This window comes from Aspergillus clavatus, genomic scaffold (genome assembly GCF_000002715.2).
Source record: "Aspergillus clavatus NRRL 1 1099423829797 genomic scaffold, whole genome shotgun sequence".
Taxonomy (NCBI): domain Eukaryota; kingdom Fungi; phylum Ascomycota; class Eurotiomycetes; order Eurotiales; family Aspergillaceae; genus Aspergillus; species Aspergillus clavatus.
The window spans coordinates 8,463-76,047 of record NW_001517102.1 but is presented as its reverse complement, the minus strand read 5'-3'; the positions used below and the strand labels follow the sequence as shown (position 1 = coordinate 76,047).

General features: G+C 45.3%; 17 protein-coding genes and 3 non-coding genes across 20 annotated transcripts in view, besides 21 other annotated features; 12 read left to right on the top strand and 8 right to left on the bottom strand.

Moving 5' to 3' along the window:
• Positions 1 to 1,380, top strand: part of ACLA_005510 (C2 domain protein) — a gene marked incomplete at both ends in the record, with an annotated part of 1,837 nt that extends 457 nt beyond the window's left edge. The window contains 2 exons of the mRNA XM_001273220.1: positions 1 to 337; positions 414 to 1,380. The exon at positions 1 to 337 is cut by the window's left edge and continues 457 nt beyond it. Coding sequence (XP_001273221.1) covers positions 1 to 337; positions 414 to 1,380 — 1,304 coding nt within the window. The remainder of the gene's footprint in view (positions 338 to 413) is intronic.
• Positions 1,381 to 2,955: 1,575 nt separating this feature from the next.
• ACLA_005500 (putative ARF GTPase activator (Csx2)) lies at positions 2,956 to 6,564 on the top strand (the record flags this gene model as incomplete). Its single annotated transcript, XM_001273219.1, has 3 exons — positions 2,956 to 3,019; positions 3,188 to 3,321; positions 3,412 to 6,564. 3 exons carry the CDS (start codon positions 2,956 to 2,958, stop codon positions 6,562 to 6,564), a joined length of 3,351 nt encoding a protein of 1,116 aa, XP_001273220.1.
• Positions 6,565 to 7,106: 542 nt separating this feature from the next.
• On the bottom strand, positions 7,107 to 7,319 carry ACLA_005490 (uncharacterized protein; the record flags this gene model as incomplete). Its single annotated transcript, XM_001273218.1, has 1 exon — positions 7,107 to 7,319. One exon carries the CDS (start codon positions 7,317 to 7,319, stop codon positions 7,107 to 7,109), a length of 213 nt encoding a protein of 70 aa, XP_001273219.1.
• Positions 7,320 to 8,330: 1,011 nt separating this feature from the next.
• Positions 8,331 to 8,361: a microsatellite.
• Positions 8,362 to 9,696: 1,335 nt separating this feature from the next.
• Positions 9,697 to 9,740: a microsatellite.
• Positions 9,698 to 9,740: a microsatellite.
• Positions 9,741 to 13,251: 3,511 nt separating this feature from the next.
• Positions 13,252 to 13,284: a microsatellite.
• Positions 13,285 to 14,068: 784 nt separating this feature from the next.
• Positions 14,069 to 14,105: a repeat region.
• A 772-nt stretch (positions 14,106 to 14,877) lies between these two features.
• Positions 14,878 to 16,622, top strand: ACLA_005480 (putative YT521-B-like splicing factor; the record flags this gene model as incomplete). The annotated part of the gene is made up of 3 exons (XM_001273217.1): positions 14,878 to 15,262; positions 15,349 to 15,917; positions 15,984 to 16,622. The coding sequence occupies 3 exons, from the start codon at positions 14,878 to 14,880 to the stop codon at positions 16,620 to 16,622; spliced, it is 1,593 nt and encodes a 530-aa protein (XP_001273218.1).
• Positions 16,623 to 17,295: 673 nt separating this feature from the next.
• Positions 17,296 to 17,324: a microsatellite.
• Positions 17,300 to 17,324: a microsatellite.
• A 347-nt stretch (positions 17,325 to 17,671) lies between these two features.
• Positions 17,672 to 17,699: a microsatellite.
• Positions 17,700 to 17,885: 186 nt separating this feature from the next.
• Positions 17,886 to 18,007: a microsatellite.
• Positions 18,008 to 18,880: 873 nt separating this feature from the next.
• Positions 18,881 to 19,720, top strand: ACLA_005470 (uncharacterized protein; the record flags this gene model as incomplete). The annotated part of the gene is made up of 1 exon (XM_001273216.1): positions 18,881 to 19,720. The coding sequence occupies one exon, from the start codon at positions 18,881 to 18,883 to the stop codon at positions 19,718 to 19,720; it is 840 nt and encodes a 279-aa protein (XP_001273217.1).
• Positions 19,721 to 21,007: 1,287 nt separating this feature from the next.
• On the top strand, positions 21,008 to 21,121 carry ACLA_005460. Its single transcript has one exon. It is a non-coding gene; the product is annotated as a tRNA-Leu (tRNA).
• A 443-nt stretch (positions 21,122 to 21,564) lies between these two features.
• Positions 21,565 to 21,678, bottom strand: ACLA_005450. Its single transcript has one exon. It is a non-coding gene; the product is annotated as a tRNA-Leu (tRNA).
• Positions 21,679 to 21,967: 289 nt separating this feature from the next.
• Positions 21,968 to 28,259, bottom strand: stt4 (1-phosphatidylinositol 4-kinase STT4; the record flags this gene model as incomplete). Its single annotated transcript, XM_001273215.1, has 10 exons — positions 21,968 to 23,278; positions 23,346 to 23,633; positions 23,690 to 23,893; positions 23,976 to 24,231; positions 24,285 to 24,656; positions 24,715 to 25,052; positions 25,093 to 25,265; positions 25,328 to 25,436; positions 25,488 to 28,196; positions 28,257 to 28,259. 10 exons carry the CDS (start codon positions 28,257 to 28,259, stop codon positions 21,968 to 21,970), a joined length of 5,763 nt encoding a protein of 1,920 aa, XP_001273216.1.
• A 670-nt stretch (positions 28,260 to 28,929) lies between these two features.
• Positions 28,930 to 28,975: a microsatellite.
• An 81-nt stretch (positions 28,976 to 29,056) lies between these two features.
• Positions 29,057 to 29,083: a microsatellite.
• Positions 29,084 to 29,670: 587 nt separating this feature from the next.
• ACLA_005430 (serine/threonine-protein kinase chk2 (cds1)) lies at positions 29,671 to 31,959 on the top strand (the record flags this gene model as incomplete). The annotated part of the gene is made up of 6 exons (XM_001273214.1): positions 29,671 to 29,712; positions 29,772 to 30,294; positions 30,348 to 30,940; positions 31,052 to 31,182; positions 31,255 to 31,271; positions 31,322 to 31,959. The coding sequence occupies 6 exons, from the start codon at positions 29,671 to 29,673 to the stop codon at positions 31,957 to 31,959; spliced, it is 1,944 nt and encodes a 647-aa protein (XP_001273215.1).
• A 953-nt stretch (positions 31,960 to 32,912) lies between these two features.
• On the top strand, positions 32,913 to 34,659 carry ACLA_005420 (cytochrome P450; the record flags this gene model as incomplete). The annotated part of the gene is made up of 4 exons (XM_001273213.1): positions 32,913 to 33,158; positions 33,222 to 33,419; positions 33,476 to 34,534; positions 34,588 to 34,659. The coding sequence occupies 4 exons, from the start codon at positions 32,913 to 32,915 to the stop codon at positions 34,657 to 34,659; spliced, it is 1,575 nt and encodes a 524-aa protein (XP_001273214.1).
• Positions 34,660 to 35,132: 473 nt separating this feature from the next.
• ACLA_005410 (mitochondrial 37S ribosomal protein mS41) lies at positions 35,133 to 35,876 on the bottom strand (the record flags this gene model as incomplete). Its single annotated transcript, XM_001273212.1, has 1 exon — positions 35,133 to 35,876. The coding sequence occupies one exon, from the start codon at positions 35,874 to 35,876 to the stop codon at positions 35,133 to 35,135; it is 744 nt and encodes a 247-aa protein (XP_001273213.1).
• A 445-nt stretch (positions 35,877 to 36,321) lies between these two features.
• Positions 36,322 to 37,620, top strand: kin28 (TFIIH complex serine/threonine-protein kinase subunit KIN28; the record flags this gene model as incomplete). Its single annotated transcript, XM_001273211.1, has 2 exons — positions 36,322 to 36,514; positions 36,599 to 37,620. The coding sequence occupies 2 exons, from the start codon at positions 36,322 to 36,324 to the stop codon at positions 37,618 to 37,620; spliced, it is 1,215 nt and encodes a 404-aa protein (XP_001273212.1).
• An 806-nt stretch (positions 37,621 to 38,426) lies between these two features.
• On the top strand, positions 38,427 to 38,501 carry ACLA_005390. The gene has a single exon. It is a non-coding gene; the product is annotated as a tRNA-Lys (tRNA).
• Positions 38,502 to 38,505: 4 nt separating this feature from the next.
• Positions 38,506 to 38,533: a microsatellite.
• A 2,060-nt stretch (positions 38,534 to 40,593) lies between these two features.
• ACLA_005380 (putative kinesin family protein (KipA)) lies at positions 40,594 to 42,952 on the top strand (the record flags this gene model as incomplete). Its single annotated transcript, XM_001273210.1, has 2 exons — positions 40,594 to 40,777; positions 40,848 to 42,952. The coding sequence occupies 2 exons, from the start codon at positions 40,594 to 40,596 to the stop codon at positions 42,950 to 42,952; spliced, it is 2,289 nt and encodes a 762-aa protein (XP_001273211.1).
• A 934-nt stretch (positions 42,953 to 43,886) lies between these two features.
• Positions 43,887 to 45,310, bottom strand: ACLA_005370 (diacylglycerol acyltransferase type 2A; the record flags this gene model as incomplete). The annotated part of the gene is made up of 2 exons (XM_001273209.1): positions 43,887 to 44,916; positions 44,997 to 45,310. 2 exons carry the CDS (start codon positions 45,308 to 45,310, stop codon positions 43,887 to 43,889), a joined length of 1,344 nt encoding a protein of 447 aa, XP_001273210.1.
• Positions 45,311 to 45,817: 507 nt separating this feature from the next.
• On the bottom strand, positions 45,818 to 46,905 carry pxr1 (telomerase inhibitor/ribosome biogenesis protein PXR1; the record flags this gene model as incomplete). The annotated part of the gene is made up of 2 exons (XM_001273208.1): positions 45,818 to 46,823; positions 46,883 to 46,905. 2 exons carry the CDS (start codon positions 46,903 to 46,905, stop codon positions 45,818 to 45,820), a joined length of 1,029 nt encoding a protein of 342 aa, XP_001273209.1.
• Positions 46,906 to 47,627: 722 nt separating this feature from the next.
• Positions 47,628 to 51,510, top strand: ACLA_005350 (SacI domain and endonuclease/exonuclease/phosphatase family protein; the record flags this gene model as incomplete). The annotated part of the gene is made up of 7 exons (XM_001273207.1): positions 47,628 to 47,958; positions 48,009 to 48,204; positions 48,264 to 49,914; positions 49,974 to 50,273; positions 50,323 to 50,432; positions 50,481 to 50,815; positions 50,945 to 51,510. The coding sequence occupies 7 exons, from the start codon at positions 47,628 to 47,630 to the stop codon at positions 51,508 to 51,510; spliced, it is 3,489 nt and encodes a 1,162-aa protein (XP_001273208.1).
• A 785-nt stretch (positions 51,511 to 52,295) lies between these two features.
• ACLA_005340 (uncharacterized protein) lies at positions 52,296 to 54,448 on the bottom strand (the record flags this gene model as incomplete). Its single annotated transcript, XM_001273206.1, has 3 exons — positions 52,296 to 52,411; positions 52,529 to 52,850; positions 52,910 to 54,448. The coding sequence occupies 3 exons, from the start codon at positions 54,446 to 54,448 to the stop codon at positions 52,296 to 52,298; spliced, it is 1,977 nt and encodes a 658-aa protein (XP_001273207.1).
• Positions 53,029 to 53,204: a microsatellite.
• Positions 53,030 to 53,179: a microsatellite.
• A 1,489-nt stretch (positions 54,449 to 55,937) lies between the features above and the next one.
• On the bottom strand, positions 55,938 to 56,524 carry ACLA_005330 (uncharacterized protein; the record flags this gene model as incomplete). The annotated part of the gene is made up of 4 exons (XM_001273205.1): positions 55,938 to 55,963; positions 56,007 to 56,163; positions 56,235 to 56,441; positions 56,480 to 56,524. 4 exons carry the CDS (start codon positions 56,522 to 56,524, stop codon positions 55,938 to 55,940), a joined length of 435 nt encoding a protein of 144 aa, XP_001273206.1.
• A 969-nt stretch (positions 56,525 to 57,493) lies between these two features.
• Positions 57,494 to 60,447, top strand: ACLA_005320 (putative AP-3 complex subunit delta; the record flags this gene model as incomplete). Its single annotated transcript, XM_001273204.1, has 5 exons — positions 57,494 to 57,497; positions 57,564 to 57,760; positions 57,815 to 58,198; positions 58,245 to 58,470; positions 58,517 to 60,447. The coding sequence occupies 5 exons, from the start codon at positions 57,494 to 57,496 to the stop codon at positions 60,445 to 60,447; spliced, it is 2,742 nt and encodes a 913-aa protein (XP_001273205.1).
• Positions 60,448 to 63,138: 2,691 nt separating this feature from the next.
• Positions 63,139 to 63,302: a microsatellite.
• Positions 63,183 to 63,285: a microsatellite.
• A 693-nt stretch (positions 63,303 to 63,995) lies between the features above and the next one.
• Positions 63,996 to 64,028: a microsatellite.
• A 665-nt stretch (positions 64,029 to 64,693) lies between these two features.
• Positions 64,694 to 65,056: a mobile genetic element.
• Positions 65,057 to 65,815: 759 nt separating this feature from the next.
• Positions 65,816 to 66,889: a mobile genetic element.
• A 180-nt stretch (positions 66,890 to 67,069) lies between these two features.
• Positions 67,070 to 67,137: a microsatellite.
• Positions 67,079 to 67,121: a microsatellite.
• Positions 67,138 to 67,585: the final 448 nt, after the last annotated feature.

Here is a 67,585-nt window from a genome sequence, read left to right as displayed (position 1 = left end):
ATAAGTTGGGAGTCGCGTACGTTGAGGTCGGGTCAATCGACGAGAATTGGTCTGGGTTCAAGGAGCAAACATTCAAGGTCAAGAAGCGACTGGGTAGCAAGCGGGTCTACCTGTTTGGGAATGTCGCCGCCTTCGCTTCGCGACGCCTCGATCTGGGCTCGCACTTGGTCATCAGTGTCGAGTGCTTGGGGAAAACCCCGGGGAAGGAGGGTGGACACATGTATACCGTCGGGCCGAACTATTGGTTCAAACACTTTTCGCCATTGATCGGACGACTGACGGGAACGAAAGACGAGGTGCAAACTGCGGATGGCAAGAAGGCCACCAGCCGCTACAAGTGCGTTATCTGTACTCTCTGAACTCATGCGCCGGTCATTTCTACAAATTCGGATCGCTGACTCTTACTTGCTTAGTTTTCAAGCCATTCAAATTCAGCTACAGGGCCCTGTGCCGGCCGAGTTGTACCATCGTTATGTCGAGTTCAAACCTTTTGTGGCGGGCATGTTCACATCACGGAGCCTTAGGGGTCGTATACTAAACCGGGCCCTTCATCATCAGCATGAGCGGATATACAATTTCGATCGAGCCACCCTCAACGGTCAATTCCCTGGTCCGTGTACCGAGTTCACTCAAAAATTCCTCGAATTTTGCCACTACGCCCAGGGTGGTCGTATTTTCACCTACGTCCTCACGCTCGACGGGCAGTTCCGCTTTACCGAGACAGGAAAGGAGTTTGGTATTGATTTGTTGAGCAAACACACTATGCACAGTAATGTGTCCATCTACATTGCCTATTCTGGCGAGTTCTTTGTGCGCCGACTGAAGCACCGGCACTGTCACGACGCATCAGAGACCGAGATTCCCGTCGAAGAGCCGCCGGCAGAGACCGCTACGGAAATCTCAACGGACCCGAGAGAGTATGAGCTTTTCATTGATAATGACAGCGGAACATATCGTCCGAACGCCAAATATCTTTATCTGCTGAAGGAATTCTTCTCAAAGAACTTTGTCGGCCTGCGTGTGACCACCTTGGATTGCCAGGAAGACGCAGAGCGAATGGGAGAGCTGAAGAATGAGCAAAGGGAATTCAAAAAGAAAGAAGCAGGCCAAATGACCTTCCTCCAACAAAGCAGCACCTCGTCGTTTTCCATCTCGAGTTCAGACGAAGATGAGCTTAACGAACGGAGCGGCACCGCGTCCAAGAAACGAGGCGATTTCTCCCGGAAAGTACACGATATGCGTGACGTCAAAGGGCAGGTCATGAAATGGGCGCAAGGAGATGAGCATTATGTTGAAGCAGGCAATCACCATGGCTACCATCCCAATACGTCCGTGGAGAACCCCAGTTCCTCACATGGCGCAACCGGGCGTAATCCATAGATGATTGCTCTGAAAGCGCACCGATGTCGACGATTGGCACGACTACTGTGTCTATCTTTCCCGTCAATTCTTTCGTTTGTTTTCCTTTACCACGACACGGTTCATCATTTTTGTCATACGCACTGGTCATTTGTCATCCTTGTACTTCTGAGTCGTCGGGCTCACATGCATCAGCGATTCCCCTAATAGCTATTGTTATTATATTTTTCATGTACCGCACACACTCTGTCCTCTTATTTTCATCCTGCCCTGCGCCGCAGGCTCTCCGAGAAAACTCTTGGCGGATTTGCGACTGCAGGAGCTTATGCACTTTGTCAGTGTTGTGTGCAGGAACAAGCGTCTCTTTCCTCTTATCCTTAAGATACCCCTTTTTGAAAAATCAAAGATGAATAGGACATCGAATGTTGTCAATACTCTTCCATTGACGTACAGTCCTCTCAGACTTGCTTCTCGAGTAAAATCAAGGCCCTTTCATGCCCACGCGATAGAGTCAGCTGGGCGCTCCTGGAGCTTTTTTAGCCGATACTACTAGCATGAAACTTCGCAAGCGACGGCTTAGAATTTGCACGAGGGATGTACTTATGCAGGCCAGATCAATGACAGGAGTGTATGCAAGGCAACCATGTTGTGACATTGGTTGATCAGAGGACTTGCCATGTTGTTTTGATGGTGCCAGTAGTCTCGACGAAAATAGACCACAGCCTCACTGGCGCATAGATATCATTGCGATTATGACTCAACTTATCCCAAAAAGGATAGTTGAAATGTGTGCGTGAAATGTTGATGTCGAGCGAGCTGGATCTCTCCACATATATGTATGGTATGGTGGCAGCGTGGTAGTCTAGACTAGCGACAATAATTTCGTGATTCTTCGTCTGGACTTCTCGAGCAGCTGGCATTAAAGGGAGCAGGTTAATCGACACCTACAGCGCTTCTCACGAGATCTCTACCTAGACGATATTATAAACGACATTATAGTTCTGGCCTCTTTTGAAACACTGGTCTGTCGGCCAGGCGGGGAAAGATCATTATTTATCTGGACTTGCTGTGAGACTTCGAATCTCACACGTTCCCGATCTCCCCTCCTCCGCGTCAAATCAATCCTCCGAAGTCATCCTCATCAGATAACTAATGCCACCAAACGACAAATCTTGACTCATCCCAACCTCAGCAGTTTCCTTCGCCATCGATCATTGAAGGGATTGCCGCGAGCATCCCCCGAGATTCGGAACCACATCCTCCTCCTTTGTTGGCTCGGTTATCATCCATCAGATACCTTGCCTCCCAGAACCCCTCGTCTTATTCAGCCACGATCTGCCTCAAATGAGCTCGTGCTCGTCTACGGCGGCATATACTCAGATCCATCTCACGGCGCAGGACGGCCTCGAGGGCTCATTCGACCGGTGTTTCGACTAGATGACGGCTTTGTCGATCGACCGCATATTGTTGTTCATCACTGCTCCGGTTACAAACTGATGCCAATTCGACTGTCGATGGTGACCTTCAACTGTCCCAGTCATCCTTCCGGACTGTCTTTTTTTCGAGTGGGCACTTGATCCATTCATCATCTTCATTATGGGCAATGTTGGAAGTCGTCTCGATGACTCTGGAGATTTGTTCTTCAAGGATCAAACTCGGTGTATGTAGCTCGCGCCCTTCATCCCTCGTTTTCCCCTTCGTCTTTACCGCGTCACTTTTACTTGTCGCTCCCCTATCGTCCTTTGTTCTATCTAGCTTGCACGTTAGCGCTTTTTCTCCCCTTCCCTCCTGCTATCATAGATGCTAATTTATTGTGATGCGCCAACAGTTACAATCGCCTCCGTCACGATAAGCAACTCAAGAGGTCAAGTACTGCTGCACCTCACACCCAATTCCTTCCCGGCGACAAGATATACCGCAAAACGAGAGATCGGTGACGATAGCCCAATTGAGTATATACAGGTAAGTGGAATAAAACAATGCTGGCAAGCTCATATCCTGAAGCGTGCACTTATGTTCGGCTGTTAACTTCACATCGACAATATCTAACAGGACCCCGATCTTACCACCTCTGCATCTGCGCCGACGTTCCTTCTGCGCCTGACAAATGAAGACGATCTCAATTTCAATTTCACCTTTATTTTGCGACAGACCCAAACTGGTAACACGGCGAACTCTGTGGTTAATGGCGTTGCGACCTCGCTTCCCGAAGTGGCCGACACCGTGCTCACCGGGCTTACATTTGCGCATGCGACCAATGCTAAGGAGCTTGACAATCTGATCACGCGCGAATTCCATGCAAATCCCAATCTACAGAACAATTCCAATGTGCAGTTTGTAGGGGATTATACAACCGGAGGTAGTCCTTCGGTCCAATTCAATTGGTCCTGGAAATGGAAGCCCCCCAAGCACACCGAGGACCGGGGCAACGGTTGGAGGAACAGTTGTAGCTTCCTGGACTACGACCAGAGAGCCAATCGACTCAATACCCTTGCGCACTTCTCCTTCTGGGTACACAACTGCCCCCGTTCGCTACCCAGCCCGCAGATTCTATCGCCAAACTTGGAAATCCCTCATCCCGTTCGTAACCGCATGCCCTCTTCGCAATCCGTTCTCTCGCATTTCAGTGATGCCGATGCGATATCCAACATTCTCCCCCCACCGGGTACTCCGCCTGAAGCAGCGGATAGTGCGCCGCTTCCTCCACCTCCCCCTCCTCCTCAAGTACCCCCGCCTCCGCCTCCCGTGAGGGTTGATCTATCCCATTCGCGGCCGGGTGAAGATATGAGTGTGGTGGAGGACGGTCCATTGTTTCGGGCTACCATGAAGGCGTTAGAGCAGAAGACAGGAAATATGCGCTCAAAAATCAAGAAGGTCCTGAAGAAGGCAGAAGCGGCTCAGCAAGCCCGAAACTCCTGCAATGAGGCGGCAGAAGCCTTCTTATCGGCACTCAGCGAGGCTGCGACATCAAACTCAAATGCGATCCAGCCGGCCCTCGATCATTATTTCGAGAAAATTGCCCGCCAGATCCTGAACTACGAACGACTTAATACCATCCAACTACAAAAGCTCGTCATCGAACCCTTAATCAAACTCTACAATAACGATATCAAGCAGGCCGAGGCCAAGAAGAAGGAATTTGAAGAGGAGAGCCGGGATTATTATGCCTACGTCAGCCGCTATCTCGGCCAGCGACAGGATTCTTTGAAAGAGAAAAAACGAGCGGAGAGCGACTCCAAGTATCAGGCTAAGAGGCGAAACTTTGAGCTTAAGCGATTTGATTATTCCTCGTTCATGCAGGACCTTCATGGCGGGCGTAAGGAGCAGGAAGTGCTCTCCCACCTGACCAGGTACGCGGATGAACAAGCAAAGAGTTTCCTTGCAGCTGCGAAGAAGGTGGACGATTTGTTACCCCAGCTGGATGCTCTAATTCATGAGGTTCATCAAGTCGACAAGGAGTTCCAATTTCAGAGAACGGAAAGAGAGGAGAAACGAAGAGCCTTGGAGAAAAGCAGCAATGTGTATATGGAGCCGGATTCTTTGGCCAACCCGGGTGTCTCGTCGACATTTGTCGGAAACGGCATCGGGACTCACAAGCCTGAGCCGGAATTAGGGCGCGCGGACAGCACAGGGTCTCAGCTACGGAGCGTAATCAGCAACAGTTCCTCACTCTCTCCGCCGGCCAACGCGAATATGAACAATACAGCCAGTGGTGTTCCGCTGGTCCTGCCAACTGATAATTCGAGCGGCCAGCAGAGGAAAGAAGGACTTCTCTGGGCACTATCCCGGCCAGGCTCTCATATTGACCCCAAGGGCATCAACAAGCAGGCCTGGCACAAATTCTGGATCGTATTAGATCAGGGCAAACTCTCGGAGTACAGTAACTGGAAACAGAAGCTCGATTTGCATATGGAACCCATTGATCTACGGATGGCTTCCGTACGAGAGGCACGAAATGCAGAACGACGGTTTTGCTTTGAGGTTATCACACCCCAGTTCAAACGGATCTACCAGGCAACTTCTGAGGATGATATGGGCAACTGGATCAGGGCTATCAACAATGCCCTCCAGAGCGCCGTCGAGGGCCGCGGCATGTCCCCCCCGCCTGCCGCATCGAAGAGCAACGGTTCGTCTCTAGGGCGCGATATCGGGTCTGTTCTGACCGGGAAGAGCTCTTCGTATTCGGGCCAGCATTCTTACTCCACCAGCTCTACGAGCAGCGTGAGTCGCCGAACCACGGTGGGTGCGCGGCCAAGTTACGTTCGCACGGATAGCACTGGATATGAGGAAAACCCTGCAAAACTGCTCCAGACCGTCCGCGATGCGGACCAAGGCAACAACTGGTGCGCTGATTGTGGATCGACTTCTAAGGTGGAATGGGTATCTATCAACCTTGGTATAGTCCTGTGCATTGAGTGCAGCGGCATTCATCGATCTCTGGGGACACATATCTCCAAGATTCGCTCTCTCACACTGGACGTGAACTCGTTCTCAAACGACATCGTCGAGATACTCCTGCAGGTCGGGAATCGCGTCAGCAACATGGTTTGGGAGGCAACCTTGGACCAGACGCAGAAGCCAATCGCTACTTCCACCCGCGAGCAACGGTTGAAGTTCATTACCGCCAAATATAGCGAACGAGCTTATGTGCAGTCGCTACCCTCCCCTCTGTCGCGGTTCTCGACACCGGATGAAACACTCCTTGCCGCGATCAAGAAGAACGACATCCAAGGAGTTTTGTACGGTATTGCTCTTCGTGCGAATGTGAACATCACCGATCGGTCACGAAACACCCATGCGGTCTTCCTCGCCCTGGCAGCTGCAGATCCCGCGTCACCCGGATCGACGGCATCCAATCTGCCACCTCGACCCAGTACTGCAAATGCCATCAAGGTGGTTCCGTTTCCCATCGCCGAGTTGCTTGTGCAAAACGGCGCGGAGATTCCTTTGCAGCCACCGCCTATCCCTCTCACCCCCGCTGCTCAGCTATATCTAAGTCAACGAACATCGAGACTCGTCGCACCGATAATCGGCAAGTCGGCAGGGGACACTGTGGGATCACTACCTAGTATTCGAGGCACAAGCAACGACCATGCGGTGCCGTCGAGTTCCCTTGACAGCAAGGAACGAGACAAACTACAAAAGAGAGGCAGCGCGGGCGCCCGATTTGCGGGAAAGGTCGCATCTCTCGGCATCGAACGATGAGGGACCATCGTTCTCCTCTGTCCTTTTCTGTTACTACCCGGCCGTTCTCGGCCAAGTCACTCTGTAATAGTTAATCATACCTAATGAGGCCTCGGAGCATATGATGATGTCACGTTGTTATCGTCGGGTTCGAATGATTTTTGTTTTATGGTTTTCCCCTTTTTTTGCCTTTTTATGTCTTGGGAAGGAATTGTGGTTTGGCTTCCTCATATCCCAAGTGTACCTGGTTCACATTCAAATGTCCTTACTATCCTTTCCTTCTATATGGCTTCTGATCCTGCAGGCTCCTCCCAGTGTCCTTTCCCCCGTATTAAAGGGGTTTTGGCCAAGCTTATACCACACAAATACATATTACTTTTTTGACTGAGCTCTGAATCGCTTCTCTGTCGGTGCCTCCATGTAACCCCTTTTCCCCGTCACGAGAAGGACCACCTGGTCCCTTCCTATCCAAGGCTGCAAGCTGGGCCTCCTTCCTAGCTAGCGGTTTGTCTCCGTTTGCTGGATTCGTCGCACGACGAGCTCGTGAAAGTATCAGTGCTCTGTCAAATGGAAACACCCAATTCGTCGAATCCCAGCCCAAGGAAGGCGGGAAGCTCATCCTTTGACGGCGTCCCCCGGTGCTTCGGGTTTCGCTCTGGAATACGATCTTCCGCGATCTGAGTGGACGGTATCACCGAGTCTCGCCGTTGCTCGCTGGTCCAGAACCGGCTGCTGCGCTTGTGCTCCGTAGAGGGGGCGAGGGCGAGGCTATCCATCGGATAGCCCGACGGCCAGTGCTTTCTTCACACATTCATCCGCTTAAAGGGGATGTTGAGCAGGCAAAAGGCATGATTGGTCCGGAGTCAGCGGATGGAGCGAGAGGGCAAGAGACAGGCAGACAGAATAGACAGAGCGAGAGAAGCACTGCACTCGGATCTGGCGATAGGTACGCGTCTCTCTCATCTGGACGGACCGGACACGTAGCCCTTGCTTGAGGAAGCATCGTAAACGGAGAATGCCCATTCCATGGTGGAGCGTGAGGCAGCCGTTCAGTTCACTTGATCAGGCCATGCCGGGTAGGAAGCAGAGCCGATCAATTGCCATTTTGCGAAGCAATTTTCACCCCTCTACCAGATCGACGATGGCGCGGGTGCGCGCCGTGTTGCTGCCTTTCTGGTTTTGCCACAGATGTTACGTTGGGTGAAGAGGAGGGGAAACTTGAAGACCGTTCGTCCAATGCGAGAAGTGGCGCCCTTTCGCATATCATTCGTGTGGCTATGGTGGGCTTGCGACGATGTGAATAAAGAGGAGGAAGAATCAGAGATCCATATCTTTTGATTGGAGCTGGGGAGTGGATAGGAACGGGGTTCGTTTGGATGTTTTGGATGAAGCCACAATTTTGCTCCTCGTACATGAGAGGAGGAGAGGGGGAGGGACGGCGCAGATTCAGAAAGTCCCTGTCTGGCAGAGCCACCATAATGACAATGGGCGGCTAAGCAATCAATGCTTCTAGCGCGAGAGATAGTATTCCAGTCATTCCGTTCTCTAAGACTTGTGATACTCTGGCTACTGGTAGTCTGGTGCGCCACGCCTTGGTGGAGACGAGGTTTGAACGGCACGAATCTCCCTTAGGAAGGTCTCTTGGGCAGACAGCCGGAGTGCAACCCAGCCAATGGTTGATGAAGGCGATGGTAGATGTGCTTGTACATGAAGATATTTATTCAGTGGTGTACAAGCAGTATCATCGTTTGACTCCGACTCGCAAGAGTGTCAACTCTCAAATGAAGTTTTTTTTTTCTTTTTTTTTTTTTTCTCTTTGGCGACTTGCGAGGTCAGGCCCAGCCAATGACGTCATTGGCTGCGATGTGGCGATGGACCAAACTGTGAAGGATATTTCAATTCCTACCCTTAGGCATCTATCTATCTATCTTATCCATATCGGGAAGAGGATGATCAGGATAGACAAATGATCGCATGGAAAATCGTCTGGCAAGGTAGCCCTCCTGACCAGCTGAATTGGAAATAAATAAATAATTAATTAATTAAAATTAAAAAAAAAAAAAAGGCTTATCCGGAGTATATATAGGACATGTTAAAGTTGAACTTTATATACAGTGTTAGAATGACGATCATGTTCATCATTCCTCTATTCAAGTGAAAACAATGCATCAGGCTGGAAGGTTTGATGTAATGGCACATGAGATGGAATCCAACCAGATTCGCTGGATGATGAATCCCAAACCCCCGAGTGTGCAGCAGTTCCATTTTCCATCAGAGAGTATGTACCTGACACGTAGGTACCCAGTATGTTAGATCCTACCTAGGTACTATTCAGTCACAAACATTGATTGATTCTCTCTAATCCGTATGGTCTATTGTACTTTTGTGTACGTCCCACTTTGTAGATATCATTTACCATGATTATCTATCGACGTACACGGTACATCTCGCCCTGTTTAACGCCTTGCCATTCCAATGGCTATGTGGAATTATGTGGCTGTGACCCTAAAACGCCTCTTGTTGTCAGATCGACTTTATACGAATCCGAATGATCGATCGATCAGACAAGGAGATACTCGGTACTTGCGCCGTGAACTGTGTCATACAGAATTGTACTACCAAATACCTTACCTTACTGACTAAGTAGAAGAATCAGGGTACCTTAGTATGCATGTAGGCTGACGGATAGCCGAAGGCCCCTTTAGGGTAGGGTAGGCGGGGGGGGGGAATAATCAACAACTGAAAAAAAAAAAGAGCAAGAGTTGTTTGGCGATTGGGTGTGAGGGCATATCCAGAAGCAGATGAGATGAGGTTAGCTCGGCGCGCAGATGATTGGCCGGCATCTCATCCCGATGGAGTTCCTGAAGTGGAGTCTTTGCTTTGCACTCCGGAGGTTAGCTCAGAAAATGGAGCATCGTTGATTTGGGCCGCGTCTTTTTTTCCCAGTATCTAACTACGTAGTACTCCTACTAAGTACTAACTATAGGGAAAGAGAGGGTTTCAACACATTTTCTCGCTCCTCCCCCCCCTCAATTCCCCGGCCCACATATCTCTTGTCATATGAGTCTCGAAATAATAATGTTGGTTTAGTGGTTAGGGAATCGAAACGGGGGGGGGGTAAGAGGGGCGCTGCTATAGGAATTTTTCGTATTTAAAAAAAAAAGAAAAAGAAAAAGAAAAGAAAAAAAAAAAAAAAAGCTGAGGAAGGCCATGCGAGTATGATTCCTATGGATATATAACAATCATGAAATACAATTCTATAAACTCAAAGAATCTATGTACATAGGTAACCTACCTTACCCTACTTAAGCAGGTGGAGTTGACAATAAGATTAGGTATGAGGCTAGGGTAATTTTCTCCCTCTTTTCCGTTGACACCGGGCTCTCTAGTCTCTAGTCTCTACAATACTTCCCTCGGCCCGTGAACTTAAAGCTACGCACCTAGGGTGTTCCAAGATGATTCGGATACTGGACGGCTTGACATAGCACTTGGTTTTGGAGTTCAATGATTCAAGTCTGACCATGTATCTTCACCTGCACCTAGCGATTCTGAGCACGACAAGCAGAAGCTTACCTGACATTGTAATTCCAGGCATAGGCCGTAAAAACTTTGAAGATTGAGTAACTGACAAGGAACACCTGCAGTACTTACCTATTTCTGGATTTGATCATTTGACAAGTGATGCTGGTGATACGCCCCAAACGCCACGTCTCCAACATCCATACATAGTACCTCGAAATAAAGGAATGATAAATGATCATACCTAAGAATATATGACCGATGATTTACCAAAATTTCTTTTCTTTTTCCTCTCATTTTCTTCGCCCGCTGCTGATTGGCTCTGAACATTGGGGCACCGGGCCCTAGTGGGAATGCAGCCGTATTCTACCTAGAACCGACCTGAGTCCTGAGTCCTGACTCCTGACTCTTGTCCCACCGTCATCACCAACCAACTTTCACACTCCAAAGCCCAATCAATTCCGGGAACACTGTCGAAATTATTGCGGCTGCTTGTCTCAGTATGGAAGGGGTCTTGAATGTCGCTTTTCTCTGATTCGTTATACTAACTATTATTATCATTGTTTACTCCCTTTCCCTCACGACTATCTATCTATACTTCGAGACCGTTTCCCAAGTACTCGCGCTGGATACTTCATGATAGGACTGGTTTAGGTATAGTACCGAGATAGGAAAGAGGGAATTTGAATCCATGACACTGGACGGTTATCCAAGATCGGACTGTCAGCGGCCACTTTCTACCCGAATCACCTACAACAGCTAGATAACTATCATCATCACCACAGACGGGCATGCGAGACATCCCATCTTTAATATCAAGTGGTACGTTACAAGAAGTACCTGAATCAGCTGCTGCCTGTACTTACGGAGTAACCCCGTCTGAGTATATGGGTCGTGGATGGATGGATACAGCCCCTACGGCCACGGGTATGCTTGAGCCTTGATCGACCGCTGTCAGATACTAACTCGGTACTATCTATCTAGTGCGAGAACTTGCCCCCTTAAGCAAACTAGTACATATCCATCGTACGGAGTACTAACTATTAGCTACTAGCCGCCATTCGCTGCCTTGAGTATTACTCCTGTACAGTCTGTACTACGAAGTAGTACTAATTCCTCTGTTGGAAACCCAGACAAGACTCAACTCATGCCTTCAATCCCCCTTCAGTTGCCACTTTTGCCACCCGGAGGCAGTTTAAGGATCCTTTCATGAACTAACTCCGCCTGAAACAATCGAGTTTATTAGCTCTATTATGCCACGTTCTGATTACAGTTTACACCAGCTATCATCTTTAGAAAAAAAATTTGGATGACGGAGAAGCAGGGGATGGGGAAGGGGGGAATAGATGATGTACTCACAAAAAATGACAGATCGATGCCTCCAACAATCCACTTTCAAAAACGGGAGGTAGGAAAGAAAAGAGGGAAAATAACAGAGTAAGAATCATCAAAACAAAACCATGGGTCCTACGGGCCAGGAACATCCTCATGGTACCCAATCATCGGACCTGAAGAGAAGTTGTTCCTATAATTTCTGCATCTTCTGAAGCTCGGGCGTTGGCCTTACCTAGGTACCGAGTACCGTCTGCTAAGTACTACCTTACCTACACTACTGTTGTTAAAGAGAGAGAGAAAAAAAAAAAGAAAAGAAAATAGGGGAAATAGAGGAAGCAAAAACAAAAACAAAACCAAAAAAAATGAAAAGGAAAAGGAAAAGGAAAAAAAAAAAAAAAAATCTAAAATATTTTCCCCCCGGTCATCAGATAGTCAACCAGGTAGGAGGAGACTGTGATAGGATTTGAAAGAGCACAGATTCTTTCCACCGTTCCGCTGTGGCTTGTTCGATATCCACGATCCATACCTCGATGGAACCCCGGGCCTTTCACGAACTCCCCTCATCATTGCTCGGTATCAAATGACGATCTTTTTTACTGTGGCTGTATCGCCTGTCTGCGCCTTTTTTTGGCTTCTCTGCCTCATGGTCCCACGGAGTTTCCCATCACTATCTCCCTAGCCTTAGGATCTTGACTTGTTCCTCTTCGTCTGTGGACCATAAGGTCATCATCTGTGCTGTGCCTTAGATCTGGTGTTGCATATCTCTTACTACTACTTGTAGGTGAGGTTGCCGAAGCCTTTGCTGCACGCTCGCTCGCTCTCTGTTTTGAATGGATCAGTTGACTCCTATGATAGCCACCCTCTCATTCTTCAGGAATGACGGACTTCACGCAAGAAAGGAGCAGAGACATATAGAGAGGTAATAGCTTCATACAGCTACTGCGACTGAAACGAGTCCAGTTGATGTGCCATATTTTGGAGGAGTCCACGCACAAGAAAGCAAAAGCCGACGCCTTCCCCCTTCCCTTGCCTTCGCCGATAGTACTATTACTTGACTCCATCTATCCGTACGGGATATCTAAAAAAGCACACGTCCCCAGTGTGCTCCATCACCCTCTCAGTTTCCCGCGCCGGTAGCCTTACCGACTCCCCACATCATCACAGGCTTGCAGGCTCACAAGCTGGTCCCAGTCCCACTCCTTCCTGTGCCTCCTGAGGCTCCCTCTCGAGTCTCGACTGTCTCACTACTGTTAGAGTTCTGACAGTTAAGGGCCACTCGGACATTTCCAGGCCCTGCCGAGTCTAACTAGAGGGCAAAGGGGGCTGTTCTTCTTCCTTACCCCTTCAGTTCTAGTTGGAAATCAACCAGCCACAACTATTCGGGATCAGGCATCTTCTCGCCCATCGACTCTTTCTGAATGTATTCAAAGCCCGTGGACCCTTAGGGCGCTGGTCAATCTTCCACTTACCACCACCACTACTCTACTACAGAGTCTTGCTGCTACGTTCCATCGGGGATTAGTCTGCTGGTCAATCTCCGGATCATCTCTAAGAAGAGGTATGTTCTTATGTTTCGCTTGGAATCCCAATCCTTCTCTTCTTTCCTGCCTTTAGCTTCACATCCCACAAGACGGGCTTGATGTTGAATTGGCTACATTGGGAAAAGACACCTCCATGCATTTCTGCCTGGGAAATTTATTTCTCTTTCTGCATTTCGCTCCCTCCATGCATGCACACACAACAATTCCAGACTTTCATTTCTCCCTTGAAAACACGGCGATGCCGCCACTTATACTGTGCCGTTGGCAATGGGACTTATCCCAGCATGCTATCATCCTGTGTCCGTCCTAGATGTTTATTTTCTTTTTCTCTTTTTTTTTTTTTTTTCCCCTTCCCGGTATTCCATTCCACTCGAGATGTTCCCACCTCTTTGCCTTCTGTCCCATTTCTCCTCTCTTCTTTTCGCCGATTTTATTTTTATTTTATTTCCTTCTCTCAACAACATGATTCTTTTTCCCTTCATCATTCGCTGCTCAAATGACACTATATACACTAAGCATTTTACCTACCATGATCATGCCCTATCCTCAGATTATGGGCTCTTTGGAAGAAATGAGCCACTAGCAGACACATGGAAGGTCTTGGAGACACCTCTATTGTGCAATTGACCTCTTCTCATTTCTGATTATGGCCTATTCATGGCTAATAATCATTGATTCCTCTCTTCCCAATTCCCCACAGTCAGCCGCCACCTCTATATGCCTTCCATTATCACAGTTCCATTCCCCACTCCTCACTAGAGCATCCCAGCCATCTGTGTGTGTTTGTGTGTGGTGCGTGCGTGCTTGGGATTACCTTATCCATCATGTGTGCATGTGTGCATTTCTCAATGTGCGTTTGTGCAAGTGTATCCAGTGGCTCCATGCACCTAGGCCCCTCCTACCTTCATGGCTTGAGTGCGGGCTCAATATTAACACCCTGGGCGCCAATTTGGGCTCTCTTACCTCTCATCCTGTGAACAGTCTGTTTCCGGTTGCTTGCTCTGTATTCCACGCCTCATTTCCTATCTCATATGCTAGATCATGGTACTTGGTCTTCCATTTTTATGTTCCTTCCCACTGCTTCACACAAATTTATTGCTGTTCATTCTTCTTTCTCTTTGTGTGTATTGTTCCTTTTTGCTCTCCTTCCTTCCTTTCTTTCTTCCTGCTTGCTTCAGCTGGGCCTTTACTTGTGGTTTTCAACAGAGTGGCCTTGAATTCTGACCGACACTTAGCGTCCTCTAGCTGCTATAGACACCATTGAACCGTTCTCACGCGTTAGATAGCATTGTGAATATAACTTGAGAGCAGGTATGTTGATTCCGCTATCAACCTTCAATCTTGGCTTTGGGAGGGAAAACTTTGCTCAACTAAACTCGAAGGGAACGTCCCCCCCCTTTTTACATTGTGACTCTAGCCCTCTTCGCTGTACAGCCGCAGTCTCAATGGAAAATGCTCCATCGCAACAGTCCAAACCTTCTGGGGAAGCATCAAATAACCAGGAACCTCCCTCACAGCAGCGGGTTGGCTCGTCAAGGGGTCAGCAGCAGCCCTTCGGTAAGTGAGCTTTTTCCTTCCAACGAAACCGTAGGTGCCTCTGGAGGAAATCAAAATAGACCCGACTTAGGAAATTCTCTGGTTATACTACGCTGACGAGAGACTATCTCTTGTTGTAGACCCAGGGGCTCGCCGTCGGAATCCCTCGCGACTTGAGAATGTTGACACGCACGCAGAATCCCGTGGCCGCGGAGCTCATCCATCAGCGATGAACATGGGCGACATGAGGTCCGCCTTGCCTGGTTACCCTCAGCCTCCTATGCAGCCACAATATCACCCTACAGTTCATTCGCCCGGTGTCTTATATCCCATGCATTCGCTACCCTCGTTCACCGATACGGCCCCAAATAGGACCGTTCCTTTCAATGCTCATTTTGCGCAGATGTACACGCCATTCGCTCCGCAGCAGCAGCACCAGAACACATCCCTGCAGCATGGCATTGCTAACTATCAGCTATACGCATCGAATATGAACGCTCCTCTTAATGTCTCTGTTCCTAATCAAACAATGGCATATGGGCAAGGTTATTATACCCCGCATCTCTATACAGCACCAGTTGGGCATGGCCCAGGTCCATCCAACGCATCGCTTTACCCGCCTCCAGGTGGGCAATATCACAACACGCAGGATTTTATCGCCCAGGCACCTGCCATGCTACCGAGAGAAAGCAGGCAGCAAGCGCCAAGGGGTGATTACGATGTCTCGAGGACTATTGTTGACGGCTCGACCCCCATGAGGCCAACACCGACTCAAAGTATATCCACAGGTGAGCACGTGGCAGTCTCCTTGATTGCATCAAGTATTTCTGGGGATTCTACCAATTTCTGGCTGACACGCATGCATCGGGAACAGATTCATCTCAGCCGTCAAGCACATCGGGCTCTTCTTCACCTTGGGGCCCCCCCAGAAAGCCCAAGCAGTCTGGCCACGCTCTCTGGGTCGGAAATCTCCCAGCTGGAACAAATGTGGTTGATCTCAAAGATTACTTTTCTCGGGATGCCACAAAAGACATCCAGAGTGTATTCCTTATATCTAAGAGCAATTGTGCCTTCGTAAATTACAAGACTGAAGCAACCTGCATTGCGGCACTTGCACGATTTCACGACTCACGATTCAACGGAGTCCGACTTGTTTGTCGCCTCCGACGGGGACTCACATCACCGGGAAAAGCTGTCGGTATCCAATCTACAATCGTCTCGTCTGTCGGAGAACAGGGTGATATGAAGGGCTACGACCGTGCCGACGAGACCGTAGAGGACTCCGAGGCGCAGATAGCGCAGGGAAGGGCCACTGCTTCAAACCTCTTGAGCCGATACTTTGTTGTCAAGAGTCTTACCGTCGGCGACCTGGAGTTGAGCCGGCAGAGCGGAATCTGGGCCACACAAAGCCACAATGAAGTCAATCTTAACCGTGCTTTTGAGGTGAGTTCGAAAGCGACCATGCCACATGCTAACAGCGAACTCGTTAGACTAACTATATGTCTTCAGAGCGCGCCCAACGTATATCTTATCTTTTCTGCTAATAAGTCTGGGGAGTACTATGGTTATGCTCGCATGATGTCGCCGATCCAAGAGGACCAAGGCCTGGCGTCGGAGATGCCCTTGCGCCTTGAGCCTACTCTTGCTGAGCCAGAAGAGTTGACTGTCATCCCAACTCAGGCCACGGTCACCGCGCCTGCTGGACGAATCATCGACGATTCGGCACGGGGCACCATATTCTGGGAGGCGGACTCATCAGAAGATGACGACGATGGCGACAGAGACGGAGATGGACGCCAGGAAGATGTGGAGAATCGTGGCGAAGAAGGTGGTGGTGGAGATGAGAATGATTGTGGTGCTGATGCATTTCGACCCGGAAAGAGTGTCATTGATCTAGGCGAGGAAAGCGCAGAGTCAGGCTTCAACTCGATAGGGCGGCCTTTCCGAGTGCAATGGCTGTCAGCGGAGCGGGTCCCATTCCATCGCACTCGAGGCCTGCGCAATCCCTGGAATGCGAACCGTGAAGTCAAGATCGCCCGGGATGGAACTGAGATCGAGCCGAGCGTCGGAGAGCGACTGATCCAGCTATTCCATACCCGGCCTCCAGGCCACGGTCTACCGATCTATCATACACCACTTCCCAACTAAAGATTTTGGTGACTTTCCGATTTTGCTCGTAAGAGGGTTAATTCGAAGCAATCACAACCGACTTGCAACTATTCTCAGTGGGCAAACAAGCCTATGGTTTTGCGATGGGGGGGGGGGGGGGGCGATAGTACATGAGGGGCTTGGAGGATGAATTTATTTACATACACGACGTACACGATTGAAACATCAAGCCAGTTATGAAGAAATAGACACAGATCCCATGTATATATTAAAAGAAACCAAGCACTCTACTCATATCAAGCTGTGTCCCGATGACGCGTGAGAAGACCCAGGGTGGAGTCCTTGTTCAAAAGCCAGGGGAATTTGAAGCGATTGTTCGTTGGTTACCACTTACCATCAGGATGAATGGATGATGAATAAGCAAGCCCTTGGTTAATACGAGCTTGACGATAAGCTTTACCCAGAATAGCAAGTAGCTTCTGATCCGCTAAGCCCAAAACGGAGCTGAGCTCTCCCGCCAAGAATACTAACCCTAAACCAGCATTAACCATACTCTATTGAGACTAGCGGGTCATTTCATTTGATTCTGCAAGACTGCAACCTACTCCGTAAGACGGCAAAGATAATGAATGATACAGTCATACAGATTATTAATACAGCTACAGTATAAAATATGCAACTTAGTTATTCACTATTGACCGCTACTGGCCTGATGATAATAATAATAATAATAATAATAATCCCCTTGTTAGTTGGTGTTGATTGATTACAGAGTTAAGGCCATTGTTCATCCAATATGGAGAAGGGAAGAGAAAAATGAAAGACCCCCCGAGATACGGAGTAGATGATATCAGTTTGGCCCAGTACCTACCACTCCGTACTGTAGGCTACTGCCTAGTGCCTACTGTACTACTAGGCTTCTTTGCCCAAAACGATCCCCGGATTCTCCTCACTGCGGCTGTCTAGTGGGCTAGACCAATTTGGGGTTCTACGGTCAGCCCATCAATCAATCAGACTCGGAATAGACAGACACACACTGACACAACACAAGTCAAGTCACACCACTGAGCATATCTATCTATCTATCTATCATCATATCATCATCATCATCATTATTACTGTTGGTCGTCACATCATCATCTCATCCTATCAATCCTCCTCCCTAGCAATAAGCCAATTGAATAACCATTCTCATTCTGTGGTATCGCATGAGGGTGGATTAAGTTGTGTGGGGTAGAAAGAACGAAGGTTAGACTCACTCAGACTCACTCCACCAGAAGCTCTCAAGTCTCAACTCATCATTTCTCCTTCCCCCATCTTCCGTCTTTCATTTCTTCAATCTTCTTCATCATCATCATCTTCTTCTTCCGCGTCTTCACCCCACCAGCAACAACACCCTTGGTATCATCAGTATCATCAGCATCTCTCGTCTTATCAGTCCTTCTCTGTACACACACATCTACTGATATTCACGTGTTAACTGTAGGTATGTACCGACCAGCCACTGTGTGCTTTTTGTCAGTTGCTCAATTCGCCTCCCTTGCCAATCCTCTCTCCCGTCTTGCATGAGCTCCCCTCTTCTTGAATCTTCTTCTTGTCCTTCTGACTTTTCTCCCATCCGGTCCTTGATGACCTGTTCTCCCTCCTCCCTCAGTTTCACACACTTCAGCTACAGACAAGCTTCGAAAGCTTAGCTTCCTGTCTGCTCTCAACCCTAAGTCCACCCCCCCCCCAAGCCTGTCCGAAACACTATCTGTACTTTCTTCCCCAGGACCACTTCCCAAAACAAACTCAGTCAGTCATTACACCCCCTGAACATTGTATGATCATTAGTTTGTGCTGTCCCTCCATTGGCTTCGTGTAACCACCACCACCTCGCTATATATCCAACGTTATGCCTCTTCCTCCAATTGTCTTTTATGTGCTCAAGTGATTTAACTGCTTGCCCTTGACTGTTCACATTTCCGTGATCGATGAGCTTCTAACTGATGTGATTTCTGATTAGAATCTTGCTCATCGTTGTTGTTGTTTTTTTCTGACTTGACGTCACGTCTTTGTCTCAAGTGAAGCATAACACCATTTTTTCGACTTCGCTCTACTTCTCACTCGTCCTTTCTCCCAGCGAGGGCAAGGGCGGCTCAGCCGTCCGGGATCTCTCCTCTTCACAACAACAAGATCCCTACCAAATCTTCGTTTGAATTTGTCCTCAATCCTAGTATTCTCCCACTTAGTCCACCCTTCTCGTCAAGCTTCTACACTTTTTTGTACCACAAATTTGCACCTCTCTGTCCCTTATCATGTCGAACGATCGAGCTTCCTCTCCGATCTCTGTACCCTCATCCTCAACCCACCACCGCCGTCCATCCCTTGCGTCGGGTCTCACTTTCACCGATTATTTCTCCAAGTCAAGCAATCAAGGTGTTCCGTCTGGCAGTCCCGCTGCTGCCATGGCTAGCACCGTGCCTAGTACCCATCCAAATCAACGACGAAGACTGTCGATCAGCACGCTTGGGCTTTCCGGCTCACCAACTCAAACCTCATCCTTTGGAGCCAGAAATCCTCGACATGGCAGCTTGTCGAGCTCCGTAGGGTCACTCTCAAACACGGATGATGCTGTCATAGATGACGGCGAAAACGGTGCTTCTAATGTCATCCCCAGCTCGCCCTTCTCGCGGCGTATTTCTTTTGGCGCCCAGGCCCTGCGAGATGTTCGTGGTGGAAGCATAGGCAACGGTAGATACCCCACCCATAGATCTCCAGTGACTAGAGGACGCCGCAGCGCGTCGACTACTAGCCCTGTGTCTGCTATTGATCCCTCTGGGTCTGTCGTTGCAAGTACACACAAAAGTTTTCCCCAGAACGATAAGTCTAACAAGTCGTGGCGACCAATAGGCGAAGGCTTCAACTGGTCGGAAGCTCTTCGAACTCGGGCTGAGCGTGCTCCGTCCATTGGGGCACTCTCCCCCAATCAAAGCACAAATCAGAATGTTGCTGGGATGGGGCAGCCGAACTACCATCAACGGGCCGCTTCCATTGCTTCGATGGAGCAACCGGCTCGCGAAATGCCAAGACAACCAAAGCAGAATAAACCCGACTTTTTCCAAGAGAAGATACTTAGAGGTGATTTCATGGACTAGGCTTCGTGTCTCTCGTATCCTCTGGTTGTCTTTTTTCACTTTTGGTTGATTGATTGACAATATATCATACTCTCTTCCGTCTTTGCACTATTGAGCGAAACTCAACAGCTCTTTTAGTTATTCAGCAACACGAGGACAGCGGGACATTCCTCTCTGTCAACAAGCCCGAGACCGGCTTGCAAGTGGTTCAGCATGCCCTGGTTGATGATAACACCATGTTCCTCGGCCGGCTCGCTTTCGGCTGTAGCTTGCGTATCACCACGCCATCTCAGGAGGATTCCGTCAAACTATGGTGTTGTTTCTGATTCTAGAAGATTTCTTATCCCTGCTCTCTTCCTCTCTGTTGAGTCTTGTCTTTTTATATTATTCTTTCCCATGCCGGTTGTCCTTCCCCCCCCCCCTTTGATCTTCTGCATGTTTCGCACGAACTTTCTGAGCGTTGTTTTCAGCTGTGTTTCTTTTAACACCGTTCATTCCGGAATCTGCTGGGCAGACCGATGGATCATCTCCTTCATGATGACATGCTTTTTGACCGGTGAGATGATTTTCAAGGCTCCGACTCAAGGCTCGGAGGGTTATGAATAAGGTATCTCAAAATGCTTTTCAATGCTTGTTTCCCTCAGGCTTGTCTGTCATGTTACTGCCTTGGTTTTTTATATTTTCCATGTTATTGAAGAGCCGCTCTGCAGTCAACTGGGGTCATATTACATGAATATGTGTTGAACATGAAGTATCTTAGCTTTGACCAATATGAAAATCATGGCTTACCATGCTATGCTGACGTTGGTTGTTAATCTATTCCAACTCTGACTGGACTGACAGCGATAGGAGCATACCTATAGTCGCCCATGTTTCCCAGAAACCACATGGAAAGAGGATGTATGTAAAAGCCCCGTGGAGAACTACAGGCACGATGTTCCCAGGCGTGTTAGCAAGGAGTGTGAATCTTCAATGGATCACCTACGATCTTCCTAATTGTAATTCAGCCGGTATTAATACATGGAGGTTGCGCGCGAGCTTCGGAGTTGTATAGCCGAATAATATATTTATACTATGCACTTCTAAACCAACGGAAGATTGTGAGACTCACCAGCACGGAGAATTACTCTTCAATTGGATAAAGATGTAAGTTTACCTACCTTCCTTTTGAGCGTATGTTGAGTATTGAATAACACAACCCCTACACCAGGCCAATCGCCGGAGAATATTGCGAAGCCAAATGATTTAAGATACTAAAAAAGATTTTTATGATACAGGACCAAAAGCCCAGCCTCTGCCATCAATAATGGCAAGATGGCCGAGTTGGTCTAAGGCGTGAGGTTAAGGTTCACCTTAATATCAAAACTACTAAAGTTTCCTCATCATCGTTTGATGGCGTGGGTTCGAATCCCACTCTTGTCAGAGAGGTTAATAATCTTTTTATTTTTTTTTTCAGTATTTTCCGTACACTGATATGTCCCCCCCCCGCCTCCTTTCCTGTTTCTCAGTGGCTCAGCATCTATATCAATATACCAGAGAGCCATTAAGGCACCATCCAAGATGATCAGTTCAAGTAAGCCTGAGATAGGTCCCTGAATGTTGGAATTCACCATATCATGATGTGAAGACAAGTATATTGCCGCACCTGCTGAATGTCTCCTAAAACCCCAAGGAGTGACTTTTACAGGCTAAATGTCTTCTACCACAGCTGCTATACTGTACTATGATGTATGTCCCATGGGCGATAATATTGGGAAGAAAAAATGAAATGAGACAAAGCGAGTAAGGGCGGAAAAAAAGGGAAACGAAAGCGAAGGAAGAACAGAAAAAGATTACCACAGCAATGCTGTGAGCAAAACATTTACTGACAAGAGTGGGATTCGAACCCACGCCATCAAACGATGATGAGGAAACTTTAATAGTTTTGATATTAAGGTGAACCTTAACCTCACGCCTTAGACCAACTCGGCCATCTTGCCGTTATTGATTGCAACCCTCTAAATAAGAACATAAACCCAGGATCTAAAACTCACAGCCCTTCGCCGCAACATTGTGGTTATGCACTTCATGGCGTTTAGATATAGAGAACATTAGTCTAAATTTCATATGGACTGTCTGCATTTGGAACGACGATAAGAACACTGGACACCAAACTAATCAACATAAATCGAGACTCCAAGTAGTACACATCAAACGAACGCGGAAAACAGACTTGGTAGGAGACTGGGAAGAGGACGGGGATGGGCTGGCGCCTGAGACAATGCCGTTTCAGTAAGGAATCCCGTTGGTCAACAGCTGGAACTGATCATATCCCTTGGTCGAAACGCTCATATAGGACTTGCGGACAAGCTCCCTCATGTATTCAGCTGCTTCCCTCTCGCTCTTCTCCAAAACAAACCGATCCCGGAAATTTTTAAGCGTATCAGGCTTAAAGCAGGGCAAGCCACTGTCTAGCATCAACGACACAATATGGGAAAGTTTCGTGCAATAAGGACGGGAAGCCAGAAAGGCCTTCACGACAAGGGATTCGAACCATCGATACGGTTGTGTAGTAGTGGGGTTGTACGAGTGTCCTGCAGATAATCCAAGCCCTCCACCTGAGCTGCCATGTGCATGGGTATGTGGATGAGGCATACCGCTCATCACAGCAACCATTTCGGACGTAAGCTTGAAAGGGGCGCGCTCAAATCGCACACCGCCTGGCGCAATATCAAAGCAGAACCCAAAGTCGATGTGGATGATATGGCCAGCATCATCGATCATGATGTTGCCGTTATGTCGGTCCTTGAACTGTAAGAGGTAAGAGATGACCGAATAAGCGGCCATACTCTTCACAAAATTTGTACGTGCTTCTTGAAAACGCGTGGAATCCTCCCCCCCGTACTTAGAAACGAAATAGTCGTAAAGTCCGTTCACGGCTTCACGACCTAACATGTCACGAGAAATCGAATTCGGAAGCACGTCAATGACGCCGCAACCAGGAGCTGTTGATGTCACCCTATATGGGAACACCCAAACATCGAGCCCAGCACTGGCAAATATGCTCCGAAACGCTGCAATCATCTGCAGGGCTAACATGTCTTGACGGCAGTCATCACCGACCTTGAAGATAGCAGACTGCCAAACTTCGTAAGTCTCCTCTCGCGTTGACTGACAGACAAAAGATTCTGGGCTTTCCATCAACTCGTTACTTTCGGAGGCATGCGGTCCACTTGTGCCCTGCGTCTTTCCTTCACCATGCCGATTTCTTGTCTTTTGGATTCGAAAAGTTGCCATATATGGAGCCTTCGCATGACTCTGTAGTGGTTTACCGGACTTCCGATCGATCCCAACGACGACGCCCTCAGGATTACTCGGAAGATACACGCCAATTTCCACTTGGATCTTACGGAGTTCCTCCTCAATCTTAGCCTTTTTCTCGGGTTTGCTCTTTTTGATGTATGGTCGCAGCTTTCCAGAGATGCCGGTGATATCATTGAAGAAAGAAAACTCTCTCTCATAGAAGTCACGCTCTTCTTCACTGAAGCTTGCTATGAGTGTGTCCATGAACTGGTCCAACGTCGGTTTGAGAGGATCCGGCTGTATTGATCATTGGATAAGAAAAAGAAGAGCGGTGTATGGGGTAGGGAAAAGGCAAAATACTCACAATCTGAGAATCTTCATCTTTATAGGAGTTTGCTTTCATGTTCCAGATAACTTGGTGGGCAAACAGCTGTGATTGCTTAGCAGTCTCAAGTATATAGCGCTCCACATAGCCCAAAAGATCATATCGCAGGGCTTGAACGAGCTGTGGTACGAAGTAGAACCGAACACTCAGAGGGTGGCTCTCCAAGGCCTTCATGGCGTACTGCAGAATGAACGGATGGTTTCCATATGCAGGTAAGAAATAGGTCAATGCTTCTGTAGGGTTCACCGGTGCCCAATATAATAGATACTGGTATCATCAGCGTGCAAATTCTAGAGGGCCAGATCAGAAAAGGACAGACGAACCTTCAATTGGAAAGATACATCCGAAGGGAGAGCTGCACCCAGAATGATTTCGAGACTACTGGCTTCATCAAGAGCTTTTTCTGGAAAGTTGATCAGTAGCCATCGGACGTCACCTTTCATCCTTTGAGTTGGGAAACGAGATGATAGTTGGATCGCTAGGCCTGGGTCTTCAGCCCAAGCTAGCCGCAGAAAAGATATGGCATCCTAAGTGGGAATTAGAACTTGGCCTGAAAATGATAGAGAAACAAACTACAAGCAGCTGGTACAAGCGTAGAATACGACGAACCTCTGTGGAGCTTTTGTTTCCGGAAGTTTGCGGAACGAAGTGTTTGCGATCTCCTTCCAAAGGATACAGCCAAACTCGAAGGCGCAATCTCTCATTATCAATGAGAAGCTGCAGTAGATCTTGCTTGCTTTGGAGGGATTTGAAGTGTCTTCGGCCGTGATGTGGTACATCGGACAGAAGACCCAGGGCATGGGTAACGTCATCGAGTATTTTGTCTTCAGCCTTGATCTGCAGTCGATTTCCCCCGAATGACCACCTGGACCATATCATAAGACACAATTTCCAAAGCCGTGCGTGGGGAAAACAGACCTAGGTGGGTGCTTAAACCAACTAAGCGCGGCTGACAATATCTGATCTCTAAGCTTCCATGAAGCAACTGTGTCCGGCGGATGGGAATCACGCAGGATCCTCAGACCAAACAGGATGATACGAAAATGAAGTTCCCTTGCCAGAGGGTGGCCATTTGTTCGCTGAAGCCCGATGGTGGTCCTATCAATAAGACGACCAAATAATCGGCGCGTCTGCACGTTGCCCAGCCAAATTGCTTTGAAATGGCTCACAAAGAACTGGAGTAAGAGGAGATGCGGTGCAAGAGTGGCCTGGGCCGTTTGCTGCTGCTCGAGAAGTGAAGTTTTATCACTGGGAAGAAGTTCGATTTCTGAGTACATTGGGTCGACCCAGCTAAATCCAATTGGTCAACACTTTTAGCGGTTGATAATACGGACTGTAACAAACTCACGTCAAAGAAGGGTCAAAGAGGCCCTTTCTGCGCACAATGGTTTCTTCCCAGGCTTCAATCACTTCTGTCAAAATCCTTGGTTTGAGTTCAGGATTCTCTTGTATCACTCCAAGCCACAGCGAGATACCAACATTCATTGACATCTCGGAAAACATCTGGAATGGCAGAGACACCAGGGGATGGATGACTAAATGATGAAGGCAGCTCGCTTCACGCAAAGAAGCGGCAGCCCTTCTCAAGGTGGCTCTGAAATCGGAGGGGGATATATCAACTCCTGATTTGAGTCGGTCATGGAGGTGAGACAGCATGTTTTTGATATTTTCAACAGACCAGGCTGTCTCTTTTGTACAACGAGAACCTATTTGCCGTTCTGTTAACCTTCAGATATGAGCAGTTTCTCTTAGAACACATACCATTGTTCTCAGTGTATCTCAGCCCTGAATGCTCAAGGGCAGGCAAATTTGAGGCGCGGGATTGCTGCCGAACGGTGTACTGAGCAATAAAATCTGAGGAAACGTTGATTTTGATGGATCTTTGATCCAAAATAGATTCTGGAAGATTAAAGAGAAGGTTAGGCATGTTGTTGAGGGAGTAATCCTGGATGAAAGCCTACCAAGCAGCTGATCGCTCTGTGGAATAGCCGAGCCCATATCAAGTGCGAACGAGCGCCCCAACGAAATTTGATTACAGCTAACACTATCGTTGGAAGCAGATAAATAGGTCTATGACCAAGTCAGACTTGAATTCCAAGAGGTTTAGTCAAATATACTTACTTGAAGGAGGCCTTTCACGTCCAGAGGTGCGATATTGATAACCGCTGTTACCCACTCCTTGGCTCGCTCGAGGAATGTAGCCAATGTCCTCCTTCTGAGATTATAGTTGTCAGAGAGTTCAACCGTGACGAGGCCCATAGGCGAGGTGCACGAAGGTTTCCATTCAAACTCATCCATTTCTTCCTCCAGACAGGAGGACCACATAACAGTCAGTAATTCAAGCAAAGCAAAAAGCGATTGCTTTTCACAGAGGGCAGAAGGGCATTCCTTGATGATCTTGTCCGCACACAAGACGGCCACACTTTGCACCCTCTCTATACGGTGACAGCAAGCTACAAAGAACTGGGCCAGTTCCTTTGATAAATAGGGGACAGAGAACTTCTCCTGTGAGCCCGAGAGTGTTCGAGACAAGTAAGCAGTAACAACCTTGTCTGCAATGAAACTCATGCAACGAGCCATGTCAGCTGTGTTCAATGCCGGATCACGAAGATAGTTGAGAATTCTCGTGCAATCTCCTGATGATGCGCGGAGGCTCTCCACCAGGAGAGCAGCATTCAAGAAAACAACTCTCGGGTAATCCAAGTGTTTGATCTCCGATTCACAACGCGAAAGCTCGGCCATCAGAGTTCTTTTCTGATCTATTAGTCGATGGGAGCCCATCCCACGTCTGAGAATTGTATTGAGCTCCACATCACTTTCAAGCATCTCCATACGGTTCTCAGCAACGAGAGGTGGTGTATGCATTGCAAGCAAGCGCAACTCTCGAGCATGACTTCGAGCAACACCAGAGCGGAGTGAAATACCATGAACAGAGATATTAAACCAGGCGTCACGAAGCAATGAGCAGATATCATCGTCAAAGACCGGATCTTCCCAAGAATATTCCCAATTCTCGTTATTGGACGATAAAAGCAAGGCCAGAGGCCGGAGAAGTGGACTGACATTCTCCGGGGCCAAAACTAAGTCTTTTGGCTGCTCGGTTTCGTTTGTAGCGTCCCCCTTGTTCACAATACATTCCAGCAGGTGCACCAGATAGATACGAAACAACGGGGATTTCCTCTTGAGAGCGAGGGATATGTATGTCATTGCGCTCTCTATTGCGTCACTAACATTTTTATAACCCCGGGCCACACTATCGCGATGAAGTCGATCATAGAATTTGAGCAGGAGCTGAAACTCTGCTTGTCCGGTACTCAAGGAAAGAGCGGCAGTTTCCTTGATAATGAACGCATCAACAGCGATGTTGACTTTGCCAATCTTTTGTAAAAGCATCGATTGCGCCAGTGCGCTAATCTTGTCATCGCCACAAGTGGTAGCAATCGTCACAATAGCATGCAATATATTCTTGCGGGTTACATTGTCGTGGTCACTGGCAGGTGGGAGAGAGACCATGCTTTCGTTCCTCACTGGTGGTGGAAAAGGAGAAACAGCGCCGAGGTGCCCTGCAGTATCAATCACAGGCTGACCGTGATAAGACTTGTCGCTGCTAGAACCGGGGCTCAGAGCGTTCCCAAGAGAGTACAGGGTCGTTATGACGGCATCTTGTGACAGGGTGCTAAGAATTTGAGCAAGGCACTTTGCAGCGACTGAGCCAGTGTACCCAGCCGGTGCACCCCCCTCAACTATAAACCTCAGGAGAGAGCGACTCCCGGAGGATGCACCAGCCAAGGACATCCTTGAAATGATAGCTATGCTTTTGAGTGTGGCTGTTGCTAGCTCAACGCTAGCCATCTGGTTTGGATCAGCCAGAGTGTCCTCCAACCAAGATAGAAAAGCTTCACTATTTGCGGTATCTTCACTTAGTATAACACAGTTGAGATACCCAACGAGGGCAAACGCTTTCACTGAGAAAGTCAACTGTTGTTGCCATGTTGAACCGAGTTGGAGATAATCAGAACCATCATCAAGCAGTTGGATCTCACTAGCAATCATCTCCGTTATACGATTGATGAGGGATATCTCCGCATCATCATGGCTCCTGGCGATACCAACACCATTCATGTAGTCGTCAAGAAGCTCTTCGTCAGACAAATTTTGTGCCACAAAGAGGGAAGTGGCGCATGATTTAACGAAGCGCATGAAGCCTTGTTGCAAAAGCATGGCCCCAAGAGGACGTCTATTTACAGCATATCGGCGTGTGTATCTTCTCCAATCCCTGAGTGAGGGATCTGAGATGCTCGCATTGCGTACAGTAGAGGAAGCAGTCTCGATTGCAACCATGAAACCTTCTGACAACATCGACCGCACACACTCTATTATTTGAAGTTTCTCATTGGCCGACCAAAGGGAAGTGAATTGTGCCAAGGCTTGCAAGAAACCAACGAGGGAGACGGTTAGAGAGAGAATCCGCTTATGCTCTTGAAAAGCACCGTATTTATCTCCATCGGAATCGCAGCGTTGGAGAGGAACAACTCCCCGGATAACTTCCGCACAGCTGTTTAAATACTCGTTGACAGCTCCGAAAACCGTTGGACGTAGTGAAGGCTGGCTAGCACCCAACGAAAGCAGGGCCAGTGTCACCTTTTGAGTGAGTATTTCCCAAGGAGAAGGCTTCACATTGTGCAAGAAAGGAGAGGATCGGAAGACCTGGCTGTGGGACTCGGCGAGATATGGATACAATTGCGAGACCAGCCTCGACGCATATTGGCTTTTATTCACTGAGGGCGAAGCATCACACAAGGCAAGGAGTACATCTAATTCCCTCGCATCCTATAGAGTTCAGTGCCGAGTTCCATGATTTTAACAAAGGACTGTCAGGACGTAGCATACCATAGGTACACGGGCGATCGAGGTCTGATTGTTTGCCGCACCGTTGGGAGAGACTTTGGAATGGCTTGATGATAGCTGGCACTGCTGCGAGAGCCGCACAATGTCCGATTCATTATTACAACTTGCTTCCGTCACAGCAATGAATGCAAGTTTGTCCAACGCGCAACGCCGGATATTCGTAGAGAAACTGCTGTACAATCAATCAGTGCTACTGATTGACCAGATCTGATTTGGAGTATTTCCTTACTCATCCATTTTTGGTTGCAAACTATTCTCCACTCGTGTCAATTCACTGTACAATTACTGAAATTTGCACCTCAATTAAAGCACCAAATTTGATGTCAATGAAATCGGACGTGCAGGAGTTTTCTATCAGCCTCGATGAGTTGCGGATTTGAGATCACTTGAGTTGGGTGTTCGACTGAGTGTCGTGGAGACCACATTGGTAAATTGTAGAGAGGAGAGCATCAATCATCTAGTCTAGTACTAGTAACGAGATAGTTAACATGGGTCAGGTCAGACCTAAATTCAGGGGATTGCTACTCCGTAGTTAAATGATGATGTGTGGGTCCTCACTACGTCCACAATTATTAGGTAAACTATGTCTAGTTAAAGTACGTACTTGCTTTGGATAGATACGGGATACGGGTCTCAGACTCTCTGGAGTCTGGACACATCAACAACAAGATCGACAACAATGACAGCAACAACAATAATAATAGGTAATGTACATTTATACATACAGAATGAGTACGTAGGTCTTCTCTACATCCAATCCCCGCAATTTCTATATTGAAGTCGAAGAAGAAGAATAAGAAAAAGAAGAAACACGAAGTATCCGGTTACGGAAATGCTTTTGAACAACGGTGAGTATCTAGATATCTACAAGGGTACCCAGGTCGATAAGCACTCATTGAAGTATATAGATCAGAGTCACACTACGACGGAGTACTCTAGAATAATCACTTGATACTTAACTAGTTGATGGGTCATAGATGGTAGATACCTACGGAGTAGTATGAGTCGGCAGCCTTGTTTACAGCACACAAGATACTGCACGCAAATGCCGCCTGCAGGCTGGGAAAGAAATAAAGGGAATGCAGAATAAGAATATAAGATACTTCGGTTATACACTGACGATGCCGAAATTCAAACTATCTAATATCTATGTTCCCGGTGATATTTGATAATTCCTTCCTCTTAGGTGGATAATCTCAAAGTCAAACAGCCTGTCTTCTACGATCAACAATGAGCTAAGTTGCTAAACCTGCAGGCCAGCTAAACTTTCGCCCTCCATCACAGCGCCTTGTTGAGTCCACCATTTCAGTTTCGCCCAACTTCAAGGAAGGTCTTGGAAGGCAACACAAAATTTGTCTCATCCTGAGGGATGCCATAGCATACAAATCAATGAACAATGGCACCCAAAAATGAGCAGAGTTCTCTCAAGCGCAGCAGGGTAACAATCACCCGCCCAGCTTCCATCTTGCTTCATAACTAAGGTGACATTATATACAGGTCAGCACAGACAGTGATTCACAAGACCTCAAAAAACCCCGACGCTCCGAAAGAATAACCTCCAAGAAGCAGTCGCAAGCGACCCCTGTCAACCATGCATACTTGCCTACACCATTAACCGAGTTAGATTCGACTGCCACGGACATTCGAAACGAAGTTACTGCTACTCCACCTGATAGTCCTAACCAAACACACCGTCAGAATCGATCAAGTCCAGAGCAAGTCAAGTCTTGCTCATCTCCTCCCGGTGACACACAGGCTCTCTCGCAATTTGTTTATCCACCCAGGGCATTCGTGGATGAAGTACAAGATGAAGCTGCGGAGGGAGTTTGGGGTTACTTGATCCCACTTGATGATAAAGTGCGAGAGTCTCTCGTTCTGAGAAAACGCGACAGCTGTGATAGTCGCCGAAACTCGGACTCGAGAACAAAGTTCAAAAAAGAAGCCGAACAAAGCAAGATCCCAACCGACAAACAGAGCCGACATCCCGGTGGCTTTCTTGTTGGACGACACCCAGAGTGCGGTACATGACCATGCAAAATACAAGGAGCTCAACAGAATTCTAACAATGTACAGATCTCGTCATCAATATACCCACCATCTCGAATAGGCATTTCCTCATTTACACCGAAAACAAAAACGGAGACTCTATCGCCATTGTGGAAGACTTATCAAGCAACGGCACATTTGTTAACGATGCAATTATCGGGCGAAATAAGCATCGCGAACTTGAAGATGGCGATGAGATTACAATATTGGATGAGGCGCGGTTTGTTTTTAGATACCCGCAGACGAGGGACACGAACGGGTTTCGCCAACAGTACAGAATACTACGGCAGCTTGGAAAGGGTCATTTTGCGACTGTTTACCTCTGCGTAGAACGGGCCTCGGGTACTCAATATGCCGTTAAGGTCTTTGAGAGGCGTCCTGGTGATTCTCAGAAGTCGCAAACTGATGCCTTGCAGCAAGAGATTGGCCTTCTTATGGGTGTGAACCATCCAAACCTGTTGTGTCTCAAGGATACTTTTGACGAGGCAGATGGTGTATATCTGGTTTTGGAACTTGCCCCAGAGGGCGAACTTTTCAATTTGATCGTCAGCAAACAGAAGTTCTCCGAAGAGGAAACCCGTCATATCTTCCTTCAAATCTTTGAGGGGTTGAAATATCTGGTAAGCCTTCTTGCACTAGCCGAACCTGGCAGAGTTCTCCTTTTTCGACATGCCGTCAAAGGGAAACTTGCTCCAACGTTATGAAGCGACGAGAGCTAATGCAGGTGATAGCATGACCGTGGCATAGTCCATCGAGATATCAAGCCTGAAAATATACTTGTAGCAGATAAGAAACTGACTGTGAAGCTTGGCGACTTCGGACTAGCAAAGATCATCGGAGAAGATTCATTCACAACCACTTTGTAAGTGCTACTTGCCGAATCCTACATATACATTCCTTGTTCTTTGTGCTTGCTAATTGATATGATCTATAGGTGCGGGACACCAAGTTGTAAGTGATCCCATCAAGCTGTTGATGTGTCGTCGATACTGATTATGTAGATGTTGCCCCTGAGATCCTACAGGAGTCTCGCCGTCGGAGGTACACCAGGGCCGTGGACATCTGGTCATTAGGTGTCGTTCTTTATATTTGCCTTTGCGGATTTCCTCCCTTTTCAGATGAACTTTACACCCGCGAAAACCCCTACACATTGGCACAACAAATCAAGATGGGGCGCTTTGATTATCCCTCCCCATATTGGGATTCCGTGGGCGACCCGGCTCTGGACTTAATCGATAGGATGCTTACAGTCGACGTTGAAAAGAGGATCACTGTGGATGAGTGTCTCGAACATCCATGGCTCACAGAGAAATATACCAGCGTCTCCGACAGCACGGACGGGCTAACAGGTGCTTTGGGAAAGCTTGATTTTTCAAAGCGCAAAGTAGAGCGCGAGCGTACGTTACTCAGCAGTGTGAATGACGCTCATTTCAGCGAGCATACGGATGGACCTGGGCATTCTGTCAAGGTCTTCCGCAAAAATAATGCTGGGAACCGCATACATAACCAGCCCTCCCAGGACAACCAGCAACGCGAAGTCTCACCTGATGAGAATAGTGCCCCGAAAGATTTCGTCAATCTCGGAGAGCGCGGGGATCCAGTGTTGTTTGAAGAAGAACCGACAGGTCGTTACAAATGATGGGAGGAAACTGTATTTCACCTGCAAGACTGCGAGCAATTAGGTTTGACAGCACAGATATATCCCTGAGACCCTGAGTTTGTAGTCAGAATTGGTCATTAGTTATTGTATACATGTATGGTTATCATGGACAGTATTTAATACAGGACAGGGTCGATATGAATTGCAGATATGCAAACCAGGTGCCGAGAAAAACTGCTCTCGCACAATTATAAGCCCTGTGATGCCTTATGATCCATGGAATAATTTGAAATAACACTCTGCCATGAGCTGATTGACTGCCCACACCCTCTTCACTGAGTTCAACCTCATCTGATCATCAGGCAACGGTAACTATGTACTCTTAGGTTATTGATAGGTCCACTTTAGTGATGTTGAGCCAACCCCTAGTGATCATATCATCTCTCCCATTTGTTTACTAGTAAGGTAGTTAGTCTACGGATTAAATAGATACGGAGCACAGCACACAGCCTGCAAAGAAACACGGGCCCGAGGTGGCGTGATTATTATCCAGAGACCTTGCCATTCGTTCCTGTCTGACTTGATAGTTGATACATCAAGTCACTCGGGACTCTTCCAGACCAGGCCCAGATTTTACTTACCTATGGGAAGAAGGCTAACACAGGTTAGTCAGGGGCAATATTTTACCAATAAACACAAGACGAGTTTAGTCTGGTAATATATCAATCTCCATAGGCCTGGTTGTATGGGCGGTGACAGTTACCCAAAAAAAAACAGAAGTATCATTCCTTCGGCCCATCCCTTAAATCTTAAATCATCTTTATACCGAGTCCCTGCCACATATCATTCCGCCCCAGTCATCAAGGGATCTTATTGATCATATTTCTCTTTTTCAGAAGGTCTCAAGGGTGCCATCAGGCGAGATTCTCAGCCTTGTCTTTTCACTGCGACTCTACCCATAGTAATCTCTCACAGCGTTGTGGTTGCTAGCCATGGGTCTTATCACAGATATTCTGGACGGTGTCTGCAAATATTGCTCAACGCAGTCAATATGGATGCTTGGAGGAGTTGGATTACTGTCGCTGCTCGCTGTGGCTGTCGTTGTCAACGTCTTGCGCCAGCTTCTTTTCAAAAATCCCAACGAACCCCCCCTTGTCTTCCATTGGTTTCCCTTCATTGGTAGCACCATCAGTTATGGCATTGATCCATATAAGTTCTTTTTCGATTGTCGGGCGAAGGTTTGTTGCAATCCCAACGTCGGTGCCTACAATTTCTTTTGATTAACGGTTTACATGTTGTAGTATGGTGATATCTTCACATTCATCCTCCTTGGCAAGAAGACAACCGTATACCTCGGCACCAAGGGCAATGACTTTATTTTGAATGGCAAGCTACGAGATGTGTGCGCCGAAGAAGTTTACTCGCCATTAACTACGCCTGTCTTCGGACGCCATGTCGTGTACGATTGCCCCAACGCCAAGCTCATGGAGCAGAAGAAGGTAAGAGGCTTTCTCAGGGACACTTGGGGAGGGGGGCCAGCAATTAATGATTATAGTTTGTCAAATTCGGTCTCACATCCGATGCACTCCGTTCATATGTACATCTGATCACGGACGAACTCGAGAGTTTTGTCAAATCTTCTTCAGCTTTCCAGGGGCCCAAGGGCGTTTTCGATGTATGCAAGACAATCGCTGAGATCACCATCTATACTGCCTCGCGGTCGCTTCAAGGGAAGGAAGTTCGGAACAAGTTTGATTCTACATTTGCTGAGCTGTATCATGATCTTGACATGGGATTCGCTCCTATCAACTTCATGTTGCCCTGGGCTCCTCTGCCCCATAACCGGAAGCGTGATGCTGCACAGCGGAAGTTGACAGAAACATACATGGAGATAATTAAAGCGCGCCGTCAGGCTGGAAACGAGAAGGACTCCGAAGATATGGTCTGGAACCTCATGTCTTGTGTGTACAAGAATGGTGTTCCAGTCCCCGACGAAGAAATCGCACACATGATGATTGCGTTATTGATGGCGGGCCAACATTCCTCCTCTTCTACTGCCGCTTGGATTGTTCTTCGTCTTGCAACGCGGCCGGATATTATGGAAGAACTCTACCAGGAGCAATTACGTGTCCTTGGATCCGATCTTCCCCCTCTTACCTACGACAGCCTGCAAAAGCTGGATCTGCATGCAAAGGTTATCAAGGAGACTCTACGTCTACACGCACCGATTCACTCTATCATTCGAGCTGTGAAGAACCCAATGCCGGTAGAAGGTACACCTTATGTGATTCCGACCTCCCACAATGTTCTTTCCTCTCCAGGCGTCACTGCGCGATCTGAAGAGCATTTTGCTGATCCCCTTGAATGGAATCCTCACCGCTGGGATGAGCATATCGTCGAGAATGATGAGGATGAAGAGAAGATCGACTATGGATACGGCCTCGTCAACAAAGGCACTAACAGCCCATATCTTCCTTTCGGTGCTGGACGACACAGGTGTATCGGCGAGCAATTTGCGTATGTCCAACTTGGCACTATTACCGCTGGACTTGCGCGGTTATTCAAATTTCGTAATCTGCCAGATATTGAAGGCATCCCAGACACGGACTACTCGGTCAGTTTCTCTTCCTACATTATAAAGCGGGCAAGTTTACTGATACATTGCAGTCTTTATTCTCCAAGCCTCTGGGCAAATCTGTTGTACAATTTGAGAAGCGCGAGCCTGCTCTCAAAGCATGATATTCCTCGTGAACTTTTCGTCATGACTGGTCGGGCGAAATCTTACTCTTTTAGTGAGCTTCTATAAGACAGAGGCACCATGAAAAGTTGAATTTACGATTTAATAATGGAAAAGAGAGGGCGTGCTTGGGATCAGAGATTCTATTCGAGACACTTGGGTAATCTATGATCTGCCCGACGCCTTGCAGCTACGAAACTTGTACAATATTGTATTCTTCTTGTCAGGCATCCCTGGTATAGTATTTTAATCCCATTTTATGAGAAATAGATGATGAATAGAAAACAATCGTGAACTATTGCCCACAATCAATCTGACGTCCTTCAGAAAGAAGAACCAAGGCTCTGTTTCTTTCGCTGTATTTGCGCAAGGGAGTGGTGTAGATAAGCTAAAATGGCAATGATACAAGTCCTGGGGTTTATAGTAGTATACAACTATGACATGAGATTGGAGTTTCCAATTTTCAGTAGAGAGCTCATGCCGTACCCTTTCTCCTCTCCTCGCTCCTCTTCTTGGCCCTGACCTCCGCGCGTCGTCTTTCACCTCCATCGACTTTGTGTCCTAACTTGTCCTCCCACATCCCTTCTTGCACCTTGATCAGAGCCGCACTGCCATTTGTGCCTTTAATCGGTTGCAGAAAGGGGCCTCTGACCATAGAGCCTTGGTGTATCTTGATATGAGCAAACTTTTTCAAGGGCTTGGACGGGTCATGCTCATGGACGGCGGTCCCCGGAGGAAGATTAACAACAATTCGCTTCATACCCGGTGATAGAGTGGCAGAAGAATTCTGGAGATCCGATCCTCGGTTACCCTTTGTTGTATCGGCCCCCTGCACGGCTACCTCAACTACTCGTAATTGAGCGGCTCCATCGACAACATGCTCCAGATCGCCACCAGGACCGTAGACACCCTGTCTGAATTTCTCCCTCTTCCGAAGCAGATACCGTCTTTGACGTGCGGGTTCAATTCCTGCATCACGAAGCTCGGTGGAGTTGAGAGTAAAAAGCTTGTCCCAGGAAGGTAGCTTGCTGGCGTGCTTAGACATACCACGACCGATCAAGGTGAGAAAGGTTTGGACATCAGGGACAAAGGGCGTTGGAGAAGGCACAGATGGAGTGACGGCGTTTTTGTGAAAGCAACGAATACATTGTTTGCCGAAGATGAAAGGCTTGATGAACTGTGAGGATAGAGCGCTTAAACGCTGACTGCGCATCGTCATGATATCTGATATTTTGCCAACGGGGAAGGGGATTTGCAAATAAAATGATAATCAAGTTTGGAATGATGGACGTGCCTTTGTTTGAAACCCAAGGTTTTCCTGAGTGTTTGGGATTGCCCATGCTGTCCAGCATCCAGAAATTTGAGGAATTATTACCAATTAATGCCCAGGATTAACAAAACTCCGAGGTCATACTACAAACTCTCTGCAAATGCCTCATGTAGAAGGCTACTTTTGAGAAACCTGAAATGCGAAACAGCATATTTTATTCATGATCTGAACTCCAAAGACAATTACACCCAAGAATTCAAGATGCGATCTTACTCCTTGTACTTATAAGCAATGATTGCAATGGCCCACTTCTCTCGACTCCCAAGCAACTTCCTGGCCATCAAGAAGACAGATTACATAGGCTACCTACCATCACACGCAAGAAGTTTTCAATATGGCACTTTCCCCCTCAGTTACACATGCCTTACCAGCCGTCACATTGTCCTCCCGTGAAGCAGCGAAGTTGAAGGATCCTCTCTCCCAGTCATCTGCTAAAAGAGAAGATTCTACTCCTGCACCTCAACCAAATGTTGATCGCGAGCTGACAGAGCTCTTGAATGATGATATTCGACAAAAATACTATAAAGGTGCTAAACAGAGCTCCTTGGTCCTCTGCAGGCCATTTCCCCACTTGCACGGCATCAATGACTAGGCTAACATAGAATCTACAGATAAGAAGCTTGGTGAGGGTACCTATGCCGTTGTATACCTTGGGCATCTTCGAAAGGATCCATCATCCCTCGTTGCCATCAAGAAAATCAAAATTAACGCTGAATACAAGGATGGACTTTCCATGGACGCCATTCGTGAAGTTAAGTATCTGCAAGAGTTGTCGCATCCTAATATAATAGCACTTCACGATGTTTTCTCTTCCAAAGATCAAAATCTCAATCTAGTCCTGGAATATCTGCCGCGGGGAGATTTGGAGATGCTCATCAAAGATGAGAATATCCATTACGGTGCTGCCGATGTGAAGGCCTGGATGGGAATGCTCTCTCGGGGAGTCTGGTTCTGCCATGAGAATTTCGTGCTTCATCGGGACATCAAGCCAAATAATCTCCTTATTGCTAGTGATGGGGAGGTTAAGCTGGCTGATTTTGGTTTGGCTAGATCCTTTGCTGACCCATACCTTAACATGACATACCAGGTCATTACTCGTTGGTATCGACCTCCCGAGTTGCTATATGGTGCTCGTCATTATTCCGGTGCTGTTGATGTGTGGTCCATGGGAATGGTCTTTGCTGAGCTTCTCCTCAGAGTTCCATTTGTTGCCGGAAACTCCGATCTTGACCAAATCTCGAAAATATGCGAAGCTTTTGGCACGCCGACAGAGGAGAACTGGCCGGGTGTCAGTAGACTTCCCAACTATATTCCTTCGGACAATCGCAACATTGTTCCCTTACAGGGTCGTGATTTCTTCTTAAGACAATTTCCCACTGCCGGCCCAATCGGCGCGGATTTGCTCATGTCAATGTGCACGCTGGATCCGAGAAAGCGGAGCACAGCCTGCCAAGTTTTACAACACGGTTGGTGGTCAACGGAACCAAGGCCCACTGCTAAAAGCGACCTCCCTCGAAAATCAGGTGGAGTCAAGAAGATGGGCGATGATCTTACTAGGCGAGGCGGGGATATTGACGATGCCGCATTCAAGAATGCGGCAAGACAGCTTGATTTCTCCGCGATCAGCCACTGAGATTCAATGATTTCCTGCGCTTAGCTGACGGGCATCGACTCCCGAAACCCGCCGCAAGTAAATTACAGGGCTATCTGTCCCCTTTCGTCCTCTCCTTGACGTTATAGCAGACGTATCCTTGTTAGGATGCGCATACGGAGATTTAGTTTCCTGTCAATGATGCCACTTTGACGAGCACAGTGGTATTCCAACATGATATAGAGAACCTTATGGCTAAGCGCCAAATACATACCGTGGGCGTGGCTCCTGCTTTGAATAGGCCCGACCAAGGAGACTCAAAGCCACGACGCACATGAAGGCCTCCTGAATATTCATTTATGTTCTTTTATGAAGTTGCCAATTCTTGATCTGGGCTCTGAGCTGATTTTGGACTCGATTCTGGTGCGGTCTTCATTAGCACCTTGTGAGAGGTCTTTCTTTCGGTTAACAATTTGTCCTCCAGGGCTAATGAATGATGTTGCATAAATTGGCTCCATTGAGCAGCGCAGGGGGGGGGGAAGGGAGAAATTGAGTGAAATGAAAGCTATCTCGGCTAAATCTGAAGACTTCCTTCCCTTTTAATCTACCGTCTTCATCATATCGTTCAGCTCATCTTTTTCGCCTTCCCTGGTATTATGTCTCATATGTTGTGTTGCTTCGGCGGTTTTTATAATATCGTAATAATTTCCAAAGCAAGGGGACCCCGCACACTGTTTCATGAACTCCATGTATTCGAGCTTTGAGTGACGGGGAGTGATAAAATTGAGATTGTTGTACTATCCTGTTATGGTCAGATAGTCTTTGCAAGAGCTTTAGTATACTCGTACGCCCGATTAACTCAGTTGGTTTAGAGTGTCAGACTTTTAATCTGAAAGTCACGAGTTCGAGCCTCGTATCGGGCGCAGTTTTTTCCCCTCTTTTTTTCCCTCTTTTTAAGAGGATGGGAAAGCTCATTGAGTACATCACTCATCCAGCTTTATAATTGATAAATACCTTCTTTATGTAAAAGGGACCATTACTAGTAGGTTTGTTAAGGATGGGAAGCTGAAATCTAACAAGGTTGACAAGATCAATCCCGCAAGAGGCCTTCAGAAGTGTTTACTCACTTAATGGAACGAACTAACAGTTAATTACATAACCAGAAATCTCATCAACAAGGTACATTTATCTACGTGATGTAAATTATTTATCTACCTCTAGGCCCCTTTTTGTACGCAGTCGCCTTACTCCGCGAAGCAGGTTTAATATCCTTGAGCTCGTGTAAGGTCGATACTCGATACCCCCCCCCCTCCCTTTGACTCTTCATTTATTTTCAATCCCTTGAGAGAAATGACATGAGTACCTACCAAAAGCCTTAAGACATGGTACTTAGTACTTGGGTAGAGCACCAACACGAAGACGGGATATTCCTTCTCCTGCGACACCAGGGGGGTTTAATGTCCCGCTCCCCTTTAGACTAGACACGACTAAGGGAATCAAGCTAACTAGAGTACAACGATGATCTCTGGCTTTCTTCATCCAACATCATATTTATTACTTCGCTCCTACACAGTAATCCCAGCGTCTTCAAATCAAAGCTATTCCAACGTTAGTTGACGTCTTGAATGATAGATACTCCGAAGTATCTTCCTAATCTTTATTCATCTTCCTCCGCCTCCACAAGAGCGACTGACTCCTAACACTGTCCGAGGCTGCACTGGAACTTGTCCGGATTGAACGCCACAGAGAACGTTCAGAAAGAACTACAATAGCATTATTGCAACTTGGCTCGATTGCGAGCATTGCGTAGGGCCTCGCGAGCGCATATGGGATCGGCATAGTATCGCAACGCTGAATGCCTACTTCATCACAGACAACCGCGTGGTGATTTAACAGCTTCGATCGCCGCAGCAACATATCTATCATCCCAATGTGAGTTACCACCTTCTCATATCAGTTTGATGTAGTTGCATTGAACCCGCCATTCTATCCCATTCTGTTTTGCTTATCCGTGATTTCTTTCTTCTTCTTCCCTTTTTTTGTTTCCTTTTATTCTCCTCTACCACAGCATGATACAGAGAGTAGTAACGACAATGGCAGTAGACCCTACCTTCCCAGTGGATGCGCGCGCACCATTACCAATACCAAAACCTATCCTCATGTTCTATTTCGTCGGCTTTGTCACCATCAGTACAATTCGATTCTCCAATCATTCATATAATCGACGTCAAGTCGCCCCATATTTCGTGACCCTAGGGCCCAATCCCTAGATACGCAACTGCTGCGTCCCATACTACACATATGGCCAGCAGACGTCAAATCTGAACCTTCTCTCAAATTGCTCCGTCCAGCCTGTTGATAGTGCCATCGACCAGTACAACAGGCCAGTATTCCCAATCCGAACTTTATGTGCTCCCTATGTCAACACTACCGCAATCCTCTCCACCAGCCAGGGACCCTCCGGCTGGTATCCTACCGCCATTGCCGGCTCCAAAATCAAGAAAGAGTCTTCCCCTGGCGGCTGAAATTTCACGAGCGTCATCTCCACTCCAGTCGTCGTCCAGGCTACGCACGCCCTCAAGCCCCAGACCGATCTTAAATAAGTCACCACTGTCGAACCCGGCTTTAACTAACGGCACACCGAGATCCGCCTCCAGCGGCCGGGTACCAGCGAGTCCAGAGAAATCGCTTCGCAGGACCATAAGCATCGCGGCGTTCCCACAGCCACCAAAGTCGACTAGTCGTCCATCAACTGCTTCTTCTATTGTCGGCCACCAAAATATCCGTCCTTCTGGCAGCTTGAAAGTCAAAAATGGTTCAAGACTAAGCTCAGGAACCACCAGCAGCTATCGAAGTTCAAAAACTCCTTCCTTGCTGAATGGACACGGAGAGGGCAAATCCATCCTTCTTTCAGATGCGCGGGAGCCAGAAGCCTCCCCCTCGCAGAGTAGAAGCTCTTCTGCACAAGGTTCGTACTCGACCAGTGCGACCACTTTTGAAGATGCCGATGACCCCATGGGTGCATCCAAATCCAACTCAAAACACAAGCAAGCCAGAGGCAACGTTATTGTAAGCGTCCGGGTACGCCCTGACGTACATGGGGCGGATGGACCCGCGCCGAACGGCGAGTGGATGGTCGACGGTCGGCGCGGCTTAGTCTCTTACAGGGGGAAGGAAGGCGGGGGAGACTATCTTTATGGTAAGAGATTGGACCGCTCATGCTTTGACCACCTCGACTTGGCTCACCAATTTGTCTTACTTACTGTCAGATAATGTCTTCCCGCCGCATGAGCATAACGCCAAAGTCTATGATGCCGCAGCCAAACGCCTTGTCAGAAGGGTTATGGAGGGGTATCACGGTACGGTATTCGCCTACGGTATGACTGGTACTGGCAAAACTTTCTCGATGCAAGGAACTGCGACGTCTCCTGGTGTGATTCCGTTAGCAATAACGGATATCTTCTCTTTTATCAGGGAAACGCCACATAGGGAGTTCCTCCTTCGTGTCAGCTACCTGGAAATCTATAATGAGAAAATCCATGATCTACTCTCTGCTCCGGGAGCTGGTGGAGGCACAAATACTCAGCAGGAAGAAATCAAACTCCGTGAAGACAGCAAACGTGGTGTGTATGCGACGCCTCTGAAGGAGGAGATTGTGCAAAGCCCAACTCAACTGCTTCGTGTCATTGCCAGAGGTGATCATGCCCGAAGGACTGGGAGTACACAATTCAACGCTCGTAGCTCCAGGAGCCACGCTGTCGTTCAAATTGTCGTTGAGAGCAGGGAGCGAGCCCCAGCTAGCAATCCCTCTCAAGAGAGGCGCTCCGGTATGGCTCCCGGCGGGGTCAGAGTCTCAACCCTTAGCTTGATTGATTTGGCTGGATCTGAGCGTGCTGCAGAGGATAAAGAGCGTCGGACGGAAGGTGCTCACATCAATAAAAGCTTGCTCACGCTGGGCACGATCATTGCCAGGTTGTCAGAGAACAAGGATAAGAATGGCAATCAGAACGATCGCGAAGGCAGGCATCTTCCATATCGTGACAGCAAACTTACCAGACTATTGCAGCCGGCCTTGTCCGGTAATTCTCTCGTCAGTATCCTTTGCACAATCCAAATTGGTGCATCTGGCGGTTCAGCTACCACAGCCTCACACTCGGCCGAGACATTGAACACGCTCAAATTCGCTGCTCGCGCTAAGAACAGTATCGTTAGTCACGCTAAAAGAGCAGAAGAAGCGTTTGGTAGCGGTGGTGGCGATGCCGGCAGCCGAGTTCTCCTGGAGCGGTATCGGATGGAGATTCAAACCCTGCGCAGTCAGCTTGAAACACAGGCAAAAGATCAGGCTGAGAAAGAGCTGAAACTGGAGGAGCAGCAGTTGGAAAAGGAGGCAAAGGCGCGCCATGAGGAGCAGATGCTTGAGATGCAATTAGCTCGCACGGCGCTGAAGGAACGGATTGAGCATCTCAATCGCCTCATACTTTGTTCCAAGTCCACTGGAGTCAATAGCCAGAGCGGAATAGCTGCCTTTGGTCGACTTTCTAGAATGTCTGCTACCGGCTCAATATCTCGATCTTTACGCTCTTCAGTGAGTCAATCGACACTGGGTGCTTGCGGCTTGCCATCCACACGACCCATTTCACTTCTGTCCACTAACAGTAATGAACTATCTGCGCATATTCCGTATCACGGCGGATCTTTCGAAAACGATGAGGAGGAAATAATAGGGGAGTTCGCAGATGGGAGAGCGAGCGTTCACAAACAACTTACTGCCCTACAGGCGGATCTTAATGATAAGAATCGCTATATCGCAACTTTGGAGCGACGTTTGCTCCAGGCTCGTCGATCCAGTCACTCTCGGATGTCTATGGGTATGAAGACAGCAAATGCAGCCTCGGATACGCCGGATTTCGTGGCTCTCCTTCACGATAAAGACGTGGAAATCAACGAGCTTCGCTTGCAGCTGGATGATAAAGACCGGATGCTTACTGCACTCCGCTCTGCCGCACGGCATCGCGATTTTGCACATGTCACAGCAGAGGCTTACATACCAGACCTCCAAAGCAAGCATGAACCATCGCATCGTGGTGGCCAAAATCCCATATCAAACAAATATGTGACAGATTCTTCTCCACTGCAAGGAGGCGATGAGGAAAAGCCACCTAGAAAAAGCATGGACGAAGTCTCGCGAATACTTGATGAAATGATACAAGACAGAGTTGAAAGCGGTCAATTGATCAAAGGTTCACATGGGAGTGTTCACATTGCTGATGGAGATCAATGCAGTTCCGAGTCAGCAGCAGGTGTTCCTGCTCTACACACAGCTTACGTGCTTCCGGGTACCACGAATGCAGATTCGATCAAAGGCAAGAGTTGATTAGACGACTGTTCAGATTCATTCTCTTTCCTGTCTTCACTTCCCATCTTGAATCCTTGCCCTGTCCCCTTTTCATTCCATATTCCACCTTCTATACCCGAATGCCTATCTCCTTTACCTACTTGTATCCAGCGTTACTCAATCTTCCGACTGGCCCACATTGCTCTTCTCTCGGCTTGGTCTCCTAGAAACCCGTTTTATCATTGTCAGTCACCATGTGCTCACTTGTTATTGGGGTGCTTACTTGAAGGGAGTTTTCATCCAACCATGTTTGGAGAAAGCCGTACGCTGATATGTGTGGTCATGATTTGTGAATAGTTTCACCCCGTGTTTAGATACCCAGGCTGTTTTCTTCTACTCCTGATTTCATAAATAGTTTATCCATCCGTTTGATGCAGACAAATTTGATCTGCTGTTTTTAATTTGCCAGATATCAAGCTATCTCTCCAGCGGTAGTAGTCCCAAGACTTGGCAAGATCTAAGCAAGAACCTTCATGATTGCTATCACCAAACGCCATTCTTGGAGAAGATCAGTGAACTCAAAACTTATGAGGAGCTGAAACACTAATCTTCAACAGAGCGATTGAATTTGTGAAACCTCTTTACGACCTAAGAGAGATTCTCCATCCAGTGATGGGAGAGATCGACCAAGAAGGCGTATGCCCTGCCCTCCACTACTGTTTCGGAGAATTGCCTGATTCATCATTACATCGCTCGGGAGAGCAAGTGCCTCACATGTTACCAAAAGTGGTTGTAGTATGATAGTTTATTTGAAGATGATATTCTAGGCAGCAATACGGGGATCAGCTTAGAGAGTTTTATTGGCATCGAGCAAGTGCCCTTACGCATGAACCAGACCAAGACACAGCACTTATCCAACCACCTTACTGGTCATGGCACAGCCGCACAGGAATGGACGTAAATGGAAACCATTTCATGCAACTATTTCGACCTCGGAAATTCGGTCCTTCGCATACACCTCTTTATTCCGTTCCCACAATCGTTTCAGCTCCTCTATGTACTTTGAGTGGAGCTCTTCAATGTATTCATCGTCAATTTGATCCCTATTTTGCTGCTGGATGACCTGGATAGGTCGCCCAACCACAATGTTCAATGGACGACGATAGGGCATCAGTCCCACGTCATAATTGAAGACCCCACGAGCATGAAAGAGTGGGATAGTGAATCCCATCGTGTGCTTGATGAGCATCTGGAACTTGTGTATTATGGGATGCCGGTCGGACCGCACCTGGTCATAGAGATCGTTTTCCCCGAATGCCAGTACGGGTACGAGATCGGCACCTGTACGGATCGCTAGTTTTATGAAGCCTTTGCGACGTTTCAGCACAAGGCGAAGGGTATGTGGCAGAGCATCAAGAGATTCACGTGCTCCGCCGACGACAATTGTGATGGCACGACCCATGCCTTCGCCATCCGTCCCACCTTTGGACAAAATATTCTCACACGAGTCGCGGGAGACACTAGCAAGTCCCATAGCTAGAGCGTATTCCCTGTAGAAAGGGATGCGGAAGTTCGAGTCGAGAGTAAGAAGTGTGTTTGTGATCCCTGGGAACAAGCTTGAAAATCCCAGAGCTTCGGTAGCAAATGCGGCGAACGCTCCATGAGAAATGATTCCATGTGGGTGGTAGCCGAATATGTATTTCCGTGTTGGAAGAAGAACTTCTGAACGATGCAACCGAGCAGGAAAATAAGATGCATAAAGCGACCAGATCCGGAGCGAACGCAGGCGATTGCTTCGACCACCCAATGTTCCCGATGTAGCGGCCGATGAGAAAAGCGAGATATAGATAAGATATGGGAGTAACAGTGGCCAGAACAATGGAATGGCACATGAGAAGAAGAAAAAGGTGAGGAAAATTGCTATTGTTAAGGTATGACATAGGACAATAAAGGTCTGAAGTCGTCTTTCAAGACCGATGTTTAAGGGAGCCCAATGAATGACGCTGAGAATCTGTCAGTTCTCATGCTCGAAGCCCCTCAGTGCTGTCTTCTATGGCTCCAATCCATAGGTATATGAACATACCTACGCCTCACACGATGCTTCCTCGATGTCCGACGAGTCTCATCATCAAAATGAGCGGACTGGGTTAGAGTCGACTGGGTATTTGTTGACGGCCTCGGGGACGGATATTTGAGTAACGGCGCACTTTGATCGACGAAGAGATTCTTGTAATTACTGTCACTACTTCGTACGTGGAGATCGGGGCGCAAGGCATCATCCTCCTCGGTCACAGTTTGGGAATCATGTTGTCCAAGCTGATCCAAAGATGAGGCATGATTGGCGGTCTTCCTGAGCCGTGGAATGGCCGTTTCTCGTGAATTTTCGCGGGCTAGCATTAGATGTCAAGTGTGAAGAGACTGACTGGGTGGCAGCTTGTCGTCGGGGGATGGAAGCTCAAAAGTGGAGTTGGCTGTTGTCAAGGTTGTCAAGAAAAGGAGTTGGCCCAAAGTGGCAATCCAAAGTTCAACCTCTTGTCCTCTCTTGGTGTTGATTGATGTCTTAATCAGCCATGATCTGATTTTTGATGTCAATTGTCAGTAGCTTTTGTTTTTGCTCTCTTGTACGAAAAAATAGGGCTTCAATATAAATAACAAGGAGGATCGCATCATAGCGGAAATAGTAGATGAACTTGGATCGCAAAGTACAAAGTAGGTAGTAGTACATTCAGAGGCTCGGCATAGGTTCCTGCAAGCATCCCATGTTGGTCATTAATGAAGGGAGGATCTAAATATACTGCAGAATTAAATAACACTCATGATCAGATATAATCATGGTATTGCAAAGATATATGATTAAGGACTGAAAGCTATGATCTTCTGCTCCAAACCCCCTTCCGTTCTTCATCATAGAACAGGAAGCCGGGAGCATACAATTGGATATAAATTTATATGGATAATCATAACAGTCATTGGAACGGCTATGTCTGGTTGAAAGAAAAAGACTATGTACTGATCATGAATATCTGGTTCGGTCAGTCTTAAAGCAGGAAGCCAGGAATTTCGTGGTGGGATATGTACCTCATTAAGGGATTTATCATCCATGAGGGCTCTTTTCTTCTGTGCAATATAACGGCCTCTAAACATCTGTCTTCCCATGGGTCGACGTTCCCTCGATAATGTTGGAGCTTTGGGCTCTGTCGGCTTCACATCTTCTGATGGTCCCTGCACGCGTGTTTTCTCCTGCATTTCGGCCTCGGATTCTGTAGATTCACTGGTCTTCCGTTTCTTATCTCTTCTCATTTGTCTCTTTTCGCGTTTTCTTTCCTTTTCACGGGAACCTCTGGAATTCGTTTCCTTTTTCTTCCTCTTTTCGACGCTATGCCGATCTTCTGAGTCGCTGTTGGTCGTTTCGTCATCCGCCAGACCTTCTTCACGTCCCTGTGGGACGTTCTTCACTTCGGAGTCGGCTTGGCCATTCTGAGACGTTGGAGGAACAAGGGTCTCGTTCGACTCTTGGACGAGTAATCCACCACTGACAAATCTAACAGCCTGCCACTTCGCCGCGGCATAGCGAGCCAATTTGATATCATCACGCTTTTGCTGCTCTACAACAAGTTGCGTCTCGGATTTGCCATTAAGCCGGCCGAGTAATCCTTTGAAGGCATCCAAGCCAGTAGGTTCGTCCAGAAGACCCCGTTTCGGCCGGGCCCCCAGGCCTAAATTATCGTCCTTCAAAACGACCCTGATATGAGATGCGCTAGCAGTAGTGAATAGATCGGAATGTGCAGCGTTCCGAGGGCCAAGGAAGCTACCAGGGGTCCATCCTTGGGCTTTTAAGATTCTATGCCCAAAACCATCCGTTGATCGCGACCAAGTGGTATTGTTGGGGTCATGGGAAATTTTAGTTCTCCTGATTGTTTGAGTCAGTACTACTGTCTCTGTACTTCTTTTGAAGGTCACGGTTCATACTTGCGAGGTGCAGCCAGGCCCATTGGGGCGATGGAGGGAGATTTTTGGGGGGTAAAGAGAAAATATAAAAAAAGAGCGGAAGAAGGTAACACCAGGAAGCAAAGTGAACGAAGAAAGTGATGAGAAATTTGACACTTCAATTAGTTCAAGTATAGCGTCTCAATAATCGATCAGAGGCAGTGCCAATGTTTCATTAGCATCGTACATGAACTTTCTGAGTTTTATTTCTGCCCCATATCGCACTGACCGCCCTACGGTGTGTTGATAAGACACCTAAGTAGTACAGAACTACGGACTATGGAGTAGATATCTACTCTGTAATCTGTACTCCATACTCTATTATCTACTTGCTAGGTTGTAAGTACTACTAACAAGTAACAACTAGTTACTAGCCTACCGCCTACCCACTCCATCCTCTAATATACTCTGTAGACCTAGTAACCAAAGAACCAGAGCACATAGTAGTACGTTGTTAAATCTCTGACCACAACCAGTATCCTTTTAGTACTAGCAGTGGTGTTTCTGTCTTTTTTGTACTCTGTGCACCACCACATGACTATATACACCCGAAACTCACATCCATAGTCAGGATTTGTGGCACACTCCTAGAGCAGTATGGGAGGGAAGGTTAATCGCACATTGCCGCATTAATCAAGGGTAAGCAATAAATAGAATTAAATTTACCTTTATACTTCCAGGCTATTCCACCCCGAGACCTACAATCTAAGTTCGTGTTGCCAGAACAATGTCTGGTCTGCAAGTATCATGTGGGGGCCATCCTCAGCGTACACTGGCTTTATCGACAGCTCAATTTACTCTACTCCTGAAAGCCAGCCCGGCACCAGGGGATACTGGTAGCAAAGCACTCGACAATGGCGACATTCGCTGCTTAGTTGAATTCTCTAGGTCGTCTTCCGTGGACATGACAAGCTACCGGCATCTAGGGCATGGATATGGCACGCTTGGTTTAATCACTTTGAGCGAAGACGTATTCTTATGCGTGGTTACTGGGGCTTCAAAGGCTGCAACTATCAGGCCTGGGGAGAACATATGGCGCATTGAAAGCGTGGACTTTTGTTTGTCTTCTCCGTCCAAGCTGTTCCGACTTTTGGACTAATCGGAACAGTTTGTCTTAATCATTCAGGCTATGAAGATGGAATTTACTATGAGTCTGATTCGGCATTTGGCGTTGATGAGCTCGATCGAGGGGAGAACAGAGAGGTCATCACCGATCATCCATTTTTAGCTCTCAAGAAGCTCTTGAGTGATGGCAGCTTCTACTATAGTCTGGATTTTAATCTCACGGATCGATTGCAAAATCGGTAAGCCAGTGCAAATTACTCTACTCGCCTTTAACTCAGACCCGCTTATGCATCGCTAGTTCTGATGAAGCGACGACATTCGACATCGATGCACTAGATGTGGACATGTTATGGAATTCATACATGATCAGCTCTCTGCTATCATTCAGGAAGCAGTTGGCCCCTGCTGATAGAATGCATCTCGACTCTTCTGGCGTGCTGACTTGTGTCATACGAGGGTTTTGTAGCACTTTGCCCATACCCGCTTCTACAATGTCCATGTCTCACACACGATCTCACTTCTCTCCAATGCTGACCATCATATCCCGCCAGTCATCGCGACGGGCCGGTACGAGGTTCAACACTCGTGGCATTGACGATGACGGGAACGTTGCTAATTTTGTCGAGACCGAAACTATTCTTTGGATTCCGCCTCATCTTACCTTCTCCTACGTTCAGATCCGTGGTTCTGTGCCCGTATTCTGGGAGCAAGCGCCGGGGTTTTTCCCTGGACAGCAGAAAATCGAGGTGATAAGATCAACAGAGGCGAGTGAACACGCGTTTAACAAGCATTTCGAAGCACTTGAATTAAGGTACGGTGCGGTTCACATAGTCAATTTATTGAGTGCTCTCAAGCCGGGCGAAGTCCAACTTTCGAAAAGATTCCAAGAACTCGTCTGCAGAAGTCCTTTATACCAGAGGTCAGGTTTGCACACACTATCAAACCATAGACTTTTGCAGATGACAGAATTCGATTTCCATGCGGAGGCCCGTGGTCCACTAGGATACGGAGCTAGCAACCAAATAAAAGAGGTGATCCTCCACTCCGTGGATGGTTTTGCATTCTTTCTCTCCGAGAACAGTGCCTCTTCAAATGAAAGTAATCATGAATCCGATGGTTCATCGGTTGTCCTACAACAAGAAGGGGTCTTCCGAACAAACTGTCTGGATTGCCTTGACCGGACTAATCTCGTACAGACAGTCATCAGCTTGATGGTTCTCGAATCATTCTTGCATCAACAAGGTCTACGGCTCCATGCCGAACTTCAGTTTAGACACTCAACCCTTTGGGCAGACAATGGAGATGCTTTAGCAAAAATGTATGCCGGTACAGGTGCGCTAAAGAGTTCTTTCACTCGACATGGAAAGATGTCGCTCGCTGGCGCTCTTGCAGATGCACGCAAGTCTGCTACACGGCTCTACGTGAACAACTTCTCGGACAAAGCTCGACAAAAGACCATCGATTTACTATTAGGCCAACTAAATAATCAAGCATCGGTTCACCTGTTTGATCCAATGAATGAATTAATCTCTGAAGAACTGGACCGGCGAGCACCCGAATATACCACCGTCGAACAGGTCAAAATCTGGGCCGGGACTTTCAATGTGAATGGTCGCCATCTGGATCCTGATACTGACTTGTCATCGTGGCTCTTCCCTGCGGCTGATGAGCAAAAAGAAGATCAAGCTATTCAGGATCCTACTATTTTTGCTGTAGGATTCCAAGAGATAGTTTCTCTGAGTCCGCAACAGATCATGTCAACGGATCCTACCACGCGCAAAGTATGGGAAGTCGCTGTCCGAAATTGCCTCAATAAGCATGCGGCACGAACTGGGACTTCGAATTACATTCTCTTGCGGAGTGGCCAGCTTGTTGGAGCTGCTATCATGATATTCGTCAGGGAGGATATTCTCAAAGAGGTCAAAAATGTTGAGGGCAGTGTGAAGAAAGTGGGTTTTCCTGGAAAATTCATTGCCGCGCTGTTGGTAATTACTAACATCACTGGAAGACTGGTCTCTCGGGAATTAGCGGCAACAAAGGAGGTTGCGCTATCCGCTTTGAATATTCCAATACTCGTATCTGCTTTGTTACTGCACACTTCGCAGCTGGATTTGCGAATTATGAAGAGAGAAACAGAGACTATGAGACCATCGGTCGAGGCCTGAGATTCCAGAGAAATAAGTCCATTGACGATCACGACACCATCGTCTGGCTTGGAGACTTTAATTACCGAATAGGTCTCGGGAATCATGAGGTTAGGAAATTGGCGACGCAAAGAAACTATCAGCGGCTCTATGAAAATGACCAGGTACGACCACTCTCTTCATAGCAGTTCATTTGCTGACATCATCCTGAAGCTGAACCTGCAAATGATGGCAGGCAATGTATTTCAATTCTATACAGAAGGCGCCATTGTCTTTCCGCCAACGTATAAATATGACATTGGTAGAGACGATTTTGACTCATCGTAAGGTATATGTTAGCTGAATCGAATCCGATACTAATTTTTCCGCAGTGAAAAAGCACGCATTCCTGCATGGTGTGATAGAATCTTGTGGAAAGGGTCAAATCTCCGGCAACTGCATTACAGTTCTGCACATTTACAGTTTTCGGATCATCGTCCGGTGTGGGCTGTCTTCTCTTGTGGAATTGATGTGGTCGATGGAGATATGAGGGAACGTCTTAGGGATATACTCTGTGCAGGAACACAAGGTGATGTGCCCAGTATGGAGGTTACGGGGGCATTGAATGGTTCTATGATACCCAGTGAGAAATCAACAGACCGAAGTTCGGTTTGGTCTGGCTTACCACCAGCTAGCTCAGATGAACAAAAATGGTGGTTATATAACGGTATGTTCCTCTGATCCAGTTGCTCTTTATCACAAATCCAGCCCCATCCCATCAATCTCAATTTACTGGTTTGCTATTTTACGGATGCAAATTGTATTTCCTGATCTCTGACGACAACACGAGAACAAGGCGCGCCTGTGCGATCCGCCGTACAGCCATCGCCAGACAAAGTGACTTTAAACATGAGGCGCGAGTCCAATCCTTTTCGTTTAACCGATCCTATCGATTGGGTAAATGAGAACGACACAATGGATGTGGAGGATCATCAAGATTACACCGACGTGGCTTCGCAGAAGCCTCCATTACCGCCGCGTGGAAGAGAAATTGCTACGTCATCTCGCGTTTGCGATCAATCCATATCATTGGGACCTCGAGGACAACGAACAATGCCTCGGAAATCAACTGCACCGTGTTCTGGCATGAAAACGTCAAGTCCAGTTGCGTCACGGCTTCGTGAGACACTAGTGAGCAGCTTTTCAGGACCAATTACCTTGCCTGATGTGCAGGATGGCGACTTCAAACTACCAGTCAGAATATCTTCTATGACGGATGGAAGCCCAGGCAATACACAATCTTCCGAAATGGATAAAGAAGAGAGTCTTCCAAATGCAAGTGGTGAGAGTAAAGGATCTGCGAACCTTTTGGATGACAATGTGCATGAAGAGATTCAGTGGAAGCCTTTACGTCCACAATGATTGTGACGAGGTTTGGGTCGAAATGATGATTTACTCTGGTATAACTTGCACATTTTCCATATGTCTGCGTGTTGCCTCCCCTCCTCTTTTTTTTTTTTTTTTTTTCTGGGGTCGAATGAGGGCGGATTGTTGAATCCCAGTCAAGAAGATGAGAGAAGTACAAGAAGTATATCCTATCACCAAGGACCGGCGGTGCAGAACTACAAATTCATATCTAATGAGTCACATCCCAGGCGGATCCACAACAATAATAAATGGATGGGGTATCCAGAAGACTTGAGCCATGATTCATGAATATAATCCATCATCTATTATGGGTATATGACACTTCTGACACTTCAGATACAAAAGATCTTCGATTACATGCATGCTCTTCTTCTTCCGAATTCCAAGTTCCTTCCCGCTATGATTGTTGTCGTAGGTCAACCCTATCCCATCATCAAGCAAGCAAATCCAGTATGCGAGAGAGGGGGAGGGAAACAAAAACCAAAAACCCAACCTGAGGCATGAGAAACCAATCCCGAGATTGTCGAGAGGAAAAGTCATACCCTACTGAAGCATACTGTGATATGGTAAGCTCGATATTCTTGCAAACTGTCAAGCTGCTATGTAGGCAGAGAAGGTGGCCATGCTCACAGCGCATGAAGGGCGCGTGATGACAGTGGCCCGAGTGATGAATAAGTTGTTAATGTTCCTGGGTGCACCTGCATGCCACGGGAATCAGCTGACAGGATGGGGGACAAATTATCACATAACACGGCAAGAGCTCCGCGATGGTGGAATGCTTAAGGCTTTTTTCCCGCTTTTAAAGCTCTGTTCTTTAGTTGGCTGCCTGCCATCCAGAAGGCTAAGGCGCCAGGATTGGGAGCTTTGGAGCGCTTCTTGCCCACTGAATCAAAGACTGAAGTCAGTAATGAGGACAAAATCCGGTAAATACACGGGATTCGTAGAAAATATGGAAGAGATCCAAACAATAGGTGCAGCGACAAGGTTATGAGCTAGGATAGACTTGACGTACCTGTGGACTCGGATTTCTTCTTTGGATCATCAGGAGCGACGATGGCTTCGCTATTATCAGGGACAGTAGCGGCTTCAGTGCTGACTGGATTGTCAGAAGCAGCAGCTCCTTCAGAAGTTGGAGCAGGCTCAGGAGTTTTCGGCTTTTCTGGAATCGGCCACATATGCATAGTGATCATCCAATCTGGCTCGATGACGGTTTCCCAAACTCGAGGAAGTATGATTTCACCATCTGGCCCTACTAAATCATAATTTCCCTCTACTATATGAGGTCCTATCCCCTCGATGTGAATAAAAGCCTGTCGTATGAGCTCCTCCATGCCCTAAATGGTTCAGTCTTAGATGACGGGAATGTTCACATCAGAACCGACTAGGGTCTTACCTGCCAGGTGCAGCACAAATCAAATGGAAAGCTAAATTTCCTTCCAATAGAATCCTTGAACTTGATGGGCTTTTTCTTTTCTGGTGCTTTATTGGAGGCAGCAGCAGTAGCGGCAGCGACTGCTTCTGCTGCTGCTGCATTGGCAGCCTCAGTGGCCTTTGCGGCTGCCTCTGCTGCTGCTGCATTAGCAGCCTCAGTGGCCTTTGCGGCTGCCTCTGCTGCTGCTGCATTAGCAGCTTCAGTCGCCTTCGCCGCTGCCTCTGCTGCTGCCGCTGCTGCCGCTTCTTCCGCTTCTTTTTTTGCTTTTGCGGCCTCTTCGGCTGCCTTTTGCTCTGCCTCGGCCCTAGCAGCGGCCGCTGCTTCCTCGGTGATCTTTTTCTCATGCGCAGCTCGCTCTAGTCTAGCAGAAGTTTCGGCGGCCTCTTTCTCAATTGCAGCTTTGATGGCGGCCTCCCGCGCTTCCTTGCTCTCGCGTTCTGTTCTCTCTTCCAATATTAACTTTTCTAGCCTCGCGATCGCCTCATCCTTAGCTACGTCAGAGGGCGCGGGAGCTGAGGGCGGGCTTGATTCTTCCTGGCTTGGAGATGGTGCACGAGGGTATGCGTTGAGGTAGGAAGGGTGGACCATTCCGGGAACCATGGTGTAAGGTTCCCTGAATGGATAATATCCCCCTGTCCCATATGGCATTAGCTCATGGGGGCTCAAGGGATGTCCGCCATACTGCGAAGGGCCGTGTGGTGGAACTTGATGGGCTATCGGTTGCTGGTGGGGGTTATGTGAATCATTCCGACCCTGAGGCGACGGATGCGCATGGGGTATGTGATGTCCGGGATGGTGCTCGTGCAAGAAAAACGGTGGTATATGTGGCCCATGAGGATTCTGATAATGAGGAGTATACCCATAAGCAGGGTGGTTGTAGGGTGCCGGCTGAGCTGCCTGATGGTGATGACCAAGTCTAATCAGTTGATCGGATGGCGGATGATGACCGGAAGGCGGGCGATGACCAGATTGCGCAAAAGCTCCGGGTGATATGCCACTGCTAGAATAAACGTACGATGACTCTGGTGACAGCCTATGATGATAATTCGAACCTTGGGGCACAGACGGCCAAAGTGGTCTTTCCTGCGACGATTGCATATAAGGGTCTCCAAACTCCTCGGCAGAATCCGGACTCTCTGGGGATTCTGGGGAATGGTGACGGCGGGATCGACGAGTATACAGATCACGTTCCTGCACAACATAGCGCCTCGGTGAATGACGACGGCCCGAGCCTGAGGGCGAGCCATGGATCGGGTTGCGACCTCGCGTGCGGTTTGCGGTTCTTGGCCGAGAAGCCGAATCAGACGGTTTCACTTCATCCGGGTATGACAAGTGTGCCCACTCATCATATGGATCTGGATATTCTTGACTTCCTGAATCAGACGGTGGAGAGACTTGCACTCCTGAGGAGCCTTCCTCGTCAGATAAGGATAAGTCCGAGTCATGAAGACTAGGACCAATCCTGATATTGAACCTGCTCATGAGGTCATAGTCAGCCATCGAGCGGAACTCCCATCTATTGTTGGGTTTATTTGCCTAGACATACGGCATAGATGTCAGTCAAAAATTTGTCGGAGTAATGGATTTCAACCGTGGTAGAGCTTCAATAGGCGGCGTGGGCAATGATGCTTCAGTATTGATTCTGAGCGACATCAAATCGCTCAGAGCAGTGAGAAGTGTAGGCTGGAAGCGCCTTCGCAATTTCTTATTATAGTGCCGATTCTGGAATCACAAACAGGTTGGCTAAACAGTGTTGATTCATATCCTCTTCATTGATCCATTGGTTTCTTGAATATAACGGTGAGCATATTTCAATCGCAGTGTTCAGCTTAGACCGTGGAGATAATTTAGTCTAGCAGAGGCTGACCAAAAACAGGAAGAAGTAAAATCTTGAGTATATAGTTGACGGTGGAATTAGAGACAGTAATTTCTATGAACGCGTGAGCCACTCTGGTGGACAGTTTGGATATAGACAGCGAAAATCAAAGGGGAAAAAAAACAATGGTTGGATCCAGAATCTAGGAAGGTGCCTGACCAGATGATGCCTGGGGCGGAGTTTGGGCATGGCATACCGAGGGCTACGGTAAGGTACTTTTATTTTGTGTAGGTAGTACCTATATAGTACCTAGTTACATACTTGTTTGTCTGCCTCATGCTTTTTGTTGTTGATAATAGGCTCGTTAGGCACTGAATTCGGGTATTCCTGGATTCAGAGGATTTCAGTCCACAGAATTAAGGCATCTCGCTAATCTGCTGCCCAAGTGCCCAATTGGTGGACCCGAGGAAAAGGGTGGCCTGGACGTCGAGTAGGTAGTCGGATCGAGTCCATTCGACCTACTCCGTACTATCGATCCACTATTTACCGTATCAAGGACCACTCTACAAATTTCATCAGAAGAAATATTTTCTTTATGTGCACCATCCGTGAGGTGAATGCACTTTGGCTGCATATAAAAATAACTACGGAGTACATAGCTGCGTTTTACAGTTGCAGACTATATGAGCCGCCAGGCTTACTGCACACTGCATTCAGGTCGAAGGGTCAGGTACGCGGTATGAACAAAGAACTGAGTCCTGAAGGTTGGTGGGTGAGCCCCTGCACTCAGGGTTTTTGTCCTAGGTACTAGTAAGTATCACTATTGACGGAATCGATTATTATACTATTCGATGTATATACATACGATTCGCATATCGAAGGAAGATACGGTTAAATACGACTACTTCATACGCTAGTCTTCATGGTTCGTGATCAAAAGTATGATGAAGTTACTGAACTTCAGAACATAATTATGCTAGACTGTTGAGAAGCTCTTTTGCTGCAATGAGCTCACTTCGAGGATGGCTTGAGTGTATGCACACCTTTGACCGCTGATCCACAATCTCCTCGATCCTATTTTTAGCGAAGATGTGCAGTCTCTCAAGCAAACTTCTCGAGATGAGATCATCTGCTTGTGGCAACGGGGTGTCCCCCAAGTATGGTTGATACCGATCACCACTGGTCAGAAGCGAAGTGGCCTGAACTAGAATTAGTGTCATAGTGGTAGATCATTGTGAGTACTTACTTTAGCCAACCCGTAGAAGCCTCTGAGAAAGTCATCACAAAGTTCGATACTCCTACAGAATGAACGAATCGATCTCCGCAAAAACTGATATGAAGAATCCAAGTTGGATGATTCGGCGCAAAGATATTGGAGCTCACCCAGCCGAGCATGGATCTGAAAATAGGTCAAGGAAGAATTAGTCTACCTTAATGGAGGGCGATGTGATCGAGAGGGGAGTGCATTACATTCCAAGAGCTTGGTGCAATCAACAATGCTTCCTCTAGGCTAAATACCGCCTGAGCACTCATTCCCTGGGACTGATATAGATCCGATAATTCACACCATGCCTCTGCATCTGTAGGAGCAGCCTTCAGGAGGTCTATTAAACCCTGTACAGCTTCTGTGGGTCGAGACAATGACCGCAGAAGTGCAATTCGTCTCTTCAATACAGGCTATGGATCAAATCAGCGGTTGTTCTCAGACAAGGGACCACCACAGACCACATTGACTGGATTCTCCAAGAGAAGAGCATCATATCGGCGCAAACAAGTTTCAAGAGAGGGCCGATCTTCTGCGATTGCCTCCTCGTATAGACCTCGTAACCCCATAACCCTTTCGTTTGAAGCGCCAAATCGATGCTCTAGAAGACCGAGACATGAGAGACCTGATTTAGTGTCACCGGTTTGTAGACAAGACAAAAAAAGCTGCTCAATTTCTCTAAACTGCTCGAAAGTCTCATATGAAAGGGTTGCTGCCGCTTTCGTATTGATTTCTAGCGCAGAGTGTTGGCTGAGTATCACAGGTGCCTGTTGCGAAAGGCGAAGACTAGAAAATAAATCTGAGCTGTGGAAGGGGTAGTGTTCTGAATTGATTGGACCCATCATTCATAAGGCCCGTGCCTAGAAGAAAAATTTCAACAGTGTTGAACAATGGTTACAAGGGAGCAAATAGTTCCAATCCAAGATGTTACAATGATAGGTAGGTACACCCTCAGTACTAAGGTACGTGACGTGCCACATGTCCATCTGGATTGGCTGTTCGCTGACCCCGTGACTGAGCTACTATAGTAGCCTACCACATCTATGACTCTAAACCTACGCAGTTGAGGGTTGTACATAACATAGTAGGCTGAAGATACCGATATCTTCATATAGAAGAGATATCTACACTGGCATCTATACGAAATACTCAATTGCTTTCCTCATCGGTAAACCGATCTGTTCCACAGAAATCACTGGGAAAGGGCCCAAACCTCATACTGCTTGAGATAGGAGCACATGCGCTTTCGCTTGAGCTTTATGTCTCTGTTTCATCGTTTACGCATATTTGAGCAATGTCAGTCTTATTCTAATATGATGAAGAGTCATACGTTAACGCAGTGAGCCCCAGGTTTGAAAAATCACTCTACGACCTTATCAAAGGTCTGAGGAATCACAAAGGCACCGAGGATGACTATATACAAGATAGTCTTCGAGAATGCAAGACCGAGATCAAGTCTCAGGACATGGGTAAGCATATTGTTCTGTCCTGGTTGCTTGATTGGTCACATCAGTCGGCATGCTAAAGTATCCTAGATAAGAAAGCTACAGCGCTTCTTAAAGTGATTTACCTCGAAATGTTCGGTTACGATATGTCTTGGGTATCTTTTCATGTCCTGGAGGTCATGTCATCTGCAAGATACCTTCAAAAACGAGCAGGCTACCTTGGCGCGGTTCAAAGCTTCAGATCTGACACGGAGGTCTTGATGCTGGCTACAAATTTACTGAAGAAGGTCTCTGGAACACCTCACGGTCAATTTTCTTGTAAATCCTCTAACAGATTACAGGATTTAACATCATCAAATATTTCGAGCATGTCCCTTGCGGTTGCCGCGTTGCCGCACATAATCACGCCTTCACTTGCCATGTCGTTGCTTCCAGACATCTTGTCTCGCCTCTCACATTCGCGTGCTGTGATTCGCAAGAAGGCAATTGTTTGCCTCTACAGATTTGCTCTAGTGTATCCCGAGGCACTCAAGTTAGCATGGCCCAAACTCAAAGAGCGCCTGATGGATGACGAGGAGGAGTGCAGTGTGACCACAGCTGTAATCAACGTTATATGTGAGCTTGGGTGGAGACGGCCCCAAGACTTTCTCCCACTGGCACCGAGGCTATTCGATCTCTTGGTAGATGGAGGCAATAACTGGATGGCTATAAAGATTATAAAATTGGTAATTTTTCTGGCTCCCGTGAATAGTACGCTGCTAATAGGCTTAGTTTGCAACTTTGACGCCTTTGGAGCCCAGACTGATTCGAAAGCTTAACCGGCCACTTATGAAGATAATACAAACCACGACTGCGATGTCCCTGCTATACGAGTGTATAAATGGCATCATTCAAGGCGGAATACTTGATGGTGATGAGACATCTGAAAGGGACGAAATTGCAAGGCTTTGTGTTGGTAAGCTTCGCGGGATGATCGTGGCTGATTCGGACCCAAATCGTAAGTAATTTTACATTATCCAATGCGGTGGTACTAATGGTCACAGTCAAATATGTTGGGTTACTCGCATTCAACCGAATTGTTTCATCTCATCCCGGCCTGGTATCAGTGCACTATGATGTCATTATGGATTGTTTGGAAGACGCGGACGTATCGATTCGTCTTCAGGCTCTAGATCTTGTAGCCAAACTGGTTAATTCTGAAACGCTTCAATTTGTTGTCAACCGATTGGTAAAACAACTCCAAAGTGATGAGGCGAATCTCCAAGACTCGAAATATGCCAAAGAACCCGAAAGCTCAAGAATTCAGCCAGCGCCGAGTGCCTTGCCTGACAACTACAGGGTGAAGGTGATGCATCAGATCCTGGACATTTGCTGTTTCAACAATTATTCGGAGCTGCCTGATTTTGTATGGTACGTGGATCTTTTGGTACAATTGATGAAACTTCTTCCTCGGCAAATTGGAGACCTCCGCGTTGAGCAGTCAGCTTCTCAGCTCGCTGCGGATCAGACAGGACTCGATATTGCGGTTCGAATCGGCACAGAAATACAAAACATTGCCGTGAGAGTGAAAGGTGTTCGGACAGAGGCAACAAGAGCGGCGGAATGTCTAATTCTTGTCGAGACAAGGCGCATATTGTTCATCAATTCATATGGCAACCACCTTGCCCTTGGTCCTATTGCCTGGGTAGTCGGTGAATACTCGGATTGTCTCTCTTCGCCTAGTCAAACATTACGGTCATTGATCGACACCTCAAATATGTCCTTGCCAGCTAAGACCTTGTCATTTTTTATCCAAGCGATTCCAAAGGTGCTCGTCAGGTTGATTCATGATACAAAAAAGACCTGGAGTACAATATGGAAGGGCGAGACGTCGCTTCTATTGTCCAAAATTACTGAATTTTTCGAACATCTGGCAGTTCATCCAGATTTGGATGTGCAGGAGAGGGCTATAGAATTCCTTGAACTTATGCGCCTTGCAGCCGATGCTCTGCCGACAGGAAGTCACTCTTCGGATGCAATGCCGTTTTTGCTGTCGTCCATAATGCCCGGTCTATTCTGCGGCCTGGAATTAAACCCGGTTGCTTTCGGTGCCCTGAGGAAAGTTCCTCGGCCGGAACATCTTGTTCTAGGCGAACTCTACAACCCACAACTTTGGGGTATCCTGGGCGATGACTCGGACTGTCTGTTCAAGAAGGGTAGTCAGCATGCGTGCCAAGAATTCTACCACGTTCGTGACACGTTCACCACTCACAACTACCCTGCCCAATTTGTCACCTTTGGTGCACATCTAAACAGACCACATGGTCCTCTTGATCATTCAGACGAAACTCCCACCACATCCGGCGAACGGAGGGCCGAGCGTAGAGAACGCAATAAGGAAGATCCTTTCTACATTCTCGCCGAAGAGATTACACGTGGCACAGGCTCTCGAGACGGCGGCGTTTCCCAAGATCGCGATTTCGATATCGATTCAATCCCTATAGTTGATCTCGATATAAGCAACCTCGAAAGTCCGCAGGCCGCTTCACTGCATGCTGGCGTGCAATTCAGCACCGGTTTGCGGTCCAGGAAGCACGATGTCGCTGTTGACGAAACAATCGGATACGAAGACTCTACGACCCTGAGGAATACCGAAGAGCATGTAAAGGCCAAGAAGTCTTTGCTGCAAATTGACTCTAGTGGCCTCGGCCATTTCCCATTAGGAAGCAGAGGTATCTCCCTTACGACATCCGCGAACAGGGTGGTTGATATGGAGAATGATATGGAGATAAGCAGAGCCGTGCAGGAGGTGGAGAGATTGAGGCTAGAGATGCAGCGTGCATCAGAGCGGATTCACCCTCAAGGCATCCCTCTCGAAGGTACGCCGGTCAAAAGGAAGAAAAAGCTCAACAAGAAGAGCCGTACACCGAAGCGAACTCCTCGCGTGCGACATGATTTCGAGGACCAGAAGGGGGGCAGTACCATCGATAGCTGACTGCACATGAGCTTTGGAGTAGGTGGGGAAAGTAAAAAGAATGTGTACAAATGGTGCCTAGCAATTTCCAGTTTCGAGCAGGGGCACCAGCACCACGTCTATTTGCTTGCAGGTTTAATTTCTGGGCTGAGCATATGTACAACATCCTTCGCTGGACCTTGTGGGATGTTCTGCTCTATCGCATATGGGACTGAGAGCTCTTCCAGCATGCAAATTCACAGCCTGCATCTTGGTAAGAAGAATCCCTGCTGACGTAATAGGAACGACCGAGTAATCGTACCCCTGCTGTGAAATGATATGGTATCAGTTCAGTTGATTTCAATTATTCTTGATCGATATCTTACAAGGCTGAGATATTCATTCGGGTGAGTTTTAATATCGGTTTAGGCAATGACACGATTGAACATGGAAATCGCAGCGGACGACAGTGCCGGGATGAGCCGGATGATCTCGAACGCGAGTCCTCCACATACAACAAACGCGAGGATAACTGTGAGCTCTTAGATGGTGGCTCTTAGATTTGCTTCGCTCCACATATGATACATACCAATCCAACCAGTAGAGAGCGGCGACTTTGAATTCTGCTTCGGCTTCACTGGGACGTGTCCTCTGCCTCGCTTTGCAGCCTCGTGCTTTGCAAACCTTTCATTTGCTTTCCTCTGTTGGGGAGTTTGGGCCTAGCAAGCCAGTAAGCTACATCATCTATAGCAGACACTGGGACATTGGGATATTTACCATTTTGATCAAGACTATCTCACTGGTAATAAAACCGAGTCGTGTAAGTAGCTTCGGGCGTTGATCTCCACGGGTTTTGGATTATCAATATGTATCGAGATCGTGGTCAAATGAAGAGGCCACGTTGTTCAATTATCATCTGGGCCCCTTGTAGTTTAGACAGTGTTCATATCACCTATCTAGGGGTGCTCCATAATTTGTAGCCCATGGCTAATTCCAGTTGGGTACAACCACTCACTATATGTAATGTAGTATGTATATACTATAAGTGGGATATGGTTATTTGATCTATACTCATATGTCATTAATCTGCTAGCACATATCAAATGCCATTGGTTTTGTGGTATTATACGGATACCACAAATGGGAGCCAACCTAGCTATCAGAGTATATACATATATAGTATTCAACATGTATACATACTATACTGGTGTTGACTTTATTACTATTATTAATTTTAATTTTATTGTTTTTTTTTTAAAAAAAAAAAAGAAGATTGGATGAGCTTGATTCGGGATGGGATGTAGTTCAGATGCTCTAAACCTTTAGTGTCATACTATCTTAAAGGTACCTAACCTAATATAGTAGTTACTATAGAAATCTAAGTACACATATTATATTCTTAACATAATAAAACTCCTAAGCTATTAATTAGAATTCTATCTTCCTTATATATTAAGTAGCTTCCTACTATAGACTACCCCTTATAAGCAGCTCTAAATCTAAAAGGGCTATTATTAGATTAGATAATCTATAATATATGTTTCTTTGTACTCTGGAATCTTAAAGTACTTAGATTTCTATAGTCCTTACCATATCAGGCTAAGTACTTTAGACTGTCGCAACACTAAAATTTCAGAGTGTCTGAACTACAGCCCATCCCCTTGATTCAACTAAATATTCTTAAAATAATAAAATATGTTATTTTCACAAAGATCATAATTTCCCAAACCCTATGTGCGCATAAGCTCATAAGAAAGTTTAGTATTTTCCTTATATATATATATATCAAGATATTTATAAGGATTATGAAGGCTTATACATATATATATAGTGTAATACACCATGTATAAGGATCTATGACCCATAAGAATTAGAAACTAGTGTGAAAGAAGAATGTTCATAAATAGATTTAAAGGTAGGTATCCTTATTTAAAGAGATTATTACTAAACTTTATAGCTTAGTAGTTATAGATAAGATTTATATCTTTATATATTATATAACTATTTATATAAACTCTTATAAGAAGTCTTCTTATTAATAGGCTCCTCTATAAAGATAGCTTTAATATAATATATAATAAATCTTTATAATTTTTATAATTATTATCTCTTTTTAAAAGACCTTAGGGGCTAAGGTCTATCTAAGATTCCTTATATATAATAAGATATATTAGTAAAAATCTTTATTTAGTAAAAATCTTCTTTTATAAAGAGAAAATCATAAATAATAAAAAAGATTTATTATTTTCTTTTTTTATAAACTTATATTTATTTATTTTCTTATAAAGACTTAATTATAGATAGACCCCTTTAACTATAATATTTTTTTATTATTAAAATCTTCTTATAATATATTTTAGATTTATGTTACTTATTCTTATAATACTCCTAAAAATCCCTTAATAGCCTTATTATATAAAATTTCTATAAAGTAAGATTTAAAATAATAATAATTTTTATAAAATATATAAGCTCTTCTTCTCTTTATCTTTTATATTTTTTTTAGTTTTTATTATAAAAGTTTTAGTAAGGGACCTTCTATGATTTATAATATTTAGAAAGAGATAATTAATATATTATAAGATATTTTATAAAAAAATATCTTTTTATATATTTTTTTTTATATCCCTATTCTTACCTATCCTCTCTAACCTCTTAGAGATAAGTAAAAGCTTATAAGTCTATAATATTCTTATTAATAATTCTTATAAAAGAAGGAGGAGATAATTTTTATATTATTATTACTACCTACTATACCCCTCCCCCCTATATCTATTACTACTACTACAACTACTACTAGGCCTGCTACTACTACCCCTACTAAGCCTACTACTACTACCCCTACTACTACTATTACTACTACTACTATTATTACTACTATAGCTCCTCCTACTACTCTCTCTCTTATTCCTATAGGGGCCTTCCTCCCCCTATATAAGGTGATATATAGACTTTTTTTTATTAATCTAATAAGAGTATAGCTAGCCTTTATTATAAGGAGAGCCTCTAGCTTTAGGCTATTACTACCTCTAGTAGATACTTTTAGGGCTAACTAAAATACTTCTATATTTATTACTAGTAGTATTACTACCTAGGCTTCTAACTTAATAATAGAGCTATCTCTAGATATCTAGTTCCTCTCCTACTTATAGGAGAATCTAGTAATAGTTATAGGGCTTCTATCTTAGATAGGATTATACTTCTTATTAGACTAGGAGTAAGTATAAATTACTAAAATCTTATTTTACTTTATTAACTAATATAACTTTAATATACCTAGTTAGCTAGGAGTCTATGCCTAGCTCTATAAGACTATTCTTATAATTAGAGCTAAGATAAGACCTCTTACCTCTTACTAGCTAGAAGTATAGTACTTACTATAATCTAAGTATAAGCTTAGTATTTATAGTATATATTTCTAGTAGGCTAGCTAAAAAATATAATAACTATCTTTATTATAATTATAAAAACTACTTTTTTAAATAGTTATAGATCTAGTAGTTATCTTTCTAGCCTTATAAATTATATTATACTTATACTTAATATTAGGTACCTTTATAATAGTATATTTAGGAGTTAAAGAATTTTTATATTTATTTTATTTATTTTTTTATTTTTTTATTAATAAATATAAGTTTCTCCTTCTTATAGGATTTCTTATATAGTCTTTATAAATTTATAAGTAGTATAGATCTTTTATAGATTCCTAAATATTATCTTCCTTAGTATATCTCTTTTATTAGATATAATACTTTATAGATTATCTATTCTCTTATAAGTCTAAGATTACCTCTAGATAGTATTTATAATCCTCTTCTATAACTTTATAGATAGAAAAGTATTCTTATAAGTTTACCCCTTCTATCTCCTTATATTTATAGGGTATAGAAATATAGAATATATTATATATCTTAAAGCCTAGTAGTAGGTTTATATAGTAGGCTAGATTATCTATATATTCTATAATTTATATTAGACTAGTATTTAACTAATCTAACTTTATAGTTAGTCTAATCTATAATATATTCTTAGTAGAGATCTAGACTTAGTCTCCTACTTAAAATATCTTTATAATATACTTCTTATTATAATATTTCTTTTAATAGGCTTAAGCCCTTACTAGAGCCTTCTTTATATATTTATAAGTATATTCTAGCTTAGTTAGTCTCTTTATAACTAACTCTTCTATAATCTTATTCTTTAGTTAGTTTATAGAATCTATTATTATTATTATATAAGGGTTAATACCTATAACTATATAGAAAGATATATTTTTAATAGATACCTAGTATATATTATTATAAGTAAACTCTATAATAGAGAGATAATTAATCTAGTCTTTCTAACTAAAGTTAATATAAGCCTATAAATACTATTCTAGTACACTATTTAGGTATTTTATTTAATTATCTATCTATAGATAGTAGGCTATAGAAAGACCCTTATAAATTAGGAGATAAAATATAAAATCTATCTAGAAATTTTTTATATAGATAGAACCTTAGTCTATAATAATCTTTTCTAGGATTCTATAAAGTTAAAAGATTTTATAAATAAGAGTTATTATTAATTTCTCTTTACTAAGAATAGTTTAGATAAGTATAAAATAGCCTATCTTACTAAATTAGTCTATTACTACTAAGATACTATTAAAAGCTTCTTATAAATATATTATAGAAGTACTTATAGAGAGATCTTTAATTAGATTTATAATAATTTAAATCAAAATATCTATAAAGATAGATATAGGCTCTAATAAGCCTTATTATTTATTTTAGATTTATTATAATCCTTAGTATACCTTATAAGCTATATAGTATTTATAGATAAAGTTCTTTATTTCTAGCTATTAAAAGTATTTTAGGATAAACTCTCTTATTCTTTATTTTATAAAGTAGTATATAAAGAGATTATTATAGAGTTTTATAAGAATACTTAATCTTAAGTTATAATAATTAAAAATATAAAATAAGCTCTTATAATAGAGGAGTTCTTTATAGCTTATCTAATATAATAATTTATTCTTTATATAATAAGACTATAATAATTCCTCTATAGCTCCTATTTATATTATATAGATCTTCTTTATAAGTTTATCTTATATAAGTAATCTTAGTAGTAAGGCCTAAATTTCTATAGAGAGATCTCTTATATAAAGGCCTAGCCCCTAGATACTTTTATAAATATTAGCTTTTTAAGCTAGTTCTTTTTATAAGTTTACTATCTCTTAGATTAATACTATATAAACCTTTTATTTTATATTCTCTATGGTATTTATCTTAGTATATTCCCTTTTATAAAGTATTAATTATTATCTTAATATATTAAGGTTTTTATTCTCTTAGCCCTAAGTCTTAGTCTTAGTAGTCTCTCTCTTATAATTAGTTCTTTATAAGGGTCTATCTATAGGGTTCTTCTTTCCTATATAAAAGATTATCTTAAAATTAAATACTATAAATATTTATAATTATCTTATCTATCTTTATAATAGTTAGGGTATAATCATGAAGTACTAAAGACTATTATAATTAATAATAACTTTAATAATTTTATATAAATCCTCTAGGTAGTATTATCACTCTCTAAAGGATTTTATTATTATAAGAAGATCCTAGTTATAGATACTATAGTTCTTCTCTATAGGTTATATCTTTTATAAGAAGAAGGCTACTAGCTACTAATAACCCTCCTTATTTAGCTATAATAGTATACTATAGATAATATATCTAGATATATCTATTTCTATTTATAAATAATACTTCTTATAAAAGTAGGTAAGTATTACCTACTTTATAAATACTTTCTTTAGTTTATTAAAGATATATATTACTTCTAGGATTAAGAACTCCTTTCTTAGAGTCCTCCTCTTATTCCCTAGGCTAGGTTTTTATAGGAGGTCTAAGAGATATACTAAAAAGTATAAATATCTTTTAATAAATCTTTTATATTAGTTAATAAACCCTAGGAATATTAGGATCTCCTTTATAGATTCTAGTTATAGGTATTCTATAATAATATTAATCTATAAAGATTCTATTTCTAGACCTTCTAGTGTGATTATATAGCCTAAGAAGTTAATTTCTTTTACTATAAAAAGATACTTATTTAGCTTTATAAATAGTCCTATTTATTAGAGTTAGATTATTATAAAGTAGATATACTTATAGTGCTCCTTCTTATCTTTTAAGAATATTATAATATTATTAATATAGACTATTATAAAGATATCTAGATAGTTATAGAATAGCTAGTTTATAAAGCTCTAGAATATTATAAGAGTATTAGTAAGCCTAAAAGATATAATTAAATACTTAAATAATCTATATTTTATATAAAAGACTATTTTCTACTCCTATCTCTTTATAATCCTAACCCTATAATAAATCTTATAAAAATCTAGCTATATAAAAATCCTTCTCTTTATAAGCCTCTTAATAATCTCTAGAATAAGAGGGAGTAGTGGTAAACCCAATGGTATGGTTCTGTGAGTATATAGGAAGATTGTTAATTATCCTTCCTTTATGAGGTAAAAGAGTATCTATCTACCTAATTACTTATCTTATCTATGATAGGTTCTTAATAAGATAAAAAAAAGAGAAAGAAAAAAAAAAATTATTAGTAACACAGGTAAGGCTAAAGAATAATTTAGTGGCCTATAAATTAGAAAGTAAAAAAAGTAAAAGAAAAATAAAACTAATATAAAAGTAAAATAAAAGAAATATATAAAATTAATACTTATGTGATATCAGTGAACAAAAGTAGATCAATGATTATTAAGGTTGACCCTAGGTTACTAAGGTTGACCTAAGAAATCTCTATAGGATCTATAACTTATCTTTTAGATAGATAGCTAGTAGCTAGGTATAAATAGAAGATCTTACTCTAGATAAGTAAAGAGATATTAGCCTAGCCTATCTCTCTTTATTCCTAGTAATATTATCTTACCCTTAGTAATTCTATCTAGTAATATATCTAAAGTTATAGATAATAGGAAATTAAATACTCTTACTCTACTAGACTTATATTTATCTTAGTAAATATCTACTACTCTTCCTTATAAGTAACTACTAAATTTAAGCTAAAAGATAGTAAGATAGTCATACTTAGTAAAGAGTTTTTATTATAGGAGAACTCTCTACTAAGCCTTATTAGAAGAGATAGAAATAAAATAAGATATAGT